This window comes from Cryptomeria japonica, chromosome 5, assembly GCF_030272615.1.
Source record: "Cryptomeria japonica chromosome 5, Sugi_1.0, whole genome shotgun sequence".
In the NCBI taxonomy this organism is placed as follows: domain Eukaryota; kingdom Viridiplantae; phylum Streptophyta; class Pinopsida; order Cupressales; family Cupressaceae; genus Cryptomeria; species Cryptomeria japonica.
This window is the reverse complement of record NC_081409.1, coordinates 160,584,534-160,656,622: the sequence shown is the minus strand read 5'-3', so window position 1 is coordinate 160,656,622 and position 72,089 is coordinate 160,584,534. Positions and strand designations below refer to the sequence as shown.

The window sequence follows — 72,089 nt, the reverse complement described above, 5'->3', positions numbered from 1 at the left end:
TCAAACTACTTCCCTACAAATCTATTAAATTGACTTACAACTAACTGCTAGAATTTATTTTTACTTATTCAACATTCCTCCTTAAGGAATAACTAAATTTTGATGGACTTCTAACATATTTGCATAGTATAAACTAGGAATTAAACTAACTAGCAACACAAAAAAAATAGTACATTATATAGAAGCTATTCTTTGAAAATAGTTAATAGACCAGTAAGACTTTTTCAAGTTTTGTCCCAACTATTGGTATAATCATGCAGCTATCATCCATGTTCGCAACATCATTGGACACCATTTGCACATGAAGTATTTGATGACCCTCATAAAGGTATGATTATAAACTTCCACAACTTTGGATCTCCCTGAACTATTGGATATCAATCCTTGCATGCATGTAGCATAATCCCAATGAGGTATAGTTTCTCTAATGTGTTCTCACCTCAAACTATTGAGCATCCATCTAGTCTCTATTGCATCTTTTCATATCTTTAAAGAATTGACCTCTTCAAACCAGCACAAGTTATTTATCTTCAATGATGTCATCATCACTAATAACATCTGGCAGTTCCCCAAAATTAGCTATATTTGCAGATTCTTTAACTTTAACTTATAGTTTTTCATTTGCATGAATTTTATAATTAATTGCAATATGACCTAATTTCTTGCAATAGTAGCATTCAATCTCATTTTTACCTAACATTCTCTTTCTCATTCTTTTATTTGAGTATAATGTAGGTTCAAGCTGAGCATATTCTCCTAAATCTCCTTTAACTATACTTTTTTCTTTAGCTAAGAGCACCAAAATCACATCTTCTAAAGTTTGTGATGAAATCTAACTGAGAGAAAATATAACAATGTTATATATTGAAGGCAAACTATTCAAAAAAATACAACAATGGGACCTCCAATGAAGGCTCTAATACCAAATTAAAATAAAATATATTGCAAAGAATAAAAATAGAGGAAATTGAGGAATTTGATGATACATCTTATTGATCAAAAGATATGTGTTTTAATAGTAGTGAATATGAACCACTTCCCTACAAATCCATTAAACAGACTAACAACTAATTATTCAAGATTGAGAACAAATTATATAACTTGAGAATAAACTGGAACTGCTAGATAACTCTCGAATTATTTATGTCTTCCCACTAAAACTCTATTGACACATAAATAATACATGTAAAATTCAGTTTTACTTAAATTCTAACAAAAACATGTACAATAGTGTTGATAGCTCCATCATTGGGTAGGTCTACAAATGGAGCAAATAAGTTGTAGGTTCTTGGTCATGCCCATGATAGTGTTGATTACATTATAACTCTTCCCAACTTAAGGAAAAGAAGAAGATTAAGAGGGTGTGTGATCTATTTTAAAATTTTATGGGCATGAATTATTAGTTCTAATTAGGTTTTCCAATTGTGAGCCAAGGAATTATTTTTTACATTGCAAAAAAATAAATTAATGTGAAAATGTAGAGGTATTTTAGTTTACTTGCTTTAATAAAATAAGGGCTTGGAAAGAAAAAGACAAATTAGCTAAGTACATAAAAATTAAAGGTGAAATAAAAAATTTGTTAAAGAATAAAGAGAAAAAATTATAAATTATAAATATGTTATTAATTGTAATTAATAATTATTAGTTAAAAGTACTACTAAACATTGATTTTATAAAAAAAATAAAGAATATTTTTTTACATTATGAAAATTTGTAATTAATTTTTTTGTTTATATATAATAATAATAAACTATTAATCACATAAAACATAGACATCTATATAAATTTGATAGATTTATAAATACAACAATATTGATATGTCATTATTATTATGACATATATAAATACTAAAGAATAGTTATTCTGTGCAATTAAATATAATCCCTTAAGTCATTTTAAGGCCTTTATCCTACAAAATTAAGGTCATGGCAAAAATGTAGATGCATAGAACTTGCATGATTGGAAAGTATGAATGAGGGAAACTATTGGGATGGGGTGCATTTGGGAATGCCTATTATGCAAAAAGTGCAAAGACATATCAAGATGTGACAATCAAGGTCATTGACAAAGAGATAGTGAAGGATCAATATACAATTAACATTTCATCTGTAAAGAGATGTGTATATATTTTTTTCTTAGTATTTTAAAATTTGACAAAGAGATGTCAATATTTTAAAATTTGACATTTCTTAGTATCTCTTATAAGTTTTTTTCGGTTAAATATAAATATGTCAATCTGTATACTTACTCCAACCTCCAAAAGTGAGAAGTATAATAGAGTTAAAACAATAGTGGATTCACCAAGCCAAATACCTTAATCCAAAATCAAATATCAAATAATCAGGATAAGAAAGTCTTTTCAATATAATTACAAATATTGAATGAAACAAAATTTAAGAAATATTCTTGTGAAACACTAGAGCACATAAAATTCTATCACAAAATTTCATCGAACAAAAAAATCAGAACATAATACACTATTTTGGCTTTCTTTAGGCTATAGGTGTACAAAACTTCTTTAATGGAGGCTATACCCAACCGATTTAGTAGAACTAGAATAGAGATACCATGTTTATTTAATTCTAAGAAAACATATAATATTTATCCACTCACTTCATATAAGATGGAGAGCAGGGACTGATCTACACTATTTGAACTCAATATTCTGTGGCAGATCTAGGCAACAGCCATTGACTTCTGCTTATTCTAACTACACTCAATCCTAGTATTTACTCAAACATGGTTATAATAAGCAGCAACATATAGAGCAAATCATCGAATAGTTCAGACACTAAGAAGCGGCTTAGTGAGCAGGGCATTTGAAGCCCGGAGGAGGAGTCATTCCACAAGAAACAATAAGCTCCAGCGCTACTGGAAGAAGTAAATTGAGGTTGAGAAGCTTAGCCCTAATTGTTGTACACAAGCACAACGCTGCCTCCAATGCCAAAACTCCTTCAATCACTGCGCAGCACTGGTTTACAATTGGGTCTCCAATGCCCACGTGCACAAGGCCACTAAGCACATCAACACAGGCTCCCAGCTTCAGAGCATCAAGTGGGCATTTTCCTGCAGGAGGGTGGTGATTCCATGCCATTAAAACTGGCATGGTAGTTGCCACCTGAATCATAACAATAAGAAGCACTGCTACAGCTTTCTTCATTGTGGTTTCCTAAGCAGAGTGTGTAAAACCAATGTCAACATAGTTAGTATGTCCATGTAATGGATTATTGACACTGATTCTATTAATACAGCGCTATTGACTGTAATACAATTTGCCTTTACAACTGCTCGATTTAAAACATTATTTGAAAACTGTGTACGTCAATCTTAGCCTCTGTACGTTGTTTCCTCGCATTTGATCCCTACTTTCTTGAGCTTGCGTGTTTAGACAAGTCTAATGCTGTAAAGCAATTGCAAATAGCCAAATAATTATAGAATATTAAGAGACGATTCCCTGGCCATATGTCTTATAGATTGATCGGACGGTAGATTGATATGATGTTATTATGGGTTTTGGGCTGTATAGTTTCGAGTTTTTTTAATTGTTTTATATTATTTTCGGTGATATGTACAGAGATGAAGTTTGGATTTTTTTTTTGGGTAATGCATACAAATACTATTTCTAATCAAATAAAATTTATTATGAATCTTTAGTAGTTTGCACACAGACATTTATTTTGTTCAATCGTAATTATTTTTTTTAATCTCACTATTGAATGGATAGATATTCCTTTTATTGCTCATTACTCAAGTATAACTATTTTAAAATAGGTCATTCTAATGTTATCTTAATTTATTCAAACCTCATTAATATAAAAAGAAATTTTAAATGTTTTAAACTAATTAATTTAACATTTTGAGAAGTATGTCATTATAGCTCAATGGCTTCCGACTCATCCTCCCGCTCTCTAAATTCAAAACTTTGTTTTTCACTCATGGTGACTAGAAGCAACACAGATCTCCTATTGTTGGCTCTCGTGTCTATAAACTGGTTGTCGACATTTCAAAATTGGAATTCTCCCCTTCATAAAAACAATAGCTTGCCCCTTCAATAACAAATGCCTCTTTTAATTGTCCCATTAAAATTTCCTTTATTGACCTACTCTGTAAACCCTTAAAGAGATGTTCTGCTTCGATGAAGAAATGTCTCCCTTGTACCTCTTCTATTTTAGAGGTAGTGGTGAGGAAGGAGGTGTTCGGTTGCATTTCATATTTTGAGAAGCTAGTGCTTATTGGTAAATTTGATTGTCTATGGCCATATCTTCCAACAATGCATTCTTGTATCTCTGAGCACTAAAACCCACTGGTGTTAGGTATAGTGAAAATTTATCGTTGTGCTCATGGTTTCTTTGTGATTTTATTTGACACTAAGGATGATAGGGTGATGTTCTATTGTTGGGTGTTTAGAAATGGGGTTGACATGCACTATCCCTTCACCCTTGGACACCCTTCTTCAATCCCTTTGGTGGATCCTATTGATTTTTTTTCCAACTTAGATCAAGCTCCCTCAATGCCTACCCACCCCCCGCCACTCCACTTTTGGTTTTTTGTTGCCTACAAATCTATTTCTAGATAACAAGATGGGTCACTTCAAAGTTGACCAAACTAACCTGTTTTATCACACCTCCTACATGGGAATTTTAGTGGATTTAGACCTCTCAAAACCTCTTCTTGTTGAGATCACTCTTAAGGTTAGTGAGTTGCATTAGAGACAGATTCGGGAATACAAAGGGATCTCATTCAAGTGTAGATGTTATTTTGCAACTGAACATTTTCTCCCTTCTTGTCCTTGTGGTTATTGACTTCACTCTTTTCCTACCTTGCAAAAAGATGTTGAACATTTTCATCTTACGGTCTTCCCTATGGAGTCAAACTCTACTTATAATTGATCTATGAACTTTGAACATGCCCATCTCCAACTATCTTCTTGCTTCGATGGCTCACATCATTTTATCTCCCATGACCCCTATCTCATTAGCTGGTGTTATTCCTGTTAGAGAGGTCCATGCTCCTAGAGATCCCTCTAGTTCAAATTGTGCTTCTTCTGCTCCTTTGGATCCTTTTGGTGCTCTTTTGAGCACTACCCTTGTCCCATCCATGGTTTGTGACTCCCTCTCTTTGAACTGCTAGGTTCCTCTTCTAGGTTTGGTGGATTGCTTTTCTAACTCATCTACTACTTTAGATTGATTTTCTAGCACAACTCTCCTTGTTTCTCTAGAGAATAATGTTTCTTCTTGGATATTTGTATGATGAAAGAAAATGCATCACTAATTTTCAATGCAGAAAACATATATTCTTCTATTGGTCCCACTCCTTGCTTCTAAATTTGATTTTAATTAATTAGTGTTTTTGTTCTGATTCAACTTTGTTGTGTTGTGCCTAGGTTACTTGGTGGTAACTTTTTTGTTTCGTCCCACAATGGCCTATTGTTTTGATGGTTTAAATCTAATTTGTAATGGGTTGAGGCCTTCCCCACTTACTTTAATAAAAAATATTATGACAAGTGTTTTAACAATGTTTCCCTAGAGCCTCTCCTTAGTATTAAATAGATATAGAAAACATTTATTATAATTAATATTTTTTGTTGATATTTGGGTGTCTTTTGAGTATCACCTTCAATTGTTGAGCTTCAGAAATAAATGATAATCCAAAATGGGCATTATCATCCACAAGTTGTTGGGTTGAGGAAGGAGGGAGGGAGTAAGTTGGCATCACACCTTTGAACTTATTCTAATAAATTAATCTAGCAGCATTTTTTTCCAAGAACCTCAACATAAAGGATGAAAATATGGGGAGAAGTGGGATCACCTTGTGGGAGTACTCTTTCATTATGAAAGAAACCTTTAGCAATTCCATTGATCAGGATGAAGAACATTAGAGTAGTAACACATTCCTTAATAAGTTGGATAGCTTTATTATAGAATCTAAACCTTTGGAGAGTAATGAAAAGGAAGTTCCAAGAGTTCTTATCAAAGGCTTTGAAATATCAAGCTTACAAACCATACCTATTTGTTTCTTGTTCTCCATTGATTGGAGGATCTCATGAGTACTTGAAACAACATCTAAAATATGTCTTCCTTACAAATATTTTGTCATTGATGGAAATGAAATGGTAGAGAAGAGTTTTGAGGTGATTAACTATCAACTTAGCGAGGAGTTTATAAAAGGTGTTACATAAGTTGATTAGCCCGAATTCAACAAATTTGGCCAGTTGTTCTCTTTAGGAATCAAAGTAATGAATATGGTGTTTATCTATTCAAGGATTTTTTTTAAGTGGAAGAGGTCCTTTGTAGCAACTATAACATCTCACTTAACAATATCCCAATATTCTTGAAATAAAGTTGGGGGGAATCCATCAAGACTAGGTGCTTTGCTGCATAAGAGAGGACAACAAATTTTACTTCCTCTTTCAAAAAAAATTTAGTAAGGTTATGGTTGTCAAAATCTATCAAAGTCTAGCTATAATGGGTTGGAGCCCTTCCCCATTTAACATAATAAAAAAACTATGAGAAGTAAATTACATTATTTGATTTATAGTCTGAGAAAAGAATTTTTTTGTAAGATTAGGAGAAAAAATGCTATCATAAAAGATGAGCTAAACAACTAATCAACTAACTACATATAGTAGCCACTTCAATTATTTATTATTTAGAATAGATTGATTATACAATATTAAATTAACACATCATTTGAAGTATCGTTTCTTTACTATTTGTTTATAAATGGTCATTATAACTAGCATAAAATACATCTTCATTTATATTTAAATTGTTTAAATATTTATTGATTTTCACAATCTACTTTAGCTTTTTTTTAAAAATTGGCTCTCATTTACAATAAACTTGACCTTATCGTCTTATCTCGCCACTTGTTTATTAATAGTAATTATATTGATGTAGGGACATCATTGACATAATGCATTCTAGTTTCATAAAAAGTAGATATTTAATAATTTTCTAGTGTGGTGTACAAAATTAATTTATGCATGTCTTGTTTTAGTTTTTCAAGGCCATTTTATTAAATCAATGCTACCTTGTTTGAATGAAAAAACTTCCTATCTTTATACAATCTTCTATTGTGGATGTCATATTTCCCAACCCTACAACCTCATACACAATTGATCTCTCATATTCTTTACCTTTGGATAGTATTTATGCCTAATGTGTAGACTTTGGTGGTTAATTTATTTCATATAAAGATTGTTTGCATGCCATCTACATGTTGGCATTGAGTTGTCATTGCTGTCAACCGGTATTGCAGGCAGGCTACCGGTAGAGGTATGTCATCTGGTATGAAGGAGAGTGTACCGATATGGTGAAAGACAATTAAGGTATTGAGAAGATTAACATGAAGACTTGTCAAACTGGTATGGTGGAAGATAAGTAGTTATTGAGACTATCAATGACATCAGTGGTATAAGGTGAGATGAATGTGTGTGTTGTCTTGTTAAGTGATAACCGGTAGAGTTTAAACTAGTCTAGAGTTTGGCTCCCTATTTATGATGAATAGGACGAATGTTAAAGTAATCACAAATCACCAAAGGTGAAGATGTGCTATCGGTGAAGTGTGAACTACCCATTAGCAAGAGGAGAAGGTCTCACTGGTAAAGGCATGTACTGGTATGAGTTTGTTGCATGTTCCAATATGAACTGACTGTGTCGGTGAGCTAAGTGATTGACCTTTGTGATGTCATATGGAGTGGAGGTGGCAAACATGCAGAGGTTGGTGAAGCCTCCATCGACATGGTTATTGAAACAACTAGTTGACATTAATGAAATAGCCAAAAATCACGGGATTGTAACTAACTGATGTGGCTCAAGGAAGAAAGAATAATAGTGGAAGATCAGGGAGTAGTTGGCACCTCGATCAAAGAAAAGAAATTAGATTGAAAGAAGATCTCGAGAAGGAAATAGCTAAGCTTTTAAAGAGCCGACAGATTAAAAGGTAGAAAATCATGCAAGAGATTGCTATCTTTAGAAACTATGCATTGGATAAAGAAAAATGTGTACAGATGCATTCCTGGTGTACAAGTGATCAATCCAAGACAGACTAGACCGGATCTCATGCAGATTGTGTCGGGTAAAGGAAACCCTAACTGCTCCGAGTTTGAATTGTTTCTTGGTGGGAACGCTCAAGTTTAAATATGATGACTTGAGACTATTGTAGTTGTTGTTGCAGAGTGAAGATCTTACTTATAAGGAGAAGCAGTAAAAATCAGTGTAGGGAAAAACTAGTAGAGTGTGCATTGATTACAGAGGGGACAAATCAGCAAAGGCCATGCCTGATTAAGAGTGATCAAGTGTGAGTTGAAGGTGGAAAGATATTGTCAGAGGGCATTTAGAAAATTAATCAGCAAAGTCAAGTTGCAGAGTGGGTGGAGAGAATGCAAACCGGCAGAGGAGAATATTGTAAGGTTGCAAAACTTCATTTGCAACAGTGATTTCATTTTTATATCTAAGATTCATATTGTTTTCCACTAAGTTGTAGCTTAGTGCAGGGGTTGTAGTTCGTTTAGTTTGTAGCCTATAAATTGTGCAGGGGTTGGTGCTCCTTTGATTTGGTGCTCCTTGGGTTGGTGCCCTAAATATTGTAATCTGAGTTTCATTGTGAAGCTGGATTGGAGCAGAAGATCTCCAATAGCTATTCTCACTGAGGTCTTTCCCACATTGGGTTTTCCTCATATATATCTGGTGTTGTGTGATGTATTCTTGTTAATGTGTGATGTTAATGTTTTATCTATAACTTTCATACACTCTACTTGCAGTGTTTAAGTTATCAGTTAGCATTCTGCTTGTCCTTTACTTTACCAATATCTCTCTGTTAAATAAAAAGAGTTTAAATCACTGATTCACCCCCCTCTCAGTGATCCATTGTGTCCAACAATTGGTATCAAAGAATAGGTACCCTATTTTATCAAAAGCATTCTCTAGCTTGGGTAGATACTGTTAGGTGTTCACAATGGCAAGAAATGAATCTACCTCCTCAAAAGCTCCTATGTTTAATGGTGTGAACTATGCCTTTTGGAGTAGAAGAATGGAAACCTATTTGTCCTCTCTAGGTTATAATGTATGGATGTCGGTTGTAAATGGATACACAGTTCCTAATAATCCCCCTACTGACCCAAATGCTAAGAGGGAATATGAGAACAATGCTAAAGCTAAGAATGCCATTCTTAGTGGGTTGTCGAATAATGAGTTTGTTAAAGTCATGCACTGCTCCTCTGCCAAGGAAACTTGGCATAAGTTGCAGAATATTTTTGAAGGCAAAAGTCAAGGGTTGATGAAACAACAAATACCATTAGAGGGCTTGGAGAAGAAATAAAAGATGAGGTGGTAGTGAAGAAAGTACTTATATGTCTTACATCTAAGTATGATACAAAAGTCTCAGCAATAGAAGAAGCAAAATATTTGAAAGTCTTTACAATGGATGAGTTGTATGGCTCTATAACTGCTTATGAGATGAGGATTGTCGGTACTGATGTTGTGAAGAAAGAAGTTGCTTTCAAGATTTTAAGAAAAGGAAAAGAAGAATATTCTCATGATGCATCTGGTGAAGACTCTGATGAAATCATGGAAAACTTTTTCTGAAGACTCAAGATAGGTTTAGGCAAATATAAAGGCAAGTTGCCTTTGAAATGTTTCAACTGCGAAAAGATTGGACATTTTGCTGCTAAATGTCCTTATGGTGATAAGAATGAAGATGATCAATCAAATGGTAGAAAATCATTTAGTAAGGATAGGAAGAAAAATATCTACCGACATGGTAGAAAAGGCTACCAGAAGTAGAACAGTCTTTACACACATGAAGATGATACTAGAAATGAGAAAAGTTCCTAAGATGACTGTTGCAATGGAGATGAACTCAGAGCAAACCTTTTTATGGCTCAAGAGGTACCGGTACCTAAATAAGCAGAAGAAGAAGAAGAGAAAGAAGGAGAAGTAGACCTTGAAGCAGAACTCATTAGTGCCCTAGATGAGCTAAAGAAAACAAGAAGAGACTTCAAGAAGGTAAAAAGGGTTGTAGCTGAAGAACAAGAATCGCTAGAGAAATCTCTTGAAGAGTCGAATAGAACTATTGCAGATTTAAAACTCTAGTTGGAAGAGGCCAAGAGGATGTGTGAATTCACCAATACCGGTCTGAGTGAAAAGGAAAAGGAACATCAGAATCTAGAAGTAGAAGTAGTGAAACTCTAGAAGGACTTAGAGAAAAGTCAGGAAGAAATAAAAGTGAGAAGCAAATTTGAAGGCAACATTCAAGCCCTGGACAAGATGTTGAGCAAACAGAAGCAATCTAAAGATGTTGGTGGCTTAGGTTTTCAAGAATGTCAAAGCTCAAACAACAAAGACACATCTTATAAGGAGATACAATTTACTTCCTCAAATAGAGGTGAAGAGAAGAAGACATTCATAGTAGGCAAGGATACCGGCAAGAAGACATATGCAGATGCTGCCAGAAATTGCCACACAAATCGATATGCTCAATCAATGAATCAGAGACCGTACTCAATGCACTGACATGCAGATCCAAGGAGAAATGCAAGTATTGATAATGAAGGATTCACAAGGGTGAGCAACATGAAAGGAAGACCCCCAGTGAGGCAGTTGCTTGCGGGTCAAGACAACCTAATTGGTATGTTCCAAATTTTCATGGTTATTGTCACCGATGTAATAAGTTTGGTCATAGAATGGCAGATTGTAGGAAAATGAGTGTCAACCCTAGTTTTGAGAGTAGAAACTCATTTGCTGCATTACAAAGTACAAATGTCACATGTTATAATCGCAATGAGTTTGGTCACAAGAGTTATGAATGTAGGAGTAATATGCAATTGTCCTACAAGAATGCATTGAGTACATCTTATAGTGCTAATGTGAAATGCTATAAGTGTCAGAATTTTGGTCACATAGCAAGGTATTGTCAGCTGAGAACTAACAAGCCAAAGAGAATTGTACTGAATGAGAAGTTGGAAACAAAACTGGAACACAAAGTGACAGAAGAGGAAAAGAAAGAAGAGAAACCAGTTTGGGTAGAGAAGGAGAAAAACAAGACAGAGTCCAGCCTAATTGTGCAAACTTCTCTACATGTTGAAAGGAGGAATTTATCAGAATTTATTGATGAAGTTTTTCTTATCACATTACTAGAGATAAGGAAAACTTCATCAAGCTTGATGATTGGAATGGTGGTTTAGTCCGGTTCGGTGACAACTCCTCCATTGAGATCAAAGGTCGGGGTACACTGAATATTGATGGAAAGCTCAAGGCTCATGATGTGTACTATGTGGAAGGTTTGAAGCATAACTTGCTGAGTGTAAGTCAGATGTGTGACAAAGGGTACAAGTTCTCATTTGACTCTACCAGTTGCGAGATAAGGAAGTAGAGTATCAGTCAGGTGGTAGTAGAAGGAAAGAGAACATAAGTTAATGTCTACAATTTGCAGGAATGCTATGAGTCCCAATGCATGATGGGATAGCCTGTTGATGAAACTTGGTTGTGGCATTGGAGACTAGGCCATGTGAATTTTGAAAATCTAGTTAAGATAAGCAAGAACCGGTATGTGAGAAACATACCTCAGATCATAAAACTGGCAAGCACATTCTATGATGAATGTGTCAGAGGTAAGCAAGCAAAGGTCATCTTTAAAACAAAAGAATATAACACCTCAAGACCTTTGGAGTTGATACATACAGACTTATGTTGGCCAACAATGACAAGAGCATTGGCCAAAGAAAGGTATTTCATGTTGTTCATAGATGATTAATCAAGAATTACTTGGGTAACCTTCCTGCATGACAAGTAACAAGCATTTGAGAGATTCAAAATTTTTAGGAAAATGGTGGAAAATGAGAGTGGACGACAGCTAAAATGCTTAAGATCTAATCGGGGTGGAGAATTTTCTTCAAATGAATTTGTTGACTACTATGAGAAACATGGAATTCGATGATAGAATTCAACTACAAGGACACCTCAACAAAATGGGGTGGTAGAGAGGGAAAATAGGACAATGAAGGAGATGGCTAGGACAATGTTGAATGAGGCCAACATACCAGATATATACTGGAAGGAAGTAGTTCATATTGTTTTCTACACTTTAAACCGGGTTCAGTTAAGGGTGAACAGTAGAATGACCCATTATGAGTTATGAAATCAAAGGAAACCATCACTCAAACACTTCAGAGTGTTTGGAAGTAAGTGCTTCATCAAGAAAGGTGTTGATGGTTTGGAAAGTTTTGATTCCCGAAGTGATGAAGGAATTTTATTGGGATAATTAGCCAACAGTAAGGCCTACAAATGCTACAACAAGAGATTGAGAAGAGAGGTTGAGAGTGTACATGTGAGAATAGATGAAGACTCACATAGAGGACAATCTACACCTGCACCCCACATTGATGAGTCAGATGTGGAATGAAGAACAATCTAAGAATGGACTGGTAGAAGATGTACTAAACAAGATTCCCAACCAGTATGTGCAAAAGAATCATCTGGAAGAACAGATCATAGGAGATAGGAATGAAGGTGTGTAGACTAGAAGGAGATTAGCCTGGGAAGGTGAACAGGTAAGTTTCAGTCTCATGACTAAAGTAGAGCCAAAAATTTTGATGATGCTAGCAAAAGAGAGAAGTGGGTAGAGGCCATGGATGAAGAACTGAGACAAATTGAGAAAAATCAAGCTTGGGAACTTGTTCCTAGACCAATAGACAAGAATGTAATAGGTACCAAATGGTTCTATCGAAATAAGATGAATGAAGAAGGTAAGATAGTCCAGCATAAAGAAAGGTTACTTTGCAGAGGGTATGCTCAAGTTGAAGGTATTGACTTTGAAGAAACCTTTGCACCGATTGCTAGGTTAGAGGCAATAAGAATTTCTCTAGCTTTCTCAGCCTACAAGGGATATAAAGTATATCAGATGAATGTGAAATTTGCTTTTCCTAATGGAAATCTTGAAGAAGAAGTATATATGGAATAGCCAGAAGGGTACTTGTTACATGAAGATGAGAATTTTGTATGTTGTTTGAAGCAGGCTCCCAGAGCATGGTACTCCCAGCTAGATAAATACTTGAAGGAGAAAGGATTTCGGAAAGGGAATGCAGACAACAACTTGTATGTCAAGGTAAATGGAGATCACATTATTATAGTTGTTGTATATGTGGATGATATTATCTTTGGTGGAGACAAGGACATCATGTGCAAAGAATTTGTAGATCAGATGAAGACAGAGTTTGAGATGTCCATGCTAGGTGACTTGTCCTATTTTCTTGGTTTGAAGATTTCACAGAAGGAGAAAGGAATTTTTGTCTCCCAAACCAAGTATGCAAAAGACATGTTGAAGAAATTTAAAATAGAGGATAGCAAACCGGTAAGTACTCCCATGGCTACCAGTTGTAAGTTGAGCAAACTAGATGACTCACCAAAAGTCGAGAAAACATTGTACAGGTCTATGATCGGTAGTCTATTGTATTTAATAACATATAGACTGGATATTGTACAAGTTGTTTGCATGGTAGCAAGATTCCAATCTACTCCTAAACAATCTCACTTAAATGCAATCAGAAGAATTTTCATGTATCTACAAGGAACTATCGACTATGGTTTGTGGTATCCAAAGAGAGGAGATTTCTCTTTGCAGGCTTATACTGATGCAGACTGGGCAGGAAATATTGATGACCCAAAAAGTACAAGTGGGGCTTCTTTCTACCTAGGAGACCAATTAGTGTCATTATCTACTACTGAGGCATAGTATATAGAAGTTGCTACATGTTGTTCATAGGTTTTATGGATGAAGCAGACACTGAAAGACATATAGGTGGAGATACCAAAATCTATTCCAATCCGGTGTGATAACTCAAGTGCAGTCAACATCTCAAACAATCTAGTCATGCACTCAAGAACAAAACACATTGCAATCAAGTATCACTTCTTGAGGGAGAAGGTAGCAAACAAGGAGGTCATAGTAGAATAAGTTAATACTAATGGGCAGATTGCTGACATATTTACTGAGCCACTTCCTTTGGGCCCATTTGAGTATTTGAGACAAAAAATGGGAGTTGTCTCACCATCTGGTAGTGCTTAAATGCATAAGAGGATACATGATTCAGGGAGATTCAACCTTTTCCACTATGTTATGACTCTTAGATCATGAAGCATGGACACAGGGGGGGAGTGTGTCTTAATCAAATGCCATCTAGGGAGAAATTATTGGTGTCAGACTAAGGTTCCCTTTGCAATTGCTATCAAAGTGGAAGAGAAACTGGAAAAGAAGATGTTGACATCAATGCCAAAGGGGGAGATTGTTGGCATTGAGTTGTCATTGATGTCAACCGGTATTGTAGGTAGGCTACTGGTAGAGGTATGTCATATGGTATGAAGGAGAGTGTAGGTCGGTATGGTGAAAGACAATTAAGGTATTGAGAAGATTAACATGAAGACTTGTCAAATCGGTATGGTGGAAGACAAGTAGTTATTGAGACTACCAGTGACATCACCGGTATGAGGTGAGATGCATGTGTGTGTTGGCATGTTGAGTGATAAACAATAGAGTTTAAATCGGTTTGGAGTTTGGTTGCCTATTTATGATGAAGAGGAAGAATGTTAAAGTAATCACAAATCAACGGAGATGAAGATGTGCTACCGATGAAGCGTGAACTACCGGTTAGCAGGAGGAGAAGGTCTCATCGGTAAAGGCATGTATCGGTATGAGTTTGTTGAATGTTCAAGTATGAACTGACTGTGTGTTGATGAGCTAAGTGATTGACTATTGTGATGCCATGTGGAGCTGAGGTGGCAAACATGCAGAGGTTGGTGAAGCCTCCATTGACATGGTTGTTGAAACAGCTAGTCGACATTAATGAAACAACCAAAAATCATGGGATTGTAACTGACTGATGCGGCTCGAGGAAGATCAGGGAGTAGTTGGTGCTTGGATCAAAACAAAGAAATCAGATTGCAACAAGATCTTGAGAAGGAAACAGATGAACTTTTTAAAAGCCAACAGATTTCAAGGTAGAAAATAATGTACGAGATTGCTATCTTTAGCAAGTATGTATTGATAATGGAAAACATGTATAGATGCATTCCAGGTGTATAGGTGATCGATCCTAGACAGACTAAATCAGATCTCATGCAGATTGTGTTGGGTAAAGGAAACCCTAACCGCTCAGAGTTTGAATTATTTCTTAGCAGGAAAGCTCAAGTTTAAATATGATGACTTGAGACTATTGTAGTTGTTGCTGCAGAGTGAAGATATGACTGATAAGGAGAAGCAGTATAAATCGGTGTAGGGAACAATCGGTAGAGTGTGCATTGATTATAGAGGGGATAAACTGGCAAAGGTCATGCCTGATTAAGAGTGATCAAGTGTGAGTTGAAGGTGAAAAGACATTGTGAGAGGGGATTTAGAAAATTTATCAGCAAAATCAAGTTGCAGAGTGGGTCGAGAAAATACAAACCGGCAAAGGAGAATATTGTAAGGTTGCAAAAATTCATTTGCAATAATGATTTCATTTGTATATCTAAGATTCATATTGTTTTCCACTGAGTTGTAGCTTAGTGCAGGGGTTGTAGCTCCTTTAGGTTATAGCCTATAAATTATGCAGGGGTTGGTGCTCCTTTGAGTTGGTACTCATAAATCAAGGGTTGGTGCTCCTTGGGTTGGTGCCCTAAATATTGTAATCTGAGTTTCATTGTGAGGCTAGATTGGAGCAGAAGATCTCCAACAGCTATTCTCACCAAAAATTTTCCCACATTGGGTTTTCCTTGTATATAACTGGTGTTGTGTGATGTATTCTTGTTCATATGTGATGTTAATGTTTTAGCTAGTCCTTTCACACACTCTACTTGCATTGTTTAAGTTACCGATTAGCATTCTACCTATCCTCTACTTTACCAGTATCTCTATGTTAAAGAAAAATAGTTTAAATCACTTATTCACCCCCTCTAAGTGATCCATTGTGTCCAACACTGCAACCCTTGAATTATGCCCAAACACAAAAAATCATGCAAAATATTCCCCATCTTGACTAAATGATGCATTTGTAGCCATGTAAAATTCAATACATGTTAGAATTTTAGATATTGCTAAATTCAAGTTTTAGGTTGTTTATGTAGATGGAATTTATGTTTAAGCCTTTAGACAAATAATATCAATTTTCTTAAGTTGATATTAATACATGAACAACATGAGATCTGTTGGACATTGTTGCTTCTAGGATATGTTGTTGTCATTGATGTCAACATATTTCTGCTTTGGTGATTGTAGATTGGTTTATTGGTATTTTGGTTTGGTGTATGGAGTATTTATACCATTATTTTATTCTTTTGTATTGGTTTTAGTGATCCGGAAAGCTCAATTGATCATATCATATGATCCGATTTTGTATTTTTTTTCTTTGTTCAGTGCTTTGCAAAGTTTAGTATTTCCTCTGGTATATTCTAGTGTGATTAGATCTTGAGATGATATTTTACGATATTGTTTGGAATGGTCTTGTGTATCTTCATTTAAAATGGTTTGTGAATTGGTGCTCCGCAAGTTATCTTTCTTCATGGTAGTTGTTGTTGTTTGAGTTTTCTTGAGTTTCAGATGTTGATAGATGAAGGTTTGATAAGTGGTGTTGGTGCAACTGGTACTAATGATTCTAACATACTTGCTGGTGTTTCCTAATTGTGTCCTATTTGTCTTGATGATCCACATAGATTGTTGTGCATGTTCTTGGTAATTTCACTGAACCAGTGATGGTCTTCATGTCATGTGGTTTTCCTGGTGGTGCAATGTGTTGCGGTTGATCTTGGCATGATTTTTGGTGGTGTTGCTTGTTTGGAGATTTGAATTAGGTCCATGTTATGTCTTGTATATCATTATATTGGTCTAGTGGTCGATCTTTGTATCGTGTGATGTAATTTTTCAATTGTGAGTTGAGGGTTTAGCCGACCTTATTGTCAAGGTTGATGAGTTGTATAAATAGGTTATATAGTCATGTAATTTAGGTATCATGGTTGTGTCTGCATATTATCAAAGAGTGGTGTATATGCGAACAAGTGATTCATCCTTTGGTATTGTGACTGAGTAAAGATTGGTGTTGCATAGCAAACAATTATGTTTAACCAAAACTATCATCAAGCATTTGGAGATGATACTCCATCAGTTCATTTCTTCTAGATTGTAGTCTAAATCTTATTGTAAGTCAATGAGACTTCCCTGAGGGTTGTAGCCTTCCGGGTCATAATCTTTTGAGAAGTGAGCTCTAGGAAGTGTGCATGAATGCATGTGCATTTCCCATTTTAATATTTACACATACTACTACAGAGTATCATCTTATTGTGGGTAGGTTCCTACCGTGTTTTCCATGCCAAAATCTTGGTTTTGTGTGTTGTGCTTTCAATTTTCTTATCTTTTTTATTGTTGTAGTTTATCAGATCTGTATTTGTGGTTAAATTTGTAGATACGGTGAAAATTGATTCACCCTCTGCCCCCTCTCAATTTTCCTTCATTGTTGTTGCCAACAATTGGTATAAGAGCTAGATTCTCTAGAAGAAGCTTAACCACTTGAGGTGATCCGGGATGGCAACTGGAAGTGAAAGTGTTATCTTTAATAAGGAGAGTACGAGATTTGATGGAGGTAATTATGATATATGGAAGAATCAGATGGAGGTTCCCTTGAGGTGTCTTGGAGAAGATTACTGGAAGATTACAAAGAATGTCTATTATGTTCCTCAGAATGGACCGGTTACTGCTGATGAGATCAAAGAAGATGAAAATAGCATTAGACCGAAGGAATCATTGTTGAGTGCCCTAAGTGATTCAAAGATGACTAATGTAATGGGACTTTTGACCGCACATGAGATCGGGGAGAATTTTGAAATCTTGTATGAAGGAGATAAACAAGTAAAAGTTGCTAAGTTGTAGAGTTTGAAAGGGAAGTGTGAGATGTTGAAGATGGGAGAATATGAGTGTAGACGTATTCCTTGGGAAGCTGAGTAATACTACGTTACTCCATAGCTTGCACCAAGAAGTCCTGTGTGTGTGTGTGGACTAGTTTCTAACAATATTTTCATATATTGAGTTTTATCAGCCCACTTTTCCCGCATACAATGAGAACATAAACCCTTGAAGAAGATGAAATTGTTGCTAAGGTGCTGATATCTTTGCCTCCTACTTACAAATATAAGGTAGTTGATATCGATGATATCTAGAGTGTAACTACTGTGACAAGAGATATGTTGGTTGGAAATATTGTTGCATTTGAATTGAGTGAATTTGGTGAAACGCATGGAAAGTTTGAGACAACATTTAGAGAATTTGTATTTGAAAATCAAAAGTATGATCTTGAAGAATGAAAAATATCCAGATATGGAGAGAAGAGAGATGGAAGAGCAAGAAAGAGAATTGGATGAGCTTGAATCATTGATTTCTCAGAGACTACCTAAAGGAGTCGGTAAGTATGATGGAAAATTGCCTTTGAAATGTTTCTCTTGTAATAAGGTAGGAAATTTTGCTTCTAGATGCCTAGAGAGAATGTCTAAGTATGATAAGCATGAGAAGTATGATAAGCCTTACAAGCCTAACTGAAAGTACAAGCATCAAAAGAACCATTACTATGTTGCTAATGATGGTGTTACAGATGAAGAACCAGAAGGATATGAAGTTGTGTTTATTGCTATTAAAGAAGATGGACCGGTACCTGTTGATTCCACAAGCTGCACTATTGAGGAGAAAGCTTTAGTTGCTAAATTTGAACAAATAGATGAAGTGGTGATTGATAGCAGTTGTTCACATCATATGATTGGTAATAAAAGAAAATTTGTGAGTATGGAAAGGTATGATGGTGGAAAAGTAAGATTTAGAAATGACAAAGCCTGTGTGATCCATGGTAGAGGTTCTATTTCCTTTGATAGTAAGCACAATACTCATCATGTTTTGTATGTTGAAGGTTTGAAGCATAATATTTTGAGTGTTGGACAGATGGTTGACAAAGGTTATGATTTGCAATTCAAGAATGGTAAATACAAAATCCTAAATGCCTCCAATATAGAGATTGCATCTAAAATTAACACTGAAGGTAATATTTTTCATTTGAATGCTGGTGAGAAAAGTTGTTTGATTGCTCAGATTGATGAAAGTTGGTTGTGGCATAGGAGAATGTGTCATGTTAACTTTGATTCAATGATTAAGATCAATTCTATTCAAGCAGTTAGAGGTTTTCCTATAAAAAATAAGCCTGTTAATCTGGTATGTAAAGAATGTCAGTTGGGTAAGAAAACAAGAACTTCTTTCAAGAGTAAGCAATATACATCTAATGGATTGCTAGATCTTGCACATACAGACCTGTGTGGACTTACAAATGTTAGAAGTGTGCAGGGTGATAGATATTTTATGTTGCTAATTGATGATTATTCCAGGATGATGTGGGTTGTCTTTTTAAAAGAGAAATATGAAGCATTGGACAAATTCAAGATATTCAAAGAAAAGATTGAGACTGAGACGGGATTGAAGGTGAAATATCTGAGGTCTGATAGAGGAGGAGAATTTTGTTCCAGTGAGTTTGATTCATTATGTAAGAAGCATGGGATTAGAAGACAATTATCTGCTCCTACAACCCCTCAATAGAAAGAAAAAAAATGTCTTGGATGCTGCAAGGACTATGTTGATTGAAGGGAATGTTCCAAAGATCTACCGGAGAGAAGTTATTAGCACTTTTGTTTACATATTCAACCGAGTTCATATAAAAGGTGATACCAGTAAGACTCCATATGAGCTATGGTTTTATAATGTTCCTAATGTGATATATTTCAGAACTTTTGGTAGAAAGTGTTATATCAAGAGAGACGAGGATATAGAAAAGTTTGATGCTAGAAGTGATGCAGGAATTTTATTGGGATATTCAACAAAGAGAAAAGCCTACCAATCCTACAATAAGAGACTGAGAAAGATAGTCGAAATTGAAAATGTGAAGGTTGATGAGAAATATGAGAAATATATCAGAGCTTGCGAATATGATGATGGTTAGCATGTTGTTCTAACGCCTATTCAGACTAAAGAATTGAAGTAGAATGATTCGGTAGAGACTCTTAATCTAGATTTTGTTGATGTCGGTAGAGAGGTGTAGGAACCTGAAAATCAGAGTAATGAGAAGACTCTGAGGTATGTAAGATTGAATCATTATAAAAATAGATTATTTGAGATAAAAATAAAGGTGTGATGATTAGAAGAATACTAGCTGCTAAAGAAGTATGTTTGATTTCCAAAATGAACCTAAAGATGTTGTTGAGGCCTGCAAAGATGAAAATTGGATGAGAGCTATGGAAGAATAATTGAATCAGATTGAAAATAATAACACATGGGAACTTCTGCCTAAACCTAAAGATAAGAATGTGATCAGTACTAAATGGGTATTTAGGAACAAATTGAATGAAGCCAGTGAAGTTGTCAGAAAGAAATCAAGACTGGTATGCAAAGGATATTTAAAAAAAGAAGGAATTGATTGTGAGGAAACTTTTGATCTGGTAGCCAGACTTGAAGCTGTTAGACTATTGCTTGCATTTTCTACTTATAAATATTTCAAGGTATATCAGATGGATGTCAAGTCATCTTTTCTGAATGGTGATCTTGAGGAAGAAGTCTACATTGAGCAACCTGATGGATTTTTATTATCAAATGATGGAGACATGGTATGTAAACTAAAGAAAGCTCTTTGTGAATTGAAATAAGACCCTAGAGCCTAGTATGCTAGATTCGATAATGTTGATAATTGACACTCATTTTATTGGTTTCAATATGTTGTCATTGATGGCAACATGTTCCGACTTTCATATTTTGGTTTGGTTTTTTACCGTCAGACACTTCACCGGCACCACCACCACCACCGCCATCGCCACCGATAGGTATCTTCACCCATCAGAAGGATTCTTTGGGTACCGACATTGCAGGCCGACATGACTTACATTCAAGATATCGGTATTGGAGGCCGACATCATTTGGGAGATCCGGCAATCAGCAATTGATTTTGATATATATGTATATATGTAATTGAGCCAACATGTATATTCATTTTGTAATTATCTATGTAAGCCGACATGAGGCATGAATGATTGTAAGGGTATATAGGTCAGTTGATTAGAACATTTTGTGATATGTTAGAAAGTGAGAGATATGAGAGTAATATTTATAATGCGAGGAATATTGATTATGTAAGAGGTTATTCCGGTAAGGGTTTAGGGTTTCTGAACCGAAACAGTTAGAGCTTGAACTGGAACTATATTCAAGCATAGGAGATGCTATCATTGCAGTTAACTCATTCTTTTGGATTGTAGTCTGGATTTGTATGTAGTAAGTGGGACTCTTTTTTGTGATGAGCAGTGTTCTATAGACTGTAAGCCTTCCTACATGTGTAGGCCCCCATATTATGTAATATATTTTCAAATGGCCAGTGGATTGATATTGTGGGTCACAAATCCCACTGTGGTCTTTTCTCTTTGAGGTTTTCACGTATAATTCTCTGTGTTATGGTATTCATTTATGTGATTGGCATATTGATTGCTTTACTTTTTTCAATTATATGTATCAATTTGCCGGTTGATTTATGCATTTTATAATAAGGTTAAATTTTAATATTCTGGTAGAACACCGATTCACCCCCCTCTCTCAGTATTCTTGGATTCCAACAATCAGTATCAGAGCCTTGTGCCTCGAAGGAAGTTTAACAACTTGATGGAGATCCTGAATCTGGAATCCATGGATATAAGTTTGGAGAGACAACTTGAGGTAGCACTTGAAGATTATGATGTTGAAAGGATGAAGAACAAGTTGAATTGAATTCTGCCAAAGAATTCATTCTTATCCTACAAGAGAGGTTGTCATCTGTTCAAGCTAGGAGGAAGGAACTTCTACAAAATCAGGATAATGATGAGAAAGATGTCCTTAATGAAAGATGTCAGAAGTTGAGTCAAGAGAATATGGTCATGAGGAATTAAATGCAAGCCCTAACTATAAGAATGTCAAAGGACATTGAATACTAGAAGATGAATGAAGAAAATCTTGGGAGATCTCTAAAAGATAGATTTGAAGAATTCATCCAGTTGGTTCATGAAAATGATATGTTGAGAACTGATTTAGTGCAATCCCAAAGCAATGAACAAGAACTTGAAAGACAAATGATAATTTTAAGAGATGAGCTGACTATTGCAGGTAAGTACAAGGAAAAATTAAAGGTTAGTTTAGCATAGATTGACGAATTATTGAAAAGCCAAATACAGAATGAAGATTCTAGTGGACCTGGATTTGAACAAGCTCAAAGCTCTAGTACTACAAATGAAGATCAAAACTAGAAGACATCGGTAAGGTAGCTTAATGCTTACAAATTTAATGGTAAATGCTTTGTCTATAATAAATGTGGTCACATGGCTAGGAAATGTAGAAATAGAGCAAATCAGAACTATAATTCTACTCTTGGTCAATATTCTAAATGCAATAAGTATGGTCATAAGACAGAAGATTGCAAAAAAAATGTAAAATGTTATGCATATGGAAAATTTGGACATATTTCTAATCAGTGCAGGTCAAGCAATTATACTCATTTTAGCAAAACAATTCAAAAGAATAATGTTACATGTTGTGCATGCAACAAGATTGGACACATAGCTAAGTTTTGTAGAAGCAAAACTCCACCGGTTGGAAATGATGGATCAAATGATAAAGGGAAAGAGAAGGTCAATAAAATCTAACAAGATCATATCAAGAAATGGATCGGGAAGTCAGATGATCAATCAGTAGATGGAAATGCTTTGGTTACTCAATCGGTAGAGGAGGTTGCTCCTGCACCGGCAAGAAAATCATCTGGTAACTGAGGCAAATGCCTTAGGGGTAGGCAAAATTCATGACAATACTACTCAAGCCCTAGGAAGAGGTTCTGGAAGGTATTCTAGATATTGGAAAGGTTTATCCAACATGGAGATGTTCGACCAAGATCTGGTATGTTCCACCAAAAGTCATTCATATCAATGATGGATTAGGGTTTCTTGAAGGTTAAAAGGTTAAATCCACTTCATTTTTATCACCTTGCATTCACAGTGATTAAGAGAGATACAAAGTGAGTCTAAGGCGATTCAGTGCAATCAGATATCTCTTCAGCGATCGGAAGAGTTCCTTAGGGTTTCACCGACATCTATTTCTAAGGTATTTATTTTTCATCATGGAAGCGGGATCATCCTCTGCACCTACTTTTATTGCAAATACTACTGTTGTCAAGGTTAAGGACTGCCCTAGGCCGATTTTCAAGCAATGCCCACATATTGCCACTTTGGATGATTTGGTTGGCACATTTTCCCATGTTCCAGAAGGAGTTGTTTATGTGGAAGACATTGGAGCTTACATTCACTACCACATTGAGGATCTAGGTACCAGTGACATCAAGAGAATGTATATGAGTGATTTGATGGGAGACTCCAGAAAGATCAAGCCCAAGTATAAGCACATTGAGGATCTAGGTTTTACTGGCATTATGTATATCCCTGAATTTGAAGATGAGATCATCAGATATGTATTGAGAAGAGTGCATGGAGAATTAATTTGGTTGGACAGACCTTACAAGATCTCGAATGAGGCCATTAGGGCCATCACCGGTTTGTTGCAGATTGGTCAGCTTCCATAGAAAAAGATTTCTAATGATCAGGTTAACAAACTCACCGGTGCATCCTCGGACCGGTGATCTATGAGGGTTAGCACCTTACCGACAGAGACATAAGATTTGACAACATGATCATTGGATAGAAGGTAACTCAATCAAACCGTCTGAATTCTATTTCTAGCTCCTACATTTATGAAGCACATAAGATCATGAAGGAAAATGAGAAGTTAGATCTCTGTGGATGGATGTTAGATGAGTTGTTAATTAACCTTGGGAATATCAAAGGAGAGAAGAAGGGGACATTCCGAGATAGAAATCTTATTGTCTTTTTGATGCTATTTTTCAATAATGAAACTCTTGGTTTTGGGAAGAGACAATGGGGATTTGATATCCCAATAGGAAGACAACTGAAACAATTTGTTGCTACTCTGGGTAGTCAGTGAGATGAGAAGGTTTGGGGTTATTTCAAGGCGTTCCAAAAGACAATGAAATCTAGAGAGAGGGTTCCAAAGCACATTGTTGAGAAATACTCAACCGAGATCTTCTTTAAATGGTGAAAAATGATGAAAATTTTATGGAAGCAGTCAAACCCCGGAAGATATGGATAGAGGAAATGGGATATGAGGTTGATGCTAAGATTTTGGATGCTTATGCAAAAATGTTGATAGATGCACCTATTGATGAAGCTAAGAAACCCTTTGGTACTACAAAATAAAAGAAGCAAGAGCTTCAAACTAAATTTAATCGAAAGAAGAGGGAGAAGCAGCAAGGCAAGGCAATCAAATTTGTTGAACAAGTATCTCAAGACATCAAAGCATTAATGTATGTTGTTTCGGAAAAAGGAAGGAAGAGGAAAGAAATTGAAGTTTTTATTGAGCATATTCCATCAAAATATGGAAATGAAGATGACACACCCTTAGCATTCAAGAGGGTATTGAGGAAGAAAGGTGAGGAGACTAAGGAGGAAGCAAGGAAGCAACAAATAAGGAAGGTCACAATCAAGGTACCGGCAAAAAAGAGAGCTCCAAAGGAAACATCTTCAGCTCCACCCAGTACTAGAAGAAGAAAGAAGACGGATGACACAGATCTTGCACTTGTATCCAGTAATATAACTATTATTCCACCTAAGACTTGTGTAGAATTGGTAGATGAAATCACTAAGGATGCTATGTTGAAAAATGTACAATTTTATTATGAGCATTTGGATGATGATGAGCAAAGAGAAGTTGAGGAAATGGTTTTGTTATATTTGGATATATATAAGAAATCTTTGTTGGAAATTGAGAATCAAATACCAAAAAAACTATATAGCAACCTAGATGCTAGAATACTGTTAGCTATGGAGGAGGACAAGCACATAAAGATTCAAGAGCTATTAACTAATTTTGGATCCATTACTCCAGAGGAGTTGGATATGACACTTGAGGTTGCCGACAGAAAAATATTTCACACCAAGCACAAGATAGTTAGTCTTATTTTAGGTAGGGTTAAGGAGATAATCACTGAAACTTACAAGGCATGGGTTCAATTCTTTGCTGCAAACCCTTGTTTCTACACTTCATAAAAAGCTAAAACAGATACTTCAGACATCCCGATTGAAGGGAAAGGCAAAGGTATAATGGGTAACTCATCTATAATTTTGAAAGAGAATAAGGCATTGGATGTAGAGCCCCCAGTACAATATAATGTACAGGACACAGAGGTGATATCGACAAATGTAGAGATACCGGCAAATTGACAGAGTGTACAAGTTACAAATGTTGAGGACAATAATCCTTGGGATCAGAATGTACAGGTTGAGGACACAGTTCATAAAGAGGAACCGACAGTAATTGATACTGCACCAAGTGGTGAAACCATCGGTGCAAAAGAGGAAGATATAACAGTTAATAAACCATCAGAGGAGAAGAAAGAGGAATCCGGTAGGGAACCGATAGGGATCACATCATTGTTGTCAATTGACACCTCATAGGTAGAGAAGAAAAGCATAACTGAGATGAGTTCTACTGAGCTCATGTTGATGGTTGCACAGAATATGATGAAGGAAGGATCTGTGGACAAAGGAATTATTGATCAGTCTATCCCAATTTTGCATAGACTTGTCCCAGAGTGTCATTTTGACAAAGGAGCAAGCCCATATGGAAAGCTCAAAATAATTACAAAGCACATTGCTAAGGACTTTCAATCTTTATAGCAGATATCTAACCGATAGGCATTGGGGAGATTTACACAAGCTAAGAGAGATACTTTTGATCAAATGATTGAATCAAAGAAGAAAGTGATTACTGATATATTGAAGTTAATTGATAATGCTTTAAGGCAATGTACTAATATTTACAAAGTATGTTGTAACACAAGTTTACTTACAACAGAGATAGATAAAGGGGTTAAGGATTCACAGGAGAAATTTGTAGGTATAGTCAATTCTTTTGATGGCACAAATTCTTTGACTGCATCTATTGATGGGCATATTTTGGTATTGGAAGCTCAAGTTTCAGCTCTTGAAAGATAAAAAGACAAAATCATAAGGAGAGCTAAAGGTCTCAGAGGATTCGTGAGTCCCTGGTTGGACTCATTGAGTGTACATAAGAAAGAATGCATTGATTTGGTTGGTAAGCCCACATCGGCAGAGCTTAGTGAGAAAGAGTCATATGCTCACATGCTTAATGGAATTGTATCTATTTCCAACACATTCAAATCTGGTTGGTATACTTATCTAGATACTTTGGAGAATGCCTATCAAAAAATTTAAGTATATTCAGCTCCGATAAGAGATTTTGGGACACACTCTTTGTACAGTATTTCAATCTTCGTCCTGGTTTTTGGTATTTTTCTTGGCATTGATGTCAAAGGGGGAGGTATAGGTGAAAAATATATTCTTGACATTAGGAGATATGTAGGTATGGATTATTTTGTACAAATCATGATCACAGATGGATAATCAGCTCAAGGGGAGCAGTCTTAGGGTGAAACCGACATATGGAAACCATTATCATTTTTCACATGAGTGTTGTCATCAATGCCAAAGGAGGAGATTGTTGGAAATTGACACTCATTTGATTGGTTTCAATATGTTGTCATTGATGGAAACATGTTCCAGCTTTCATATTTTGGTTTGGTTGTTTACCGGCTGACACTTCACTGACACCGGCACCGACAAGTATCTTCACCAGTAGGAAGGATTCTTTGGTACCGACATTGCAAGCCGACATGACTTACATTCAGGATACTGGTATTGGAGGTCGACATCATTTGGGAGATTCAGCAATCGGCAATTGATTTTTATATTTATGCATTTATGTAATTGTGTCGACATGTATATTCATTTTGTAATTATCTATGTAAGCCGACATGAGGCATGAAAGATTGTAAGGGTATATAGGTTAGTTGATTAGATCATTGTGTGATATGTTAGAAAGTGAGAGATATGAGAGTGATATTTTTAATGTGAGGAATGTTGATTATGTAAGAGGTTATTCCGGTAAGGGTTTACGGTTTTAGAACAAGAACAGTCAAATCTTGAACCGGAATTGTATTCAAACATAGGAGATGCTATCATTGTAGTTCACTCATTCTTTTGGATTGTAGTTTGGATTTGTATGTAGTTAGTGAGACTCCTTTTTGTGATGAGCAGTGTGCTCTAGGCTATAAGCCTTCCTGCATGTGCAGGCCCCCAATATTATGTAATATCTTTTCATATGGCTAGTGGATTGATATTGTGGGTCACAAATCCCACTGTGGTTTTTCATCTTTGAGGTTTTCCACGTAAAATTCTTTGTGTTATGGTATTCATTTATGTGATTGGCTTATTGATTGTTTTACTTCTTTCAATTGTATATGTATCGGTTTACTGATTGGTGTATGCATGTTATAAAAAGGTTAAATTTAAATATTCTGGTAGAACATTGATTCACCCCCCCCCCCTCTTAGTGTTCTTAGATTCCAATGGATAAGTACCTGCTGAAATTAAGATTTAATAAAGGGACTACTGACAACAATCTATATTTTAAGATTGAGAATGATAACATCATGATTATTGAAGTTTTTGTTGATGATATTATCTTTGGAGGAGATGATGACTTAAGTTTGTTGGTGATATGTAGAAAGAATTTGAGATGTATATGATAGGAGAGATGAAATTTTTATTAGGTTTGTAGATTTCATAGACTGGAAAAGGTATTTTTATATCTCAAACTAAATATGTGAATGAATTGTTGAACAAGTTTGGGTTAGATGACTCCAAACTGGTTGGAACTCCTATGGTGACTGGCTACAAATTGTCTAAGAATGATGAATCTTCGAAAGCTAATCAGAGTTTGTACAGATCTATGGTTAGTGGACTGGTATATCTTACTCAGACTGGATTGGATATTATGTATGCTATGTGCATGGTTGCTAGATATCAAGATGATCCGAAAGAGAGTCATGTCACTGTTTTAAAGAGGATATTCAGATACTTGAAAGGAACTATGGATTATGGTTTATGGTATCCGAGGAATAATGATTTCATGTTATATGCTTACATTGATGCTGATTGGGTTGGTGATGTTGATGACCAGAAGAGTACCTTTGGTGGTGAATTCCTTTTAGGTAAGAAATTGGTTTCATGGGATAGTAAGAAACAAGATTCAGTATCCTTATCTACTGCTAATGTTGAGTACATTGTTGTTGTTGGTAGCTCCACTTAGGTATTTTAGATGAAGCAAATGTTGAAGGATATCAAAGTTATCTATGATGAGCCTACTGTCATATACAATGATAATTCAAGTGTTATTAATATGTCAAAGAATCCGGTGCAACATTCAAAGACTAAACATGTGTCAATCAAATATCTTTTCTTGAGAGAGAAAGTCAGTGAAGAAGAAGTGAAGTTGGAATATGTATCTACAAAGGAACAGATTGCTGACATTTTCACTAAGCCTTTGCCTATAGATACATTTTTCTATTTGAGAGACAAGTTAGGGGTATTCTTAGATGCTAGGACAGTCCTAAAACCATTGAGAGGAAGGGTGAATCAATGTCTAACAGGTAGATGAAAGATTTAGATTTCTTTGCAACTTTACAACCCAAATTAATATATCGATAAACAAATAATAATGCAGTAAAGAGAAACAAAAGTATAACCATCAATACACACCATAACACAGATATTTTTAGCGAGGAAACGTTGTACAGGAAAAACCTCAGTGGGATTTGTGACCCACAATATTTACTCACTGGCCAATATGAATAAATATTACTCATACAATAGGGGCATGCACATGCAAGAAGGCCAACAATCTAGAGCTCACTGCTCAACAACAAAGTGGAGTCCCACTGACTACAATTGGATGGTTAAATCCAATAACAATGTATTGCTCAAAATAGCATCTGCAATGCTGGATTTAGAACCGGTTTAAGCTCTGTCTGATACCTCTTCCATAAACCTTTCTTCACTCTATTATACTCTTATTCACTCATTAGATAATTACATCAAAATGTATATACAGTTTATTCGCTATCATAACCCATCACATCTCATATATTGCTTTCTTACATTACCTAATTACATTTCATAAATGACCTAAAAGATCTCATACATATATGAGTCTTTACAATACATCATGTCGGCTATACAAATATAATTACAATACAAAACAATATTATTTCAAGTTGGCTTAGAGTGCAGGTATGGTCTGTTGCCGATGTAACTGGATGCCGATGTGAATAACCTTGTAGTGTCTGTCAGTGTCGACCGGTGTAACCTGTGAACCACGTTACCAATTGGTTTCCATCAATGACAACATCAACTATTCTCATCTGAGTGTATAATGCCAACTATCTCCCCCTTTGCCATTGATGGCAACACTCGTGAGAAAAATAAAAAACTGATATCCAAAATTGAAGTCCAAAAACTGAGTCTGCTCTCCCTGAGAAAATGATCTCCTTCTGTACATTTTTCTCATACACTCCTCCCCCTTTGGCATCAACGACAAAGAATCTCAAAACAATCAAAGATGTTCAAAATTTACCTAGAAACATGGAACCGGTTATGTACAATCTGGAAAATGTCTGCCAAAACTAAGTTAATGCCTTGCAAAAACTTAGTACGGTCAAAATAGTCTTTGTCTGTCGGATCATACCGGTAAGATAATGCATTTGTTGCTCCAGTGATCTTTATCCTTGAATAGTCACTTTAGACAACTCATTCTGGTGTGTTAATAAGTTGTTCAATCTAGGACCAAGCTTATTCTTCAACTCCCAGGTTTTCATTCTTAGCCTTGCCTTTTCCCTTTCCAAATTCTTGATCTTCTCTTCATAAATTGCCATTTCCTGATCCAAAACTGAAGTAAGTTCCAAAGAACCAATCATATTATCAGCTATATCATCAATTTCCTTTTGTGTTTTCCTTATTTCTTCATCAATATCGTCAGTTAGATGGAGAGGCTTATATTCTTCCCTGTACAACTCTTTGTATTCCAGAATGGTGGGATTTAGTGTCGATAACAAAGAATCAATTTGTTCTGTACAGTTTTTAATTGTCCTATCAAATAATTCTTTTTTCTCTTTATTCACTCTTTCCTTAACGGTCTCTTCATTTATTTTATCCGTAGTTTGAATATTAGAAGAAATGAATTTGGACAATGTGTCCAATTTATCGATAGATCCCTCAATATGATCAACTTTACATATCGGTACAATCATTCACAAAATTGGTAAAGAATCATCAATGGCCTTAAATGCTAAGGCATTGCATTCTGTAATCTTCTTTATTGAATCTAAAAGTACATCTGTAATATTCTTTGGTCTATAATCCATAGTAGAAGTGCTAGGAAGAGTGCTTGGTTCTACAATTGGTTTTTTTTCTTCTCTGGATGTCTGCAGAGTTACCTTGACCACTTATTCTATCTTGTCCTCAACCTTACTTTCAACCTTCTATCGGTTCAAATATATTTTGTTCATGCCCTATTTCTGTTCCGGTTTCCGCTTCTGCTTCTATCGGTATTTCAGTGTTAAGCTGAGTATCATCAGGGATGGATTCTAATTTCTTAACTTCAGTTGTTTCCTTGTCCATTGCAATATTAAAATCCTGAGTGTCCACATTCATGGTAAAAAGAATGTCCGACTTCAGATCAACATTATCTGCTTTTACTTCCTCTAACTTATATTCTCTAGACTGACTATCATTTTGTGTCGGTGCCTCTGAAATTATTGGTGGGGTGTCCTGTGCCGGTGGCGGTAGATTATCCTTAACCATGATATAAGGTATACTACTAATTTTACCTTTACCTTTATCTACCTTCTGATATACCTTAGTAAATAACTTATCCACCTTTTGTCTGTCTTTCTCTTCTTTCTTCTCCTTCTCAACAAAGAATATGTCCCACTTATCAGCCATTTCATCTCCAATTTCTTTAACTCTGTCGACCATAAGACTAACTTGCTAATTACCACTCACAAAAATAGTTCTATTGGCTTCAGATATAAGTTCATCAATTTCCTGTTTGGAATTAATAGGATACACAGCTAATAGAGCTTCTACCTTCAATTTCTTATCAAGTTCCATAAGAGACATTCTCTTTGCTTCTAATATGAAGTACAAATCATTTGGTATAACATCTATTACCTCAATAAGGACCTTCTTGTAGATATCTAGATACAAAATAATACTTTCCTCTATAGTTTCCTTATTTGAATCTTTAAAAGAATGATAAAATTTATTTACATTGTTGAGATTGTATTCTTGGGTGATTTCATTGACTAACTCTTATGGTGAAAGAGTATCTGGTTCCTTTGGTTCAAATTTCTTCTTTGGAGTAACTTTCTTCTTAGGAACACTAGGCTCTCTTACAGCCTATTGCTTCTTTCTGAGTGTCCTTGATTTCTTAGAAGATGGAGCAGGTGCTGGTGAGGGTTTTCTTTTCTCTTTCCACCCTTTTGAATTAAGCTGCCTTACCACTATCAGAATCAGATGAGGTAGCCAAGGGAGAAATATGTGCTACCAGTTGTTGTTCTGCTTTTCTTTCTTCTTCAGCAACATCTTTCATCGGATCTAGTTTCAATACTCCTTTCTTAACAATTTCTACAAACTTAGAAGCGTATTTTATTTATTTTTCTCTTTTCTTTCTCTGCTTCTGCATAGCAACACTACTCTCTATAGTTTCAGCATTACCAAATATCTCCTCTATCAGTTCTGGTGGAGCATCTAGGAGTATTTTAGCATATGAATCCAAGATGTGTGAATCCACCGCATATTCCATCTCTATAATCCAGACAGTTCTAGGTCTAACTGCCTCCATCCAAACTTCATCTCTTTTAATCACAAAGCATATTTGTTTGTCATACTTATCAACAATGCTTTGGGGAATCCTTTCCCTTTGCCTCATTTTTGCTTGAAAATCCTTGAAGTACTCCTTTATTAGTTTGTCACTATTAGATCCCATGTTGGTAATTGCCTCCTTTATCTATTTTCCAACAGAAATATCATAGGCAAAATCCTTATGTCCAATACCGAGAATCTCATTTGAGAAGTAAAACATTAAACACACAATCAGATTTCCAAATTTAAAGTTTACCTTCTTATCTCCTTTTATTTTATCTAAATTCTCTAGCAATTCATCCTTTAACCATTCATAGATGTTAATTTTATCATTATTCAAGATCATCTCATGAGCACTATGAATGCATAAATTAGATAGAGAATTCAGTCTGTTAGTATGAGCAACTTTATAACCAATGACCATACTTGCAAATTTAACACTGTTATCTTTTATATCATTAATCCTAAGTGATCTGTTGTCAAAAGTAGCTCCGGTTAATCTCATAACCTATTTGTTTGGAATTTTCTTTTTCTTGTCAGGCCTAGTGTCGGTGGAGGGTAAACTAGTAACAACTCTTATAGCTTTCTTAGTGATCTTAAATACTAAGACTAACCACATAAATTCATCGGGAACCCTGCTAAGAACATAGCGGATGGTTTCATCTGAGAATTCAGGCATGTGGAGGATGTTAATGAACCCTAAATCCTCAACAATCTTATGTTCCAGTTTAACTACCCCTTGTTTGTCAAGAATAACATTTATGAACATATTCTTCAAATATCCGAACCCTAAACTTTCAATGTTACAATGTATGTATGCCCTAGGGTCTTCAACAAACACGACTCCCTTCAGGATTCTGGAAAATGCACCAATGGAGTCATCCAGGTTTGTTATCTTAGAAATTATTTTGAAAATGGATCTCAATCATTTTATGTTCTCCACAATGGTAGGGTTTGCAACGAATTCAAGAACGGAGGATGAAGAAGCCATTGTGTAAGATAAATACCTTTTAGCTGAGAAATCCTTGAATGCTCTGAAAAACCTTTGTTGATTTGCCTTTGCGATGCCTTTGCTCAATTTCAATCTCTTCGAATGCTTGAATGCTTGGTGAGATGAAATGAGAAGTTATAGTGCCTTTATAACCAAAAATTTAACTTACAACTGTAATAAATGCTTTGTCGGTGAAGTGAAAAATCCACATATCTGCCGGTAAAGAAGAATTATAACTTCTTACCACAAACTGAGGGTAAATACATGATTTTCAATTAGTTTCCTAACCCCTAAGGATTATTCCTTAGTTAGATGAAGAATCTCCTGCCGATGCAGGATTGCCCTATTCTGTTGATGCAGAGACAAATTCATCATTCCTCTAATCTCTCTTCCTGATTCATTGTTTAGTAGATTCTTGCTTGATTTCATTTACCTTTTCTTTTCCTTTATCATTAGATCCTTTATTGTTCACCGGTACATTCTTGCTTCTACAAAATTTTACAATATGCCCAATCTTGTTACATGCATAACAAGTTACATTATTCCTCTGAATATCTTTTCCATAACCTTGACTGGTTTGAGTTCTGCATTGATTAGATAAATGTCCAAATCTACCATAAACATAGCATTTCACATTCATTATGTAATTTTCTGAGTTATGTCCATTTTTATTGCATTTGGAACATTAACCGGTGGATGACTTTGTATTCTGATTATTCCTAAATCTGCATTGATTTTCTCCATGACCAAATTTGTTGCAATTAAAACATTTCCCATTGAATTTATAAGCAATAGGTTGCCTTACTGGTTTGCTATGATGATGATAGTTTGCAGTCCCAGAACTTTCTCCATGTTCAAATCCATGTCCAATTGTTTCTCCATCAGGTTTTTGACTTTTCAGCATATCATCAAGCTTCTCTGAACTCTTCTTGAATTTTTCTTTGTATTCATTTTCAGCGACCAACTCACTTTTCAAAGTGCTAACCTGTCTCATAAGTTCCTCTTTGTCATGTTGCATGTGAATCGAATCTATTTTGAGCATATCATTTTCATAACCGAGCCTTAGAGATTCATCTGATCTTTCATTAAGTCTTCTGGCCAAATCTTCTTCATTCCTCTTTCTATCTTCAATATCCTTGCATAGTCTCATGGTTAAATCCTGCATCTCATTCTTCATGTTACTGTTCTCTTATCTCAGTTTCTCTACAATATCTCTAAGAGTTTCATTTTCTTCATCATCTTGGTTTTGCAATTGCACATGTAATTCTTTTCTCTTATTCTTTGATATAACTAGGTTATATTGAAGTGCTTTGCTAAAGTTCGGTTCATCGTCCAGTTTGATATTCTTCAATTTCATCAAATATTCAAGAGTTCCTTACAACTGTTGTCTCAAACTTTCCATCGGTACCGGTTTCAGAATCTTCCTCAAGCTGTTAGGCTTTTGCAAATAGAGGACTAGGCTCTAATACCAATTGTTAGATGCTAGGACAGTCCCAAAGACACTGAGAGAGGGGGTGAATCAGTGTCTAACCGGTAGATAAAATATTTAGACTTGTTTGCAACTCTACAACCCTAATTAATATATCGGTAAACAAATAATAATGTAGTAAAGAAAAACAAAAGTATAACCATCAATACACACCATAACACATATATTTTTGGCGAGGAAACCTAGTAGGGGAAAAACCTCAATGGGATTTGTGACCCACAATATTTACTCACTGACCAATATGAATAAATATTACTTGTACAATAGGGGCCTGCACATGCAGGAAGGCCAACAGCCTAGATCTCACTGCTCAACAACAAAATGGAGTCTCACTGACTACAATTGGATGGTTAAATCCAATAATAATGTATTGTTCAAATAGCATCTACAATGCTGGATTCAGTACTGGTTTAAGCTTTGTCTAATACCTCTGCCATAAACCTTGCTTCACTCTATTCTACTCTTATTCACTCATCAGATAATTACATCAAAATGTATATACAGTTTATTCGCTATCATAGCCTATCACATCTCATATATCGCTTCCTTACATTACCCAATTACATTTCATAAATGACCTACAAGATCTCATACATATATGAGTCTTTACAATACATCATGTCAATTATACAAATATAATTACAATACAAAACAATATTTTTTCAAGTCGTCTTAGAGTGTCGGTATGGTCTGTTGCCAGTGTAACTGGATGTTGATGTGAATAACCTTGTAGTGCATGTCGTTTTCAGCTCGTGTAACCTATGAATCATGTTACCAATTGGTTGCCATCAATGACAACATCAACTATTCTCATCTGAGTGTATAATGCCAACAATTATCTACTCCTCCTAATGAGAATTAGATGCATTGAGCTGCATGAATCTGTTGGACTTCATAGTCTTATTTCTTTATCCAAATTGATGAGCTGGCAGTTCTCCTCCGGTGGAGTAGTCTGTTGGATTGGTTATCTATTATTATGGTGAGAGACATGATTTGTTTATCTAATGGGGAGAGTAAGTTTGGTTTTCTATTTTCAGATCTTTGGCATTGTTGTCAAAGGGGGAGAGAAGAATGCAAAAAACTATTTTATCTGCTTGATCTTAGGGGAGTTTTGTTGGAGATGTTTTCTTTCTTTGCATTGATTGGTTTTCACATTCATATGTTGCCATCAATGTCAATGGGGGAGATTGTTGGACATTGTTGTTGCTAGGATATGTTGTTGTCATTGATGTCAACATATTCATGCTTCGGTGATTGCAGATTGGTTTATTGGGATTTTGGTTTGGTGTATGGAGTATTTATAGTATCATTATATTATTTAGTATTGGTTTTGGTGATCCGAAAAGCTTAATTGATATTATCATATGATCCAATTTTGCAGTTTGTTTTTCTGATCAGTGCTTTGCAAAGTTCAGTATTTCCTCCGGTATATTCCGGAGTGATCAGATCTTGACCTGAGATTTTGGGATATTGTTTGGAATGGTCTTGTGTATCTTCATTTCAAATGGTTGGTGAATTGGTGCTCTGCAAGTTATATTTCTTTGTGTTAGTTGTTGTTGCTTGAGTGTTCTTGCATTTCAGACTTTGACAGATGAAGATTTGATAAATGGTGTTGGTGCAGTAGTTACTGATTATTTTCACGTGCTTGTTGATATTTCCTAATTGTGTCCTATTTGTCTCGATGATATTCATCTATCGATGTGCGTTTTCTTGGTCATTTCACTGAACCGGTGATGTTCTTTGAGTTATATGGTTTTTCTGGTGGTGTAACGTGTTGCGGTTGATCTTGGCATGATTTCTAGTGGGGTTACATGTTTGGAGATTTGAATTAGGTCCATGTTATGCCATGCATATCATTACATTGGTTTGGTGGTTAATCTTTGTATCATATGACATAATCTTGTAATTGTGGGTTGAGGGTTTAGCTGACCTTGTTGTCAAGGTTGATGAGTTGTATAAATAGGTGATATAGTCATGTAATTTAGGTATCATGGTTAAGTCTACATTATCAGAGAGTGGTGTATGTGCAAACAATTGATTCATACTTGGGCATTGTGATAGAGCAGAGATTTGTGTTGCAGAGAAAACAATTATGCTTAACTGGAACTGTCATCAGGCATTTGGAGATGTTATTCCTTTAGTTCATTTCTTCTAGATTGTAGTTTGAATCTTATGCTAAGTCAATGAGACTTCCCTTAGGTTTGTATCCTTCCAGGTCATTATCTTTTGAGCAGTGAGCTCTAGGCAATGTGCATGAATGCATGTTCATTCCCCATTATAATATTTACACATACTATTGCAAAGTATCATCTTATTGTGGGTAGGTTCCTACCGTGGTTTTTCCCTTAACCGGGCTTTCCACATCAAAATCTTGTTGTTGAGTGTTTTTCTTTCAATTTCCTTATCTTTGTTATCATTGTAGCTTATGAGATCTGTATTTGTGGTTAAATTTGTAGATCTGGTGAAAGTTGATTCACCACACCCCCCCTCTCTCTCAGTTTTCCTTCATTGTTGTTGCCAATAAGATCTATGTCAACGTATTCCTTTTATCTTTCTTCCTCCTAGGAAGACATTAATGGTATCATGTAATGTAACATTATCAAAATTGCTAAAAATATATATCTTTTGTCATGGAAATATTTATGTGTGATGTATATTCATTTTAATGGATCTATCGCAAAATGGGAAAATTGAAGGTAGAGGTGTTTGGGTTGAGTTGGAGGGAGAGTTGTGGTCATCAATTATATTAAAAGGAGTCCTTGAATATGTTTATCATTAGAAATTGCTATTTTATAACATCATGCTTCACATTTAGGTCCACCCATATGTATGAATTTTTAGTATATAAACTAAATATAAATATTTTGAGTAATATTCATTTCATTCTTGATTTATATGTCTTTTTTGATCTCCACAATCATATTTCTCAATTACTCCATTCAACCACATTAGATGTTGTACTAGACAATACTGGAGTTCTAAAGATTACCTTGTGAAAGTTTTCTAACCTAAATGTGTACATAAATTTTTCTCATATTATAATTAGACTAGAAAACAAGGCCAATCCCCTAAAAAACCCATATGCTAATGAGGAAAAGAAAAATGGTTTTCAAATGTCATGGATCCAACTCCAAGGTCTTTGTACCCAAAAGTACAACTAGAAAAGATATTTGAGGCTCCCTAAATGGCCACAGAAAGGACAACAATGCTCATGTGTTGAAGCTAATTTTCTGTTAAAAGACATTGATAGAGAATGAATCATATAAAATGAGCCAATTTAGGTTCCAACATAGTAGTCTAGATGCATTGAAATCATTGAGGCCATGCTCTAAGACAAGACAATTGCCAATATGATAGTTAATATCTTCAACTATAGACAAATGTGGAGAGAGATACAAATAGCATTTACAAGGCTTATAAATCTAAAAAGGGGTATGCAAGTACCATTTCCAAACATTTTACTAAGGTTCGGAATATCAAACCCCAAATTTATATAGCATTTGAAGGGAATAGAAGTAATAACTAGTTAGAAAAGTCGCTTGACCTTGATTGACAAGCATAAAGAAAATAGAAGCAATAACTAAACAGAAAAAAGTCTGTTGGTCTTGATGGACAAGCTTGAATGGAATAGAGCAATAATTACTTAGAAAAAAAGAAAAGTCTCCTGTCTTCATTGGCAAGCAAAAACTACTTAGAAAAGACTCTTGGTCTTCATTAGCAAATTTGAATTTAAGCTTGAACTCATCCTACGTTAGAATTGTTGGCTCCATGAATAAGATTTGGAAGAGTACGCACTCAATATTAGAATTGTAAGCTCTATGAATAAGGTCTGGAAGCATAGGCACTCATTGTATAGATACCTGAGGATTGGAGACAATCAAATGAACTGTCCGTTGATGGATAACCCATCGTGAAAATCATCTGCAGCCATCTAAGCTGCGTTAAGTTCTAAATTTGATTGATATTGCAAAAGTAAAACATATCATTTTATTTTTTGATTTGTGTGGCCCATCTCAAAGATAGCCCTCCCATGGAAGAAGGCCAAATAGGGGGTTTGGAAATGGTTTTCAACCAGTAATTGACGCGCCTCGGTTATAACCTCTGTAGCTGCGTCATTGCCCCAAGCGCAAAGATGCTTGCTGCCTCCTTCCACTCTTGCTTTATACTCATTCATACTCGCGTAATTCTTTCAGAATGAATGTGGTATTAAAACTTTCATGTGGTGTAATATTACCACGCAACCATAGCAGGCGGTGCCTGATATAAGAGCAATATGAAGGAACATTACATTTTCAGCAATCTTAGTTACATAATCATGGATTCTTTACATGCCTCCTATTTACTAACTTAATACAGGTGCATTTGCTAACTTGTTAAATGGCACAGAGCTATCATTCGTGTTACTAAGTTGTTGCTGGTGGCTGCTAAGAAAGAACTGTTCCTAACCAACAGTTGATTTCTAAATTTCCTTTTTCTAAATATGAATATTTATCTATTATGTGTAGGATATATTGGAGTGGTGGAAGGAATAAATCCTCAATTTCAAGGAACAAATATATCCCAATTCGTTGTCATGATAAGAAGATTTAGCTGCAAAATTTTAGACATTGATATTTTTAAATTAATATATTTAAATAATTATATTTGAAACATACATAATTAAAAACATATAATTATTTTAAATTCTTATATGTATATGTATATGTGTACAAATTTTGTTATTTATATAATAGAGAGTATAAATGTATCATTCAATATAAATAAATAATATTTGAGTATCAAAATTCTTTTTATAGATATTTTATGCCTGGAATGTGGTATCAACCTCCAAAAGGAGAAAACAATTCAAACACACACATGAAACATTATATTAGAGGTTAGAAATCCAAACAAAGCAAGTTAAATGAATCTAAACTCTTTAAAATTGTTCCATGTTCCTCTATCTCCAAGGATCTTCAAGATTCAAGGTGGCTCTCAGCTTGGAAGGGCATTTGATTCTTTAATATGACAACCTAAAGAACGAGATTTAAATGATTCTAAGATCTAAATGGAAGGCAATCAAGATCCTAGTGATGAATTAGATATGAAACTAGATGATGATAGGATGCAAGATATTGATATGAAGTTTAAACTAGTATGAAAATGATACTAAGATGAAGCTAACATGATATGAGATTAACATGATATATCTAAGATTATAATGTTATCAAAATGATCTAAAATTATATTCTATCAAAGAGAGATAATATGCTTAATGTTATGAGACTATAAGTTTGATGCACAAAGACTTGATCGTTTTGAAGAATGAATGGGATCTATTTATAGGGAAAATAGGGCAATGGATAGTCAAGATTGGATAATCTTATCAAGGGCTGGGATTGAAAGTTAATCAATCCATGTTTACAATTCTCACCAATGAAATGGTGACAATTGTCAACAAGAGATTGCTTGAGAGGAGATGTAAGAAGTATTAAATGCTTTAGAGGACATGTAAGTTACCTTAGGAGGTAAGGCTAAGGTTAGCTTAGGGTTATCCATTGGACAGAGCTTTTACCCAAAGGATAAACTCTTGTGCAAGGGTTAAAGGAATAACCATGGTCAAAGTAATGAATGCTTGATGAGACCCTTGGGTTAGATGAAGGTTGAGTTAGAGAGAAAGTCTCTAATCATGCAAGAAGGTTGAGTTAACCATTAATGGTTTAGAAGACTTTCAAGGTTAACTTGTTGGAGACATAAAGCCTTTAATGGTTTTCAAAGACTTTGAGGGTTTGAGAAGTGACTTCTCTTTGTTTAGGGATGTGACAATATTTAGGACATGGGTTAGGCTAATTTAGAAGTGATTAGAAGAATCTAGAAGGGGGTTTAGAGAGGCAAGTGGGAGATGTAGGATTTTGCAAGTGGATGGAGGGTAATTTTAATTAAAATAAATTACTTTATTTCAACTAAAATAGATGCAATTTGCATAAATGTATGTGGGGGATTAAAATAAATAAATTAAATTTATTTACTTGCAAGGAATAATTTAATTAAATGTAAATTTAATTAAAAGGGGAGAAAGGGAAACTAATTAAGTAAAGTGATCTATTTAATTAAAAGGGTAGAAAAGGCTTTGGTGAATTTAATTAAATAAATTGAATAACTTATTAAATAATCAAATAGATGAATGTGAATAATTTAATTAAATGGCGGAATGAGGTCAAAATGAATATCAAATATTCACTTAAGAAAGTGGTCATTTTTATACTTCTACATTTTGCCCCTCTTTGAAGTGACGTGTGTGCACATGTTGATTCAAAGAAAAGTTGTCGGATATGATGTCAAAATTTGATCGATATGATGTTGTGGATATGAAAAATTGATTTGATATGAAAAGTCGATGTGATGCCCCAGATTTGATGAATGATATTGATGATGCCCCAGATATGAATAATTGATTTGATATGAAAATTTGATATGAAATTGATATGAAATTGATGTTGAGATTTGATATGATAATGCCCCCTCGGGAGATCGTTCATGCACAAAAGGCATGAATGATCTCTCGAAAGAAGAAGAATGCTACTTGAAAGATAGAAGAGTGGATAGTGATGACATGCATGGGTTTGATAAGATTGATTAGATTGATTGGATTGAGATCGAGTCTAGTTTCAAGTATGAAACGTCCTGTATAAGACATGGATGATTGAGCGTCTAGTTTCAGGAATGATACTGCCTGCATAAGACAAAGATGATCGAAGCGTCTGGTTTTAGGAATGATACTGCCTGTATAAGACATGGATGATCAAGAGTCTGGTTTCAGGAATGATATATCCTGTATAAGAGTTGATCAAAACATTTGGTTTCAAGAATGATATATCCTGTATAAGAGTTGATCAAAACATCTGGTTTCAGGAATGATATATCCTGTATAAAAGTTGATCAAAACATCTGGTTTCAAGAAAGCATCAACTGTATAAGACATGATAGATAGTTTGGAAGAATGATGAAGATATGAAAGTGAAGAAAGATTCCATGATGATGCGATGGATATGCATGCAAGGGATGCAATGATGAATGTGACTAGATGATGATTATGAGATGTATCTTGAAAATGAGATGTATGATAATGATAATGATGTGCAACTAAATGTGAGAAATATGATGTGCAACCTAATGCAAGATTAATATGATAATGATGTGCAACTAATGCAAATCTTAATATGCAATCTCATTCTCAATGTTGCCATCTATTGTGATCAAAGTGTCGGTGATTCCTTTGTTTTCATCATCGGGCCTGGATTTGTTGAAAGTTGATACAAGAATCATGGTATAATTGAACCATGACGACCTGAGTATAACTTACAAGGATTTTGATATTGCAAGATGACACAAGCGTCGAGGTATAATTGAACCAAGACAACCTGAGTGTTGCTTGCGTAAACAGAAAAGAGTTAACCTTTGTCCCATACAAATCCGAAATGTCCTCAGTGATATGCCACCTAATTGCTTTGTAGGACAAATTTGCATGATAAAAGACTTCACTCACAGATAGCAGACAAATAAAACATCACATTCCTTCCTTGCTTCTCTAGTCGTAATACATCCTGGAGGTGCTCAGGAGATATGACAAGCAAAAATTAAGAACCATAAGTAAGCATGCATACTATTTGGAATGTATTCTTATCAAATAAAACATCTTGCAAATAGATCTTTTGTTCAATTCCAATCAGATTAAGTCTGCCATGTCTAGCCTTTTTGCATTGTCATTTGTCATCTGTTGGTTGTTATGATCCTTGTTGTCTTCTTACGTGTTTGGTCTGATGTTGAAAATCCTGAAGGTGAAATGCCCCCAATGAGGCCAGGATTTTGCCCCTTGTTGTTGATACTACTTCAATATGGATATGTACACTGATCACCAAGCCATGGTGGGATATGATTTGGACAAATGATTCAGATAAACCAAGGATAGTGACTACGCTAAGTATGTCTAGGATTGATAAGCATTTGTGAATTTCCGGTGATGTCTCAGATGGGTGGATATGATATGTACAATATGACTTGTGAAACATGTACTGCCATCAATTGATAAAGATAAGGCTAACTAGAACAAAATCTAGCAGTCATATTGATCTATGTCATTGTTTTGATTTGTTCGATGATTGATAAGAATGTCTGGTTTCAAAGAGTGAGTACCTCGTATAAGAATGATATGTCTGGTTTCGAGTGTACCTATCCTTGTATAAGACATGTTGATGTTGATGTTGATAGATGGATTGATTATCAAGACTCGATGATTGATAGGAATGTCTGGTTTCAAAGAGTGAGTACCCTGTATAAGGCTGATTTGTCTGGTTTCGAGTGTACATATTCTTGTATAAGACATGTTTGATGTTGATGTTTATTTTGAGTAATGAATTGATTAACAAGATGTGTGATCAGTTTGATTATAGACTTTGAGATTTTTCCTATTGTTGATCTGATTAGATGGATGGTCCATGCTTTCATTTTTTTTTAGTTTCAATTTTTATTTGATTTTGCCGATTTTTAGTTTTCGAATATTTTGATTTTTTTGGATATTTCGGTTTTTTTTTTTGAGTTTTTGGATATTTTGATTTTTTTGAGTTTTTGGATATTTCAATTTTTTGAGTTTTTGGGTATTTCAATTTTTTAGTATTTGGATTAGAAGAAAGATGTATTTGGTTGCCCAAATGTATAGAAAGACAAGGAATATTATGAATGGATGACTGGACCATTGAGGTGGAAATGGATTTTTTGTCCATTGTTTTGATCAAGGTCAAGGATGGAAAAGGGGATATGGATAGAGATAGAATATGGATAGCACTAGATGATGGAAGCAATGAATAGATAGGATAAGGGATATAGATTAGAGGATATGGATAAGGTGTAGAAATATTGTAGATAGCACTAGATGATAGAAACAATGAATAGATAGAATAAGGGATATGGATTAGAGAGTATGGATAAGGTGTAGAAATATTGTAGATAGCACTAGATGATAGAAGCAATGAATAGATAGGATAAGGGATATGGATTAGAGGATATGGATAAGGTGTAGAAAGATTGTAGATAGCACTAGATGATAGAAGCAATGAATAGATAGGGTAAGGGATTGATAGTTATGATACTTAATATAAGTACAGATCCAATAGCCAACAAGATGAGAGGGGGGGGTGAATCATACAAACTTAATCATCCATAAAAACATCAGATTCAACCTCGGTAACATATATATCACGGTAACATATATATCAGTCATATAACCAAAACTATCAAACATGCAAACTTATAAGCATATGAACAATATAAACCTCATAACACCAGATTTAACATGGAAACCCAAATAGGGAAAAAGCACTATGGGATTTCGGACCCACTAAGAAATATACTCTTCTAGAGTATGCTCAGTTAAAAGAAAAACCTGTTAAAAATTACAAACACATTGCTAGATGTGACTCAATTAAAGGATTTCCCTCAGATCTGTTAGGATCTTCACTTTGTTAGAAGTGACCTTGTTAAAGGATTTCAAACACTCAATAAGAATGTCACCTTGCTAGAGGATTTTACAAATAAGACAGTTAAGTCCACTCGGTTAAGAGATTTTCTGCTACTTCTCAAAATAACAATAATAAAAATATGTCTGCAACTTCACATCTAAAAATGTTGAAGCATATTCTCATTTGCTCAATACAATCAATTCATAGGACTTATCTTGTCCCTCTACTAGGCTCTATACTCTGTTATCAAAACAAGTCTTCAAGCTTCTGTGCTCGGTAATCACTATTTAGCATCCCTGTGCATACACTTGCCCGCATACATTGTTTATCAACAGTTTCCTATTTATAAACAATCTTCCAACCTCTTAATCTTCTTGATCACATTTCCCATGATCAATCATAGCCATCAGATCTTCAATCTTGTCCAGGTTCAATGCATCCTTCGATCTGAAAATGTTTTACCTCACCTTGGAACTTGTGTTAGGGTATTGTGGTTCAATCTGAGCTGTAGATATTTCTGCCGATCTTTCTTTACCATAGATTCTTTAACAATCTTCATACACGGCTTACCAATCATTTAATCCGCTCCAGCTCATCAGCTTCCTTCATTAAATATCACATGTAGACATTTAATGCATTTTGTTATAGCTTGGTTGTAACTCGATAAATACTAAACTTCACTCGGCAGACATTCTGCCTTTATTATTTGATAGCGATAACCTTAGGGTTTACTGACTAGGTTCCTTAGGGTTTATCGACTAGGTTCTTTAGGGTTTACTGACTAGGTTCTTTTATCGATAACATAGTATAGTATTAACCTTTCAAACAATAGCATATGTAGGATATCAAAACAATCTAAACATCATGATCTCATCATTGTCTAACTTGGTAATAGTTGCCCATTGAATAACTTATTCATCCCTTTATTCATCATATTCTTTCCTGTGTCTTTTACCAACTTCTTTATAATCATCAAATCATACTTCTTAAGATATGGCAACATCATACTAAATTAGAAAATTAATTTCTTGACATCAATGACAAAATAATAATATTAAGATAGTAATCATCCTTAATCAATTATATCCATAGTCATCAACAACCTTCTCAATATCCTTATTGAAATGCCAACAATCTCTCATTGTAATTGGAATGCCAACCTTCTTCTTGCCTGTTATAATGCCAACAATCTCCCCCTTTCGCATTGATGGCAAAACCAATTGATTTGACTTTATTGATTCGGATTCAAATTGATGTGAAATTCTGAAATGCTCTCCCTCTGTCATTAGTCTTCTCCTCGGTTCTGAAATGTAGTCTTCTCCTTCGGTCAGTAGACTTCTCCCCCATACATTAGTCTTCTCCCCCTTACATTAGTCTTCTCCCCCTTTGACAACAATGCCAAAAATGAAAAGAACTAAAAACATAATTTCTTCCTCTGAGAAGTAAATTTCATTCTATTATGTATCAATTCAGTCTCAGTCAGAGCATTTTTTCTTCAATTCCTATTCCCTGATTATTGTTTCCTGCACACCTTTAGAAAACCTCCTAAAGTGTGTAAATCAACATCAACTCCTACAAGATATTCTGTAGAGTCATTGAATTGATGCTTTCACCGAACTCGGTTAGTGAATGGAAGATAGGGGTAGGACCCCTAACTGACTTCTGAGATACTCAAAAGTGTCCTTTGGCAGTGGCTTGGTGAAGATGTCTGCAATTTCTTCCTTTGTGCTAACATACTCCAAAACCACTTTCTTCTCTTGAACTTCTTCTCTAAGATAATGATATTTGATAGAGATGTGCTTTGTCTTAGAGTGCATAACAGGATTCTTTGAAATGTTAATGGCACTAGCGTTATCACATAATATAGTTACTAGCTCGGTAACTTGCTCATTTATGCCTTCCAACAGTTGTTTGATCCATGCTATATTGGTGCAATTCAGTGTTGCAGCAACATATTCAGCTTCTGTTGTTGACTGAGAAACACATCCTTGTTTCTTGCTAAGCCAACTCACTAGTCTTTCTCCTAAAAAGAAAGCTCCTCCACTTGTGCTTTTCCTGTCATCAATGTTGCTTGCCCAATCAGCATTAGTATAAACTTTTAAATCAAAAACATTTCCTTTCCGATATACTAAGCCATAATCTTCAGTGCCCTTTAAGTATCTAAAAATTCTTTTGATTGTCATCACGTGTGTTTCCTTAGGATCTGCAAAAAATCTTGCAACAATACCTACTACATGTGCTATATCTGGCCTGCTGTGAACAACATATTGCAACTTTCCAATCATAGATCAATAAAGTGTCTCATCAACAGATGCAGATTCATCATTCTTTGATAGTTTATAGTTGGTAGTCATAGGAGTACTTACTGGTTTTGAATCCTCCATTCCAAATTTCTTCAAGATTTCCTTTATGTACTTGGAAATGTTCCTTCTTCACTTTTCTGATCAAACTTACCATTTTTGTCATCTTTGTGAACATAGCATCTACTCCCAAAGATTTTAAAATAACTTACATTAGGTTTCTTGTCATACCAGATTTCATAGGGTGTCTTCAAAGATCCTTTCTTCAATTGTACTCGGTTCAGGGTGTAAACTATTGTGCTTATTGCTTCTCTCCAAAATGTCTGTGGAACTTTCTTTTCAATCATCAAGGTTCTGGCACAATCCACAAAAGATCTGTTCCTTCTCTCAGCTATCCCATTCTACTGTGGAGTTCTCGGTGTAGAGACTTGTCTTTTTATACCATGATCATTGCAAAATAAGTTGAACTCATTAGAAGTAAACTCTCCTCCTCTATCTGATCTGAGACATTTTAGTTGTCTTCCTGTTTGATTTTCAACTCTAGCCTTGTACCATTTAAACATTTGAAAAGCTTCTGATTTTTCTTTTAAAAACATTACTGACATCATCCTTGAGTAATCATCCACAAATAATATGAAATATTTATCACCATAATAACTCTGAACTTTCATAGGACCACAAAGATCAGTATGCACAAGATCTAAAATTCCCTTAGAAGTGTAGGACTTACTTGTAAAGCTTGATCTTGTCATCTTACCCATCTAGCATCCTCGGCACATAGCATTCTCAGGTTTTTCAAGACTCAGTGCTTCTTACTTATTTTTATCAGATTATCAAAATTAACATGACAAAACGTTTTATGCCATAACCAGGTATCATCTATCCTTGCATATAGACATTTATTCTGAGTTGAGTCAAGATGAAATGTATTACCTTTTGTTTGTGTCCCGGTAGCAACTAACTTTCCATTCTTGTCATGAACTTTGACAATTCCCTTCTGAAATTCTATTCGGTAACCTGTGTTGTTTAGCTATGCTACACTCAACAAATTGTATTTCAAACCTTCAACCCAATAAACATCATTACATTTAGCATTGTCAAGAAGTGTTATGGATCCTTTACCTCTTACCAGACATGGTGCATCATTACCAAATCTTACATAGCCTCCATCATAATCATCTAATTTAATAAACTTGTGTTTATCACCTGTCATGTGATGTGAGCATCCACTATCTATAATCCAAGAATCATTAGTGTTTATGTGAGATATTAGAGCTTTTTCTTCATACCTTTCTTCATCTGATCCATCCTTGATAGCCACATAAACAACTTCCTCTGTATCAATCTCATCTGATTTATCATCATTAGATTCCTCATCAGCTATTAAGCATGTCTTTCTATCTCTTCTTCTGAAGTCTCGGTGTCATTTGTAATGGTTATCTTTCAGTCTGTCATCTCGATAATCTCTCTTTTCAGTATAATCTTTGTCAGGACAGTTAGAAGCCATATGTCCAATCTTATCACAATTGAAACATTTCAAAGGTAGTTTTCCTTTATACTTACCTTTGCCTCTCGGTAACCTTTTGGCCAATAGTGCTTCAAACTCTTCTTGCTTTCTGATTTCTTCATACAGTTTGTGTACTGCTTCCATGTTCTTCTGAAATCTTTCACTTGCTCCACTATGATCTCCTTCAGAGTTACTCTTTCCGAACTGGTTGGCGGGTAGTTCCTCGCTCGGGAGTCTCATTGAGATCGATTTCTGTATCGACTGCCCCTCAAATATATTATTGGCGTTGGCGAGGATCACTAGCTGCGTTGGCCTTCCATATTCCACCCTCCGTCAACCCCCCTACCTCCATACCTAGGAAGGTGCACCTTTCCGCCGCCTGGGGCCGGGTATCGAGGCTTTCCCTTCTGGTCGTCCCTCTTCCTGCTCCTCCTGGGTCGAAGAGGGGCTCCCTCCCCTGGACTGTTTGTGGAGTAGAGTGCTGGGAGCTGTTCCTGGTCCTCCGGTCTCTGCCTGCCTGCCTGCCTGCCTACCAGGTAAGTCACTGCCTGCAGATTAAAGGAATGCCTGTTTGTCGGATCGAGTCTCTGGTCCCTCCCCACCACTTTATAGTTCTAGTTATAGTAGTTATAGTTATAGTTATAGTAGTTATAGTTATAGTTTCTGACTGGTATCCCGCCTGTCTGTTCTGTAGGCCCAGCTGCTCGTCTGTCTGGGAAGGCCTTCCTCTCGAGAGTAGTCCGCTCCATAGTAGTATCGTTAGGAGTGGGCATAGGAGTCCCAGCGCAGTATTCTCATGGTCTGGCTGTTTGGTTCTGTTGAGTGGGTTCCTCTGTCTGGGTTGCTCTGGCATTGGAGGTGTGGTATATATATGTGAGAAAATTTATATGTGGTATGAATATGTGGGAATATTTATGTGTGATGTTTTCAATGGATCTAATCACAATGTGAGAAAATTGAAGGCCAATCCCTCAAAAAAAAAACCATATGCTAATGAGGAAGGACAAAGTGGTTTTCAAAGGTCATGGATCCAACTCCAGGGTCTTTCTACCTAAAAGCACAACTAGAAAAGATATTTGAGGCTCCCTAGATGGCCACAGAAAAGGAAAACACAATGCTCATGTATTAGAGCTAATTTTTTAATTTTTTATTAAAAGACATTAATAAAGAATGAACCATATAAAATGGGCCAATTTAATGCATTGAGGCTAAGCTCTAAGACAAGAGAATGGCTAGTTTAATAGTTAATGTCTTCAACTATAGACAAATATGGAGAGAGCTACAAATAACCTTTACAAGGCTTATAAATCTTTAAAAGGGTATCTAAGTACCATTTCCAAACATTTTACTAAGGTTCGGAAGATCAAACCCCAAATTTATATAGTATTTGAAGAGAATAGAAGCAATAACTAGTTAGAAAAGTCGCTTGATCTTGATTGACAAGCGTAAAGGAAATAGAAGCTATAACTACTCAGAAAAAAGTCTGTTTGTCTTGATGAACAAGCTTGAATGGAATAGAGCAATAATTACTTAGAAAAGCAAAGTCTCCTGTCTTCATTGGCAAGCAATAACTACTTAAAAATGTCTCCTGGCCTTCATTGGCAAATTTGAATTTAAGTTTGAAGTCAGGCTACGTTAGAATTGTTGGCTCTATGAATAAGATTTGGAAGAGTATGCACTCCATATTAGAATTGTAAGCTCTATGAATAAGGTCTGGAAGCATATGCACTCATTGTATAGATACATGAGGATGGGAGACAATCAAATGAACTGTCAGTTGATGGCTAACCCATCGTGAAAATCATTTGCAGCCATCTAAGCTGGCATTTAGTTCTAAATTTGATGGGTATTGCAAAAGTAAAACATAATGTAATTTAATTTTTATATTTGTGTGGCCCATCTCAAAGATAGCCCTCCAAAAATTCTCAATGGCCTCCCGCGGAAGAAGGCCATAGAGGGGGTTTGGAAATAGTTTTCAACCAGCAATTGACGCGCCTCGGTTATAACCTCACTAGCTGCGTCATTGCCCCAAGCGCAAAGATACTTGCTGCCTCCTTCCACTTTTGCTTTATACCGATTCATACTCGCGTAATTCTTTCACAATGAATGTGGTAATGCAACCATAGCAGGCGGTGCCTGATATAAGCGCAATATGAAGGAACATTGCATTTTCAGCAATCTTAGTTACATAATCATGGATTCTTTGCATGCCTCCTATTTACTAACTTAATACAGTTGCAGTTGCTGACTTGTTAATCGGCACAGAGCTATCATCCGCGTTACTAAGTTGTTGCTGGTGGCTGTTAAGAAAGAACTGTTCCTAACCAACAGCTGCTTTCTAAATTTCCTTCTTTAAATATGAATATTTATTTATTATGTGTAGGATATGATGAAGTCGTGGAAGGAATAAATCTTCAATTTCGAGGAACAAATATATCCCAATTCATTGTCATGATAAGAAGATTTAGTTGCAAAATTTTAGACATGATATTTTTAAATTAATATATTTAAAGAATTATATTTAAAATATACATAATTAAAAACATATAATTATTTTAAATTCTTATATGTATATGGATATGTATATGTGTACCTTTTTTTTGTTCTTTAAAAAATATAGAGTATAAAAGTATCATTCAATATAAATAAATAATATTTGAGTGCCATAATTCTTGTTATAGATATTAGTGGATGAGCAATGTGAGTTGTGGGATTTGAGGGGTTGTTCAACAATATTAAGGAAGTAAGTGTTATAAATTGAAATGGACAAGATTTAGTTTAGATTAAATGTGAATTTTGGGAACTATTAAGTTTGTGGGATTACGATTAAGATGAAGGAATTAATAGATTGTAACTTCAAAGGATTCACTAGTTTTTGGTTTTTTAACTCTAATTTGTTGGTGGATGATTTGAAAGTACTCTTACGTTAAGGAACTTAAACCTTCTTTATTTTTTAAAGTAATCTTCATATAGCACCTAACTTTTAGCATAGATGAATTTAGACATTTCCATATTGTGAATGAAAAGTGCTTAGACTAATAGAGAGAATAACTTATAATTAACAAATCATTAATGTTTAGACTAATAGATCACATAAAGTTTCTCCAGAAATAATGGTAGGCTATTAAGAACATAAAATTCCTTAAAAACTAATTGTTGGTTGACTATTAAGAAATAAACCTAAGCCTTTTAGCTAATGGCCCTTATAATTTTGGGCTTTACAAAATAATAAATAACCATTTAACCTTATAAATCATACCGACCACATATTTACCATACGTCTTATCCATAAGCTTTGACTAATCTTTCGGGATTGATTTCTTTTTATGTTTGGTGTGGTTCATGATCGGTTTAAATCTTAATTAAGGTTTATTTCGGGTGATTTCTGTTTGAGTTTTTGTATGTGGGAGCGGCTTGGGTTTGGCCCAAGCCCCTCTTTTCTCGGCTTTACCATTTTCGCCACATGTCAAGAACAATTTCGACCATATTTCTTCCGAAAACCACGCCTCAGTGGTTTGGAGCCTTGCGTGGGACATAGGAGGTCGGGAGTTTGAACCTCCCCTATTCTGTGGTGGAATGGAGTACAAAACTTGTATATTGGTGGTTCTTGGTTAGAACCTCCTAGGCACTATTTTGGTAACCGTCGCCGAAACTGCCGGAGTTTTATCAATTTTTGGTGGAAATCACAATGCACGACTACTTTTTGTCAAAATGCTTCAAAGAGATGTAATCTTAAGGAATAACGTGAAATGTTGCAGGGTGTGCGCAAATGGATTTTGACAGGAAGCCTCGAAGATGTGGTTTCATGAATGTGATGGTTGCGGATATGCACATAATAGATTTGTTGCGAAGGCTTCAGAAACTCTCACGCAAACGTAACTTACAAGCATAAAGCCAAATTAAACAACCTTTTCCATTATTTTCATAGCGTGGAAATGTAGATTAAACGTGGCGCCCAATTGTTTAACAATATGGCTCAAAAGTGTCATCTCATAAGAAGCTACCAGTGAAGGAAATGCACAGTGACTATTGGTATTCACAAATCTAATTTGTTGATTAAGGTTCCAGAAACTATCAAGCAAACGCGTTGTGCAAGGCAAAACCAAATTCGACAGCCTCTGCCATCATCCTGCCTACCCGTACGAAGAGAAAATACAGATTAAAAGCATCCATCAAAGCATGCAGAAGGGAGATCTTCGCCAGGTATGATGAGCTTGAAATTCTCTCATAAAAATGCAAATAAAATATAGAAACATAGACAACACACCTGAATTGCTCAACAAAATGCTCCAAAGAAATATGATTTAGCGCAGTTGGAAGTAACCTGGTAAGCATGAATGCAAAATGTGTGGGCATAGACAATGCACTAACTGTTTGACATAATCCCTCTAATGAAATGATTGCAATGATTGCACAAAATTGTTGGGCGTGTTAATTTTCCACGTGGATGTAATCAATTGTAGTTCAAACTGCAGTTCATTGTATGCAATAAAAATAAAATATTGGTAATTTTTTCTATTTGCATGGGAAGAACTCTAGTTTGCCAGAGCTAAAATAAGAGTTCTAAAAATGAAATTTACGTCAAGATTTTAAATATAGTTAAAGATAGGTTTTTCTAAAAATATAATTTGCATAAAAAGCTAATTGTATGTTTGCTTTTTTTATTTTTATTTGGCATTCATGTGTCAAAGACCTCTATATAAAGAGGCAGTTTGTAATGAAATCTTTGTCTTTGCTCATTCGATCATTGATTCTTGATCACACGATCAAGAAGTGTTTTGTATTCAGTTTTGAAAGAATATAAAGTTCTATCTACTTTTTGAAGAAATTTGTGTCTTTTAACTCCTTCAAGCCTTTTCTAAGACTTGGATCTGACTTCCTCATATGATTGCATATCGGTTGCTTAAAATAATTTCTCCAGCTTTCACAAAACTTGTGATCTTTTCTCCTCTTGTTGAAGGCTTCTCTCCTTTTTTTGATAAAAACCACTATGGCCTCTTCAAAGACCATGATTGGGCTTCCTCACAAATTGAGGCCTTCACCTTTCATAAGTGGTTTCAAACTTTACTGCACTGGCTGGATCTTCTCAAACATGAGGTCATTCAAAACCTCAATTCCTTCTATTGTTGGACTACGAATCCCTTTGACTTTGATCTCGTCCTATGAAGATCGAGTTTACCTTTTCACCTTCATTTGATGTGTTGGCTTCACTCTTCAACGTATATGGTTGTCTTCAAACTACACACTTAGACAAGCGGTAGTAGATTTCCATTACAAGAACCTTCAGCATACAAATCATCCTCTTTTTATCTGTGATCTTCCTGCGACTTCAAATGTGGCGGAAAAAGCTTCGTCTTGAAAACGATTATCTTCTCACCTCATCGACCTTCCTTCTACTAGTTGGATCTCCTTGGATCTTTGCGCAACTTCAGAAATTTAACCCAAATAATTTCTCACATGGGTCTGATATCAAATGAAGAAAGAAAATAAAAAAATAGACACAAATTGCTAAATAGCAATAAACATAGAAAGATGACTTTCTTGAAAAGGCTTTACTAACTTGCAAATAGATGGTTGCAATCATTTTTTTTACAAACATATATATGTAGAGAAAAATAAAGATGCAAGTGTCCCTGCATGAGTGTATTTTCCTAGAACCTATGGATCATATATGAATATAGGCTGAGCATTTCCAATGATAATAATGATGCATACATCACTTTTCGTTAGATGTTGTAGTTACAGTGGACACTTAGACAAAAAGAAAACTATGTAATGACCTGCTTTGAAAGAGAGGACCTCCCAGTGAGTGCATCATTTGCAAGATTTTTAGAAGATAGATTCATTAAGAAGACTTTGGAATTTTTAAAACAAATACTTTGCATAGTCATGTGTACCCAACACTTGAAACGTTTGACACACTGCTTCAAAGAAATGGGGTCTTAGAATGACAAGGTTGCAGGTATCCTAACTAATTTGTAGAAATGACTTTAGGAACTATTGAGCAAATCATCAATAGTGCACTTAATTGCTTTGACATAGTGCCTAAAATGATGTCATCTCATGGACTAGAATGATTGCACCAGAAAATTGGTAAAATCAAAACATTGGCAAGTTAACAATAGGAAAGAGGTTGTACCTGGCAACTTTTTAGTTCATCATACTTTACTTGTAACCAAGAACAAAGAACTTGGGGTAAGGTGAAATACAAGTATCAGGGACATGACTATGCTCTCATCTTTGAATGTACACTGCTTGAGAAAATTGATACCATATTGGGAAATGTTAGCATCCATGAGTTGTGGAAGTCAATGGAATATGAGAAAAAGACTCCAATTGCTCTCAAAAATGTTAAATAGTGGATTAGCATGTGTGAGAGGTCACCTGATATTAGTTCAGTGTCTAGAAATTTTGTTGGAATGCATGAGAGAACAGAATCTAGATACTCAGGAAGTAATAACAGTCGATGATAGAGTGGTTGAGAGACTTGATCCGATTTCCATCACAATTGTTTTGAAGTTGTCAATGAGAGATCAATACACAGATGCCGACAAAGAGCATGTGGAAAGATACCTTTTTTATAATAAGACCTGATGCCTCAATGCTATAGCCAGAAATTGGCTATTGACACCTAGGAAAGGAATATCACATTTGTCAGGGTTAATCCACATGTCCTTTTTGGAGGAAGATATCATTAATATGGTTATCTTTTTTAGAAAATTAATGGGAAATAAAGACTCATGATTTCAAGGGATAGATGTTTCTTTCTACTAACATCATATGTGAAGGTGTTCAATTCTTTGATTGGGTGGAGATCATAAGCAATAACCTACACAACTAGCTGATTGAGCTTGAAGCAAACCAATATTTTTACATGACATCTTATCTATTTTATGCCATTCCTAGAATGAAGAGTTGGTTGAGGCTTAATAATCATGGTATCTATATGAGATAACTTTGATTTATGATTATCATCTATAGTTGTCGTTGGAAGAGAGTTTTCATCATTTTCAAAGAGTTAATGATGCCTTCACCATGATAATAGTAAGAGAACTTTAGGGAAACATTGGGCTCATAATATTTCCAGAAGAAGTGGCACTTGATCAGCAATATGGGAGTTACTTAATCCAATTCCCAAGGTTTACTTACATTAAGCTTGGAGGTTATGATGGATATCAACTCATGCTACCAAGAGTTTTAGATGACATATTGATGCTAATTAAAATATGAAAGAAAGTAGTCAAATCAATAGGATATGTAGAAATAAATGAAAGGATGGCATCCCTTTCCTAATCTACATTGGTCATTATAGTTACAAATCAAATTTAGATGTACACTATGAGATTCCCTTTTGATATCAAAGGGTCTGCTACTGAGAAACTAAATCTTGGCTTTAGTTTCAATCACTCCCTAACATTCAATATTTCTGGGAAGATTACAAAGATCATTTTAAAGTTTGGACAAGGGACTTGATTAGACTCATAGTCAAACAAATGATTTATTTTGGGTTGAGATTGGATGTAGCTGGCATTGAAGATGATGAGTCAACTATGATTGACTCTTTCTATTTTGAGAAGCTCCAAGTGCTTCCTCTACCTCCTATAGATTGGTCAATTCTAGAATTGAAGAAACTAGATGAAAGAACAACTTGTGTTATGAGAAGGACAAGAGATTAGGTAGAAAACAAAATTCTTGAAGCTACAACCATTCAACCTCCAAATAAGGTTGTTAGTTCTAGAAAGAGGAATTCTAGTCATGTAGCTTTGTCTTCTCTTCTAAATCATGGAATTTCACCTTAATTTTGAATTCATAAAAAATTGCTTTAGGCAATAATGGTGATGATGAAGACCCAAGTAAAAGTGGGGAACTTGCAAAAGCATGTGAAAAAGATTCTACTATAAGGAAAAAAAGGTCTAGGACAAGGGGAAGGGTGATAAATACAATTTAGGAGGATGAAGAAGGAAACAAGTATACAACCCCACAACAATGTGCCAACAATAATGAGCAACAAATTTCTTCTTCTTCACTGTCTATCATCATTGCATGACCCCCTTCTCATGGATTCATCCCATCTGAGATACCAATGGTAGACATTACTCACTTGAGATGAAGTTCCATTACCATTTGTTCCCAATACTCAATGTCAATGAACTCACCATTCCCCAACATTTAGGAACCTTTGCAATCTTCTTCTTCTTCATGGCTACAATAAAATTTACAAAACAAGAAAAGGGTTATTCAATTACTGACTCTTGGATTTAATACAATTTCTTATTTGCTCTAGAAAATAGTGAAACCAAAGAAGACTAAGGTGACATCATAGTTGGTAACCAATTCTTCATTAGGCAACCTTTATGTTGAAATTGCTAGACCTACTTGAGAGAACATAGAGGAGGCAAATGAAAGTGATTTCAACATCACTAAGGTAGATCTTGGTCCTTCATCAGTTGAGGGAGATGTCCATAACTTTTTAATGTTTGTGGTCTAATTGATAGAGAGAATAGAAAAAGAGAAGCACTCAAAAGATCAACTCCAAAACCAAGGGAAAATATTGACATCCTACTTGAAGTCTACATTATGGACCCTTTTGATGTTCCTTCAGAGACAACTCTCACATCAACACTTACAGGTTCTAAAGGTATTATTGAGACTAGAATTTTGTAAAAGATATACGTAAGTGTTGATCTTATGGTAGGATGATTTAGGGATGGGTAAACCAAATGGAAGCTGAAGCTTTAGATTTCATAGTCAAAGAAAAATGCATTTATGAAAAGGTTGGTCTTCAAGAACAAGAGATAACAGATGAGTTGAAAAACACCAAAGAGCAAGAATTGGCATGACAAGGTATATGAAAGGAATTCAAAGAGTTGTCTAAGATAGACAATAATATACTTATTTTTGTAAAAAAAATCGTCAATGTGGAAGATAATTAGTCAAATGTTTGATAAAAAGCATAAATTCGAAGATTGTGAATATCAATAAAAAATCGATTGAATATGAAAAGTTGTTGACAACTTATGAGATGATAAAAATAAAAATATAGGATGATCTCATGACCATCATTACAAATGTATTAGTGAAAGATAATTTTCAGCAAATGGATGTTCAAGTCCTCTAGAGTAAGTTTGATGATAGAATCAATGCAAAGTTGGCAAACAAACATATTTCTAGTGCTAACGTGATGAAGATGTTGAGTGTTATTTTGGTCACTTTGGATGCCTATAATATATTTGGTTATCATCAAGAGTTACTTGATATCCAAGATAATCAAGCCACTTCTAAGCTAAAAATGAACAAGAGCTCCATGGCAGCGTAGTTCCTGCCAAGTGTGGGCAGGACAACATTGCATAAGTTGGTCAAATGGGTTAAATGCCACAAACAACCTAGGATGATGGAATTCTAACATTAAAAAAATTGAATAGAATGGTCCATGTAATTGAAAACTTCAAGTTTGTTTAAAAATTATATAAAAAGTTAATTAAAACTTTGAAAGAGCCCTAATTTTAATTGGGATAAAGAAAAGAACATGTTTTGTGGCAATCCAAGGACACCACTCAATAGATCATTGTGAAACAACCACCACTACAAGAAACTATACTAACTGAATTCCATCTAGCACATTGGATGAAGAAATATTGACTCTTCATCTCATCAATTCACACACATCCATCCGAGCAGCATAGGATGTTAGTTACCAAAATATAAAGATATTATTTGCAACTAGGACTATGGGGATATTTAATTCTAGCTAATCTTCTAAGATTCATCTCTTATTGACCATAATTTATGGCTAAGACTAGTGGGGCATATAATACCATTTGCACTCATAGCTTTCATCAGTGTAGCAAAATCTGTCAATATATATATATATTGCAAAATTATTTTTGAACCTCTCAAGAAAGAAAATGACATGGATAATAATTTTCTTTTACCATCAATTTCCAATCCCACAAAGAAAATCTATAAAACATATTCAACAATTGTTTGAAGCATAGTGCATTATACTTACACACAACAACAACTGCGACAACAAACTATAAATATAAATGAAATTCAAATACACAAATTTAAAATAGAAAACACAGAAAATGAATAGAAAAAAAGGTATGTGCAAGATCATGGGGGGCCAAAAAAAGGCAATGGAGAAAAAAACGTGTTTTCAACCTTTCCAAACATGCCAAAATCCGCATTGACTTTTTGTTTGGGTCAGGCAAAATTTGAATTTGGTTTGGTAATACCAAACCAAATCGGATATCCGATTTGTTATGTCACTATTGTGATGTCACCATTGTGATGTCACTATTGTGATATCATACTTTCAAAATCGGATATCCATTTTTCTCAACATAAAAAATATAGTTTCATAAAATGGGCATAACTTTTCCGTTTCTTATCGAAATTTTGATTTTTTACAGGCATTGGAAAGGTAATTCAGAGACCTATCAAATAGATGAGGTAGTTTTATTATATTATAAACAAAAAAATAATTATAATCATTTGAAGTTAGTCCTTCAATTTTAAAACTTTAAATATTCACAAATTTTGCATACAAAGGCTCATTTTTTTCCTATCACCTCCTTTATCTATCACTTGTCTATCTATACTTATATAATATATTTTATATATCTCTTTCTTCTCTACCTATTTCACTTATTTTCTCATTCCATCTAGATAAATAAATTCCCAAGTTACATGCATCTTTGCATATATTCCATCTTTCTATTCCTATCTCTCCCTCTCCCACTCCATCATTGTCACTCCTTATTTTGATATTTCTCTCTAATAATCTCTCTTCTCTCTATTTATCTCCCTCCTCTACCTTATCCTACCTATACTTATATATTACTTGTCTATATCACCTTGTTTATCTCTCTATCTTGTCCCCTCTCTCTCTATATCCCTATAGATCTATCTTCATGTATATTTTTATCTCATTATCTCTAAATCTCACTTATTCACTCCATCTCTCCCTTCATTTGTCTGACTCTCTCTATCACTTTCTATCCATATCTATCTCTATCTCCATCTTCACATCTCCATATCTTTCCCTATCAATCTCTCTTTTATATGTTCTTATATCTTTATATATCTTCCTCTATACATGATTAATCTACTTCTCTGTCTCTTCCTCTATCACCCTCTTGAAGTATCTTTCCCTTTCTCTACTTTTATCTCTTTATTTACTCCATCTTTATATATGTTTGGCTCTCTCCCCACATCTTCTCTATATTGCCTTTATATCTCTATATCTTCATCTTTCTCTCTCTCCCTCTCTATCTATCCCTATCTATAATCTCTATCTCTCTTTCTCACTCTCTTGCACTATCTATATATCTCTATCTATCAACATTTCTCTCCCTTTATATCTCTCTATCCCTTCCTTTTTTTAATCTCTCTCTTTACCCCTCTCTATCCATTTTTCTCCATCTCTTCATATATTTATCTTTGTCTTTAACTCTCTCTTTCTCTATATCTATTCACCTCCCTCTCCCTTTATCTTCATATTTTATCTCCATCTTCCTCTTTCCTTTTCAATATCTAGATATGTCTACCTCTTTCTATCCATCCTTGTCCTTTAGTTTTTCTCCCTCTCACTTCATACTCCTTAATATCTATATCTCTATTTATGTCCTTGTCCTTTAGTTCTTTTCCCTCTCTTTAGTTCTTCATCTCTCTTCACCCTTATATCTCTCCTTATTTGAAACTTAGTATATATGGTCTCCTAAGGGGTTATATCGTGTCCTAAGGGGTCATAAGACACCAAATGACCCCTTAGGACACCATACAACCCCTAATGACACAATGTGGCATCCTAAAGGGTCATATGGTGTCCTAAGGGGTCATAGGACACAATATGGCCCCTTAGGACACCATATGATCCATAGCACCATATAGTGTCCCAAGGGGTCATATGGTGTCCTAAGGGGTCTAGAACGTCATATGACCCATTAGGACACAATATGTCCCATGACGACACCTAAGGGGTCATATAGTGTCACAAGGGATCATAGGACACCATATGACCCCTTATAATACCATACGATCCCTTGTCAAATGGTATCCTAAGAGGTCATATAACACCATATGACCCCTTATAACACAAGAAGGCCCATAACGACACAATATGGTGTCCTGAGGGGTCATATGGTGTCAGTAGACACTATATGACCCCTTAAGACACAATATGATCCCTTAGGACACAATATGACCCCTAATGATGCCTAAGGGGTCATATGGTGTCCTAAGGGGTTATATGATGTCCTAGGAACCTTTAGGGCATAATATGACCCCTTAACACATCATACAGCCCCTAACAACACCATATGATGTTCTAAGGGGTCATAGCACACCATATGACCCATTAGGACACAATATGACCCCTAATGACACCTAAGATATTGTGTCCTAATGGATCAGAGGAAACCATATGACCCCTAATGACACTATATGGTGTCTTAAGGGATCATATTGTGTCCTAAGGGTTCATAGGACACCATATGACCTGTAATGACACAAAATGACACCTAATGATACCTAAGGGGTCACATGGTGTTCTAAGGGGTCATGGGACACCATATGACCCCTTAGCACACCATACGACCCCTAATGACACCATATGGTGTCCTAAGGGGTCATAGAACACCATATGACCCCTTAGGACACCATATGATGCATAATGATACTATATGGTGTCCTAAGGGGTCATAGGACACCATATGGCCCCTTAGGAGACCATATGACCCATAACAACATGATATGGTGTCCTAGAGGGTCATAGAACACCATATGACCCCTTAGAACACCATACGACCCATAACGATACCATCTAGTGTCTTAAGGGGTCATAAGACATAATATTACCCCTTAGGACATAATATGACCCCTAACGACATCATATAGTGTCCCAAGGGGTCATAGGACACCATATGACCCCTTAGGACACCATACGACATCATACCACCCTTTATGACACCATATGGTGTCCTAAGGGGTCATATAACACCATATGACCCCTTAGAAAACAAGAAGACCCATAACGACGTGATATGGTATCCTAAGGGGTCATATGGTGAGACACCATATGAGCCCTTAGGAAACAATATGACCCCTAATGATACCTAAGGGGTCATATTGTGTCCTAAAGGGTTATATGATGTCCTAGGAACCTTTAGGACACAATATGACCCCTTAGGAAACCATACAACCCTTAACAATACCATATGGTGTCCTAAGTGGTTGTAGGACACCATATAACCCGTTAGGACACAATATGACCCCTAACAACACCTAAGGGGTCATATTATGTCCTAAGGGGTCATAGGACACCATATGACCCCTAAGGACACTATATGGTGTACTAAGGGGTCATATTGTGTCCTAAGGGATCATAGGACACCATATGACCCCTTAGCACACCATACGACCTCTAATGACACCATATGGTGTCCTAAGGGGTCGCATGGTGTGCTAAGGGGTCATATGGTGTCCTAAGGGGTCATATAACACAATATTACCCCTTAGGACACCATGAGACACATAATAACACCATATGGTGTCCTAAGGGGTCATATGGTGTTCTAAGGGGTCATAGGACACCATATGACCCCTTAGGATACCATACGACCCATAACAACATAATATGGTGTCCTAGAGGGTCATAGACCACCATATGACCCCTTATAACACCACATGACCAATAACGACACCATGTGGTGTCCTAAGGGGTCATAAGACACAATATAGCCCCTTAGGACATAATATGACCCATAACAATGTCATATAGTATCCTAATGGGTCATTAAAAACCATATGACCCCTTAGAATGCACGAAGACCCATAACAACACAATATGGTGTCTTAAGGGGTCATATGGTATCACGAGACACCATATGACCCCTTAGGACACAATATGACCCCTAGCAATATCTAAGGGGTCATATGGTCTCCTGTGGGGTTATATGATGTCCTAGGTATCTTTAGGACACAATATGACCCCTTAACACACCATACAACCCCTAACAACACCATATGGTGTCCTAAGGGGTTTTAGGACACTATATGACCCGTTAGGACACAATATGACCCCTAACAACACTCAAGGGGTCATATTGTGTCCTAAGGGGTCATAATACACCATATGACCCCTGACAACACTATATGGTGTCCTAAGGGGTCATATTGTGTCCTAATGGGTCATATGACACCATATGACCCCTAATGACACAAAATGATGCCTAATGATACCTAAGGGATCATATGGTGTTCTAAGGGGTAATAGGACACCATATGACCCCTTATCACACCATACGACCCTTAATGACACAATATGGTGTCCTAAGGGGTCATATAACACCATATGATCCCTTAGGACACCATACAACACATAATGACACCATATGGTGTCCTAAGGGGTCATAATACACCATATGACCTCTAACAACACTGTATGGTGTCCTAAGGGGTCATATTGTGTCCTAAGGGTTCATAGGACACCATATGACCTCTAATGACACAAAATGAGGCCTAATGATACCTAAGGGGTCATATGGTGTTCTAAGGGGTAATAGGACACTATATAACCCCTTAGCACATCATACGACCCTTAATGACACAATATGGTGTCTTAAGGGGTCATATGGTGTCCTAAGGGGTCATAAAACACTGTATGACCCCTTAGGACACCATACAATGCATAATGACACCATATCATGTCCTAAGGGGTCATACGACACCATATGACCCATTAGGACACAATAAGATGCGTAACGACACCTAAGGGGTCATATAGTGTCCTAAGGGTTCATAGGACACCATATGACCCCTTAGGACACCATATGACTCCTTGCGACAACATATGGTGTCCCAAGGGGGCGTATGGTATCCTAAGGGGTCATATAACACCATATGACCCCTTAGAGCACAAGAAGACACACAATGACCCCTTAGGACATAATATGACCCCTAACGACATCATATAGTGTCCTAAGGGGTCATAGAATACTATATCACCCCTTAGGGCACAATACGACCCCTTAGGACACAAAATAAACCCTAACAACACCTAAGGGGCCATATAGTTTCCTAAGGGATGATAGGACACCATATGAATCCTTAGCACACCATACGACCCCTAACGACACCATATGGTGTGCTAAGCATCATAGAACACCATATGACCCCTTAAGACACCATACAACACATAAAAACAACAAATAGTGTCCTAAGGGGTCATAAGACATCATATGACCCCTTATATGGTGTCCTAAGGGGTCATATGGTATCCTAAGGGGTCATAGAACACCATATGACCCCTTAAGACACCATACAACACATAAAAACAACAAATAGTGTCCTAAGGGGTCATAGGACATCATATAACCCCTTAGGACACCATATGACCCATAACAACACCATACGGTTTCCTAAGGGGTCATAGAACACCATATGACACCTTAGGTCACCATATGACCCATAACGATACCATATGGTGCCCTAAGGGATCATAAGACACCATATGACCCCTAATGACATCATATAGTGTCCTAAGGGGTCATAGGACACCATATAACCCCTTATGACACAATATGACCCCTAACAACGTCATATAGTGTCCTAAGGGGTCATATGGTGTCTTAAGGGATTATAGAACACCATATGACCCATAATGACACCATATGATGTCCTAAGGGGTCATATCATGTCCTAAAGGCTCATGGGACACCATATGAGCTCTAAGGACATAATATGACCCCTAACAAAACCTAATGGATCATATGGTGTCTAAGGGGTCATACGATGTCCTGTCACCCTTTAGGACACAATATGACCCCTTAGCACACCATACAACCCCCAAAGACACCATATGGTGTCCTATGGGGTCATAGGACACCATATGACCCATTAGGACACAATATGTGATGAATACTAAGAGGGAGGGGTGAATTAGTATGCCAAAAATCTTTGCACTAAAACACTTACACAGTCTAAAGATAAACCGGTAAAGCAGTCTGACAGTCAAAGCATTTACCACACATACAAACCAAAATGTGAATAAAACATTCACCCACAAAATCAATACAACCATAACACAATATATTTGACGTGGAAACCCAACTGGGAAAAACCATGGTGAGATGGAACTCACAAGTCACTATCTGCAAAATAGAAACCAGAACGGTTAAGGTCATACCGATTAAGGTCTTACAATGTTCTTCACCAGAACAGATCCTATTAGGAACCTCAATCTCTATTAGGAGATAAGTCCGATTAAAGACTACCTTGTTAGAGGATTTTAGATTCACATGTGTGAACCACCTTGTTAGAGGATTTTACAAAGGCTTTGAGGCCTACCCGATTAGGGGCTACTAATTTGTTAAAGATGTGAGTAATCAACAAGTGTTTGATCTATCTAATAGCACAAACTACTTGGTTAGATCCAGTATTACTCATAGCTAATGCATTCCAGCATTACTTCAGTCTTCTCTATCTCTCTCTCTCTGTTACAACTCGATCTTCTCAGATAAGATCACTCTTCCAACAACTCCATATCCACCTTAAACCCTAGCTCAACATTAACCCTTTTCACAACAACCTAAAACCCTAGACATGATGTCCTTTTAAAGGAATCTGATTTCATGTCGGTCTAATAGGATTTCTTTATAATTTCCTAGGTTCAATGAACCTAGACATACTTAGTAACACGACACAGGAATCACCGTTAATGTGTTGGCACCATCAAACAATCGGTGGATTGGTAACTCATCACAAAACGCCAGTTTGTAACTCATCACAGAGTATTACCAGTTCATACAAAATACCGGTTGTCGGTTTGACAAAAATGAAGACTGGTAAGAATGTGTTGTGCCGCTTTTCTCCCTCATACTACTTGTGATCTACGAACCGCTTGGGGTCGTCATGCCACTTCAGACCGGGAAACACATTCTGCAAAATCACTACTAGTCTAAAGACTAGAATACAACATACCAGTTGGAACAAATACCGGTTGAGCATGAGCTCATACATATAAAGGGGATCTCAATACAAATGTGTGTCCATCAATGACAATCACAACATAAACATAAAAAATGCCAACAATCTCCCCCTTTGGCATTGATGGCAACACTTAGGAAAATTAAATTTTGACATCTAAGTGTTTTACAACAAAAACTTGCCATTAACAAAATTGCTCCCCCTAAGCATATGCACTATCCCTTAATCAACAGAGTGTATAGCAATTTTGCATTCAGAGCATAATCGTCAGAGCATATAGCATATATCACAGCATATATCAAAATTTCAAAATAGATACTTCTCCCTCTGATATACTTCTCCCCTAATATATCAAAATTTCAAAAAAATTAAAACCATATACTTCTCCCCCTTTGCCAACAATGACAAAGTACCGCTGAAAAACTTGTTTCCATATATATATAAAAGAGTTCATGACAATAATGAATAATACTTGTCAAAAACTGCTTTATAGTCCTACAAAAATTGTTTCATGGAAAGAGACCAGGACTCAAGTAGGGAGGTCACCACTTCCTTCTCTATCTGCATTTGTGATACATGTTCCTCCATGGCATCTATTGTGCTCAATTCTTGTGTGACTGTCAAGGCATCTAGGTTCAGATAGCATTTCTGGAGACTTTGCAGTCATGGAAGTAATACCAGTTGAAGCTCCTGCAAATCCCTAGACCTTGTGCTGATCTCTTGCTCTATCTTGGCTGACTGGATCTAGAATCGGTGAACGATTTGCCCATATGCTGCAAAGGAGTCGTAAGGAGTCTTGAATGTGCTCAAGTAGGACTGTAAGTCCATTTGAAGCTATTGCTTCTTGGCTAGCACATCATCACAGAATAGATGAGGTTGACAGATTTTGCTGAGTAGCAAGTTTCCCTCATCCAAGGCACTCCTTATGTCCTTTTGATCCTTTTGCAGTTCAGTCCTAAGCTCATTTAATTTCTTCAGGAGAGCAACATTAAGAGCCTTTTGGTGCTCTTTCTTTACATTGGCCTCTGCTACTTCTTCTAGACCTTGCACCTGATCATCCACTATAGTACACAGAAGTTTGAGTTGTGCTAGTGATGAATCAGTGTCAAGAAGATTAGTACCAGGGATTAAACCGGTAAGTGTGTCTATAGCTGCCTGAATGATGTCCTGTTCCTTTTTCCTGCGAATGATCTCAAGGCACTCTTGAGCAACCTTGATGCTTTGCATAAGCTCTGACTCACTTGCAGATTGGAGATCGATAGGACTAGAGAGATCAACCGGTGAGGGTTGACTTCTGGTTGCCTTCGGAATCTCCACCTGAGAGCTTTTTGCCGCTTCTCGTTCGTTGGCTTCTTCATCTTTCTTCTTTTCCACTTCTCTTCTCTTCTCTTCTTCCTTGTCTTCCTCTACCTTTTTTTTCTCCTCTGCTCTCCTCTTCTACTCTTCCTTTTCTTCTTCTTCCCTCTTCTTCTTCTCTTCCTCTTCCTTTTTCTTCTTCTCTTCCTCTTCCTTTTTCTTCTTCTCTTCTTCTTTCTTCTTCTTTTCTTCCTCTTCCTTCTTCCTCTTTTCTTCTTCTTCCTTCTTCTTCTTTTCTTCTTCTTCCTTCTTCTTTTCTTCCTTGTCCTCTTCTTCTTTCTTCTTCCTTTCTTCTTCTTGCTTCTTTTTCTTTTCTTCCTTGTCCTCTTCTTCTTTCTTCTTCCTTTCTTCTTCTTGCTTCTTCTTCTCTTCATCTTTTCTTTTCTCCTCTTCCTCTTTTCTCTTCTCTTCCTCTTGTTTCTGTTTCTCATCTTCATCCTTCTTCTTTTTCTCTTCCTGTTCTTTTGCCACTTGTTGTGTGTCCATAGCTTGTTCACCACCCTGATTGGCCTATTGCCCCTATTCATTTCCATTAGAAGGTATTTCCTGAGTGACATCTTCTATATCTAGGGCATCAACATCTATGGTGTCGATTGGTTCCTTCACCAGGTTTCCTTCCTCATCAAAAACCTCATCCGGTTTGGAAATAACCGGTTCCTTTTCCGCTTGGAGGTTGGCCATTTGAGCTTTGTGAAAACTGATAGCATGGGCCATGTGTTGATGTGTATCATTTTCTACATCATCAACTCTTCCCTCCAACAACCAGAGTCTTCTTCTCCTTGTGAAGAAGAGACCTTTATTTTGATCCAATACATCAAATAATTCTGAATTTGAGAGTTCGGGGAAGTACTGTGCAAAAACTTTCTCCCTAATCTCTTGTTCGTTTTCAATGGCAATGTGCCATTTGTTATCCAATGCTTTAAATAATGAATCCGGTGTCTGAGATTTAATCTTTGATGGTGACTGGTCATTTTTACATAAATAAAGAATGATTTCCTACAATACTTCATCTTTTTCTTCACTATTGAATTCATCTTAATAATCTATTAAATGATGAAGTAACTTTCTCCTAATATTCTTTACTATTCTTTGACAATGTGTCAAAGGTTTGTAAGAGGAGATATCTATATTTACGGGTGCGGATGTTGTCGGTTCATTCTTCTTCATCTTCTTGGTCTGTCTAGCCTTCTTTGGCTGTTCATCAGACTCGGTTTCTTTGGAGTCCGGTTAATTTGCCTTAGTCTTCCTCTTTCTTTCGAAGACTTTTGCTGGTGTTACCTCCGATTTCTTCTTTGCCAGTGACCACTTGGTCACTCTTGGAGTCGTAGTGGTAGCTGGTGCTGATGCTGCAGGCACTGCCTTAGCTTTCTTAGCTGTCAGTTCTTTTCCCTCCTTCACCAATGGTTCTTCAACCGGTGCGATCCTCTCCAAGTAGGTTCCGGTTCGCTTAGCCTTTAGATCAAGAGGCGAGGCAATAAGGGTTGAAGCATACCCTTCCAACATGTCAACCATGACCTCATAGCCCATAGGTTCCACTTCCTCCATTCTAGGCTCAACAGCCTCCATTAGACATTTGTCCACCTGAATAGTGAAACAGATGTCATCTTCATACTTCTTCACTATGTCACCTAAGATTCGTACCCTCTGACTCATCTTTCTTCTGACCTCATCAAAGTATTTGTTCAGTATCTCAGGGTAGCCAATTCAAATGGCTTGCACACTTTCCTTTATCTGCTTGGTTGCCGATTGGTCAGGGGACCATTGGACATCTCCTACACCTAGAAAGTAGCCTTGGAAATAGAAAAACAAGCCTACCAGTAGTTGTCCAAACTTAAATCTCAGTGAATTGTCTTTTTTGATTACCTTAAGATTTAACAGGAGTTGCCTCTGCATACCGGTGCATATGTCAAATGATTTATCATCTATAATCATCTGGTAAGTGGCATTTACCATTGTAGTAGATACAAAATTAATCCTACTGGCTGAGAATGTTCTGTAGCCTATCACCATGCAAGCGTATTTTACCAGTTCATCCTTGATAGGATTAACTGTCATACCTCATGAATCACTTGTCAAACCGGCGAGCTTGGTCATTTCCATTTTGCTTACCGTTCTCAAGGCTGGCACTTCCCCTGTGTTGTAGAAACCAATGACTGCATGAATTGCCTCAGGCATGATATCATGCATTCTCTTTAGGTACATCTTGTCACCATGGACTCTGCTCAAGATGATCCTAATGTGATCCTCAGTGAAGTCTTCCAGAAAATATACCGCATTATGGAGTTTCTTCTTCTCTAAGATACTGAACTCCGGTTTGATCCTTTTGTCCTTTCCGCAAAATAGACCTAATTGAGTATGAATGGCTAAGGACCCTAGGTCTTCTATCTTGCAATCAATATAATCTGAAATTCCTTCTTCGACTATGACTCTAGCTGGAACTTGTGACAAAGCATTATACTTGGACTCCCTCTGAATGAAACTTTCTGACTCAATGGATGTGCTTGAACTGGTATGAGATGCGGAAGCCATTGAGGAGTATTTCAAGAACACAAAAAATACCTTTCAAACATGAATTTAGGGCTTCCTAATTCTGCTTTACTTCGCTCTCCGTCGGATGCCAAATCACCGCTTTGAGTTCTCCACTACCACTTGCAAACTAGATTTGAATCTATTTCAAGGTTATCCAATTTCTTGAAATCTAAGCTCAAATCACCTTTTCTTTGCTCTGCACTTGAAAAGTTTTCTTCGCTCTGCACTTGAAAAATTTTCTTCGCTCGAAAACAGATAGTGAGAAATGATTTGAAAAATGCATTTATACATTTCTCTCACCTACCATCATTAATTCTCCTCTATTAGGTCGTAAACCCTAATTTGCCTTTTTACCATTTTTGGTCTTCTGCCAAGCGACAGGTATAGCATACCAGTTAAGGTCTTTTACCAGTGTTAACCGAGGGTTCAAAAGCATTTTGCCATTTGCTCCCCCTAAGCCTTTGAGGCTTAGTTTGCTAGTTCCGATATTTCCACACTAGGTGCAGAAACCGGTTCCTCTTCCGACATTGTTGGTTTCTTCTTCCATGTTTTCTTCATGTCTCCTTGAACTTTTTCAACATCTATTTCTCCTTCCTGAGTGTCTAGTATATCATCAGATATACTTTTTCTACTTTTGCAGAATCTTGCAATGTGACCCGGTTTGTTGCAGTGATAGAAAACAAGTCCAGGTGCTCTCCAAGGTCCATTGTACATGTTTCCAATCTTCCTTCTGCATGTTGCAGCAGTGTGACCATGACCATGATAGATCATACAACTTTCTCTCCATCCGGTTGCCACTTGATGATCACCGCTTCTTGACTAATGATTGAAGTCATTAAACCGGTTGTGGTTCCAGTTCATAAAAGATTCAAGACAAGTTGCTTGGGTCCTCTGAGGATATCCTTCAATGTTATCCACTACAGACCGACATTCAAATGCTCTATTCCCAAACTTGTTGCATGCATAACAATGACCATTGAACTTATTGAATCTAGGTACATTGTTGATAAAATAAGGAAAATTATTGTAGGCTTTGCTCCTACATACATTGGCATTGTGTCCTTCTTTAAGACAGTTAAAGCAAATAGGTTTGAATTTTTGCTTACCTTTTCCTTTGAGTGTCGGTTGCTTCTTTGATGCTTCAGCATTTGTTCCTGAGGATTCTCCTTCCTCATGTCCAGAAAAACCAAGACCATTGGTATTCTTTGCCGGTCTAGATGACTCAAGCTTTTTCTCTAGCTTGACTGTACTTTTGCCAAACTTAGCAAGTATTTCCTTTGACTCAAAGAGTTCTTTGGAAATAGCAGTGTTTGTCTCCATAAGACTTGCATTTTTAGAGATGGCAATGTTCAGTTCTCCTTGCATGTCTTCTTTTTCCATTCTACTCTCATGAATGCGAGCAGTTAGTGCACTAATCTCATGTCTCAACTTGGATATCTCATGATCTCTATCTTTTACCAGATCTTCACCTTTTCTCCCGTTCTCAAGCTCTTGATTGAACCGAATAGTCAGTCATTCCAACTCCTTTCTCAGATTAGAGTTTGAATCATTCAACTTATTCACTTCAGCAATCATAGCTTCCATGTTAGCTTCATCTTTAGAACTACTTTCAGATAGTTCCATCAGCTTTTCTGCATGTTCTCTTCTTTTTGCTTGAGATGCCTTGTATTTGACCATAAGATCATCATAGGCTTGCTCAGACTTAGTGAGCTATTGAGTAAGTTCCCTCAAGGTGTATTCCCCCATATCTCTTTCCAAGTGGTTAAACTTATAGAAAGGTTGGCTCTGATACCAGCCAAAAATCTTTACACTAAAACACTTACACAGTCTAAAGATAAACCGGTAAAGCAGTTTGACAGTCAAACTGGTTAACACACTTACAAACCAAAATGCAAATAAAACATTCACCCACAAAAGCAATACAACCATAACACAAGATATTTGATGTGGAAACCCAATTGGGAAAAACCATGGTGAGATGGAACTCACAAGTCACTATTTGCAGAATAGAAACCAGACCGGTTAAGGTCTTACAATGTTCTTCACCAGAACAGATCCTATTAGGAATCTCAATCTCTGCTAGGAGATAAGTCCGATTAAAGACTACCTTGCTAGAGGATTTTAGATTCACATGTGTGAACCACCTTGTTAGAGGATTTTATAAAGGCTTTGAGGCCTACCCAGTTAGGGGCTACTGACTTGTTAAAGATGTGAGTAATCAACAAGTGTTTGATCTATCTAATAGCACAAACTGCTTGGTTAGATCTAGTATTGCTCATAGCTAATGCATTCCAGCATTACTTCAGTCTTCTCTATCTCTCTCTCAGTTACAACTCGATCTTCTCAGATAAGATCGCTCTTCCAACAACTCCACATCCACCTTAAACCCTAGCTCAACATTAACCCTTTTCACAACAACCGAAAGCCCTAGACATGATGTCCTTTTAAAGGAATCTGATTTCATGTCGGTCCAATAGGATTTCTTTACAATTTCCTAGGTTAAATGAACCTAGACATACTTAGTAACACGACACAGGAATCACCATTAATGTGTTGGCACCATCAAACAATCGATGGATTGGTAACTCATCACACAGTATTATTGGTTCATACAAAATACCGGTTGCCAGTTTGACAAAAATAAAGACTGGTAAGAATCTGTTGTGCCACTTTGCTCCCTCGTACTACTTGTGATCTGTGAACTGCTTGGGGTCGTCATGCCACTTCAGGTCGGGAAACACATTCTGCAAAATCACTACTAGTCTAAAGACTAGAATACAACATACCGGTTGAGCATGAGCTCATACATATAAAGGGGATCTCAATACAAGTGTGTGTCCATCAATGACAATCACAACATAAACATCAAAAATGCCAACAATATGACCCCTAACAATACATAAAGGGTCATATGGTGTCCTAAGGGGTCATAGGATACCATATGACCCCTAACGACACCATATGGTGTCCTAAAGGGTCATAGAACACCATATTGCCTCTTAGGACACCATTATACCCATAACAACATCATATGGTTCCCTAAGGTGTCATATGGTGTCCTAAAGGTTCATGAGACACCATATGACCCTTTAGGACACAATATGACCCCTAACAACACCTTAGGGGTCATACGGTGTCCTCAGTGGTCATATGATATCTTATGACCCTTTAGCACACCATACGAACCCTAACGACACAATATGCTATCCTAAGGGGTCATAGGATACCATATGACCCCTTAGGACACCATACAACCCATAACAACACCATATAGTGTTTTAAGGAGTCATATGGTGTCCTAAGAGGTCATAGGACAACATATTACCCTTTAAGACATAATATGACTCCTTAGCACACCATATGACCCCTAACAATATCATATGGTGTCCTAATGGTTCATAGGATACCATATGACTCATTAGGACATAATATGACACCTAACGACACCTAAGGGGTTATATGGTAAAGTTAGAAGTGGGGATAGGTATGACAAAGAGATGGCATTTGAGGAAGAGAGAATTACAGAG

General features: G+C 36.1%; 1 protein-coding gene and 2 non-coding genes across 3 annotated transcripts; all 3 read right to left on the bottom strand.

Moving 5' to 3' along the window:
• Nucleotides 1–2,803: 2,803 nt before the first annotated feature.
• LOC131072689 (36.4 kDa proline-rich protein-like) lies at nucleotides 2,804–3,160 on the bottom strand. The gene has a single exon (XM_058008920.1). The coding sequence runs from the start codon at nucleotides 3,158–3,160 to the stop codon at nucleotides 2,804–2,806; it is 357 nt and encodes a 118-aa protein (XP_057864903.1).
• Nucleotides 3,161–38,366: 35,206 nt separating this feature from the next.
• LOC131072762 (U4 spliceosomal RNA) lies at nucleotides 38,367–38,521 on the bottom strand. Its single transcript, XR_009112748.1, has one exon. It is a non-coding gene; the product is annotated as a U4 spliceosomal RNA (small nuclear RNA).
• Nucleotides 38,522–49,582: 11,061 nt separating this feature from the next.
• Nucleotides 49,583–49,730, bottom strand: LOC131072763 (U4 spliceosomal RNA). The gene has a single exon (XR_009112749.1). It is a non-coding gene; the product is annotated as a U4 spliceosomal RNA (small nuclear RNA).
• Nucleotides 49,731–72,089: the final 22,359 nt, after the last annotated feature.

Bases quoted from the DNA above. Each gene is read 5' to 3' on its own strand.
- LOC131072689 (XM_058008920.1), bottom strand. From the start codon at position 3,160: ATGAAGAAAGCTGTAGCAGTGCTTCTTATTGTTATGATTCAGGTGGCA.